The sequence below is a fragment of the Cannabis sativa genome, chromosome 2 (assembly GCF_029168945.1).
Source record: "Cannabis sativa cultivar Pink pepper isolate KNU-18-1 chromosome 2, ASM2916894v1, whole genome shotgun sequence".
Classification (NCBI taxonomy): Eukaryota; Viridiplantae; Streptophyta; class Magnoliopsida; order Rosales; family Cannabaceae; genus Cannabis; species Cannabis sativa.
The window spans coordinates 3,731,223-3,784,411 of NC_083602.1; the positions used below are offsets into that span (position 1 = coordinate 3,731,223).

General features: G+C 29.9%; 2 protein-coding genes and 1 long non-coding RNA gene across 12 annotated transcripts; 2 read left to right on the forward strand and 1 right to left on the reverse strand.

Annotated features, from left to right (window-relative positions):
• Positions 1–27,178: 27,178 nt before the first annotated feature.
• On the forward strand, positions 27,179–29,032 carry LOC115720909 (uncharacterized). The gene has a single exon (XM_030650118.2). It carries the CDS (start codon positions 27,345–27,347, stop codon positions 28,929–28,931), a length of 1,587 nt encoding a protein of 528 aa, XP_030505978.2. The 5' UTR covers positions 27,179–27,344; the 3' UTR covers positions 28,932–29,032.
• Positions 29,033–33,831: 4,799 nt separating this feature from the next.
• LOC115719484 (uncharacterized) lies at positions 33,832–44,087 on the reverse strand. Of its 10 annotated transcripts, XM_061109917.1 has the most exons (9): positions 44,033–44,056; positions 43,892–43,929; positions 39,702–39,765; positions 38,535–38,612; positions 36,056–36,326; positions 35,903–35,964; positions 35,412–35,610; positions 35,236–35,332; positions 33,832–34,304 (listed from the first exon to the last, which is right to left on the reverse strand). In XM_061109917.1, exons 3-9 carry the CDS (start codon positions 39,753–39,755, stop codon positions 34,214–34,216), a joined length of 852 nt encoding a protein of 283 aa, XP_060965900.1. In that variant the 5' UTR covers positions 39,756–39,765; positions 43,892–43,929; positions 44,033–44,056; the 3' UTR covers positions 33,832–34,213. The 10 variants fall into 10 exon arrangements, with proteins under 10 accessions (XP_060965900.1, XP_060965899.1, XP_030504409.2 ...); XM_061109916.1 differs by having other exon boundaries at positions 40,211–44,087; XM_030648549.2 differs by having other exon boundaries at positions 40,207–44,087.
• Positions 44,088–50,848: 6,761 nt separating this feature from the next.
• LOC115720781 (uncharacterized) lies at positions 50,849–52,961 on the forward strand. The gene is made up of 3 exons (XR_004012305.2): positions 50,849–50,995; positions 51,260–51,353; positions 52,682–52,961. It is a non-coding gene; the product is annotated as an uncharacterized LOC115720781 (long non-coding RNA).
• The last annotated feature ends 228 nt before the right edge of the window (positions 52,962–53,189 follow it).

A 53,189-nucleotide genomic window follows, 5' to 3' on the forward strand; every position in this document is an offset into this window, starting at 1 on the left:
TCAAGGCTTAAAGGCTATCTCCCGAAAGCCTATACAACCATCTCCCGAAGGTTGTGTACTTGTATCCTCCCGATGCAAGACTTCAAAAGCAATCTCCCGAAAGCTTGTAAATACCCTTCTCCCGAAGGTGCACTGATGTTCTTCTTCGTTGTAGACTTGAATACAGACTCAAGACAATACAAACAACAAATAAACAGAGTAAGAGTAGAACAACTCTTCTCTACAAATCAAAGACTCTCTTTTCTAAAGATATGAATGAAATTCAAAGATACAAGAGAGGTACCAAGAGAGGTACTAAACAAAGACACTCTTTCCTTAAGATATGAAAGCAATTCTAAGTGTTTGAAAGAGATACAAAACCTGCGCCTATAAGATGTATTTATAATGAATATACATCTCATAGACATTTACATTCGGCCTAAACAAGACCTCAACCCACTAGAAACTTCCCTAAAATAATTCTTCAATCAAATTCAGAATTTCCGTTTCTGTACATACAGAATCGTGGGCAGTAACTACAACTTTCCTTTTATAGAAAAGGAAAGTCTAGCTCCGGTTTTCTCTTCAAGAAACCTGATCTAAGAAAATGGGAAACTCAACACAAGATCAGATTACACAACTGGTTAGATAAAAACGAAATGGGTAACCAAACTTACCATTTTTACCTTTTTTCCAAAATTAGGAAAGCTAGACAACTTTCCTTTCAAGTTTGATTTACACAAATATGGAAACCATATCAATATATGCCAGCCGAAATATACATTAAATAATAAAATATTTTTGTCAATTGAATATGCCAAAAATGGAATTAACATATGTGTCAATATTGTTATTGATCCAACTAATTATCGAGTCTCATATCATTTAATGTAATAACTTTTAAAGAGTATCGCTAGCAAATCGCAAAGCCACATGTCTAGAGGTGCTAGACATCACTGGTGTCCAATAACAATGCTCTTAAAGATTATATAAAATCATTTCAAATGTTTTAAAATTTAAATAAATTAATAAAATTATTATAAAATGAAACATATTATACATTTCCTTTCTTTATATTTTTCTTATTTTTTTCTTTCTTCCTCTTCATCGACATCAACCCCGACCATCTCCATTACTAGCACAACCACCACCATCTCCAGTCTTGAACCCCTCGCTTTCTTCCTTGTTCAAATCGACACACTAAGCAAGCTTGGCCACTACCCTCCAGGACAATTACAGAACTAGGAAGAACATGGCAAAGGGGCACTGCCTCCTGGTTTAGGCAAACACGCGCGATCATGCTAGAGCGAGAACTTCAACAATTTTTTGTCTTCTAAACTCTTTTTCGATCAATGGTTGGGTGCTTAAGACAATAACATGGACCCATGGTTGAGTTTTATGACTCTAGATGACATGACAGAGTATTGTACTATAGAGAATCAAATCAAGGTAAATGTTGATGTAACAATTTTTGAAAATCGACTCTATCATAGTTTTTGTTGGGTCTTCCCTGGGAACAAAGCATTGCTGCTTGGGGCCATTTCAAGATGTCGCAATGGATTTTGCAACTTGAATTGGTGGAAGAGCTATGATTCAAGGAAGCATTTAGTTGGATCAACGGAAATGCTTGGCATAACGTCACCATTGAGACGAATTGTCTTGTTGTGGTGGAGGTTGTTCGTATAGTTAGGTGTCAATGGAGTCTTATTTTGGCTAAATAAGTTATTGCTCAATGTTAGTCTTTGATTCTTAGAGTGGTTGAGGAATTTTCTTAAATTTTTTTGTTAAAGGTTCTCCTAATAAATTGGCTCACTTTCTTGTTAGTGTCTCTTATTTTTCTCTAGTCTAGAGTTTTACATTATTTATTGCTCGGCATTTAAGAATATAGTGATGATTGATACTATCAAATGAAGTATTTTTTTTATAATAATAATAATAAAAAAAATTGTATCCATTGATTAATGTATTAAATATGTTAATTAAACCATAATTAAGTTTTCCTACTATTTGGTTATGTCTTGACTTTTGTGGGGTCTATATATCGATATGAACAACGCCAATAAATTGAGTGAGTTGGCATGGTTCTCACTCCATCATTCTCCTCCTACTCCTCCTCAAGTATTTTCAAATTTTAAAAAAAATGATAACAATTTTTTTTAGCATAAATTAATAAAACAATGCTAATGAATCAAGTTAAAAAATAAATATATATTTGTTATGGTGTCGTTTGATAACACTTTTGTTTTTTAATTTTTTAATCATAAAATGAAAGTACAATTTTTATTTTTAAAAATTTTATTTTTGAAAAACAAAAATGCGTTCTATAATTACTTTTGTTTTTCAATTTTAAAAACAGAAAAACAAAAGTGTATTCTGTAAAGTTCATTTTTATTTTTTATTTTATTTAAGTCGGGTCTAAGTCCAGGGTCGAATTTGAATTCAGGTCAGAGGTTGGGTTTAACGCCAAGGCCGTGGGGGGGGGGGGGGGGATTTGGGTCCGGATCTGATTGGAGTCTAAAATATTGATTAAGAAAAACAACTGTTTAAAAAATATTGAAAGTGATTTTTTTTGTTTTTAAAATTTTGATTCTCAATTAAAAAATTAAAAAGTGAAAACAATTTTAGAGAACACATTTTTGAAAAATATTTTCACTTATTTAATTTTAAAAAAAGAAAACTGATTAAAAAAATGTTACCAAAAGCTACTTAAACTAGTACTAAGGGCCCATTTGGCACAACTTTTAGAAAAACTTAAAGCTGCTTTTCAAAAAAACTGTTACAAAAAAGTGTTTGGTAAGTAGTTAAAAACAGCTTATTAAAAAATTTATGGAAAAGCTACAGCTAAAAACTAAAGTTAGTACAATCCAACTAAAGTTAGTACAACCCAAACCGCTCAAACCGCCCGCACTGCACCACACCGCAAAAAAAAATGCGGTTTGAAATTCTTTGCGGTGCGGTCGCGGTTTGAATTTTTCCTAAACCGCGCGGTGTGGTGCGGTTTGCAGTTTTGAATTGTTAATATGCGGTTTAAACCGCACCGCACCGCATATTATAAAAATACCAATTTTTGTATTTATTTAGTTCCAATATGTAAATATTCAACTTAAAGTCTACTATTCTTTCAATAAAAAAACTTAAAGTCTACTAATTATTGTATTGTTGACACTTAATTTTTTTTTTTCATATTTATTTTCAAGTCTTATGGTATTTTGGCAAGTTTTGCTCAAAGTTTGTTATATTTGTGATAGTTTAATTATTTAGTAATAGTCCAAACTGCATAAACCACAAAAACCGCACCGCACCGCACTATTTTTTGCGGTGCGGTTTTTGTGGGTTTTTAATTTCGTGGTGCGGGTGCGGTTTGGAAAATTTGAAAAACTGCATGTGCGGGTTAGTTTGAAAAAATAGTTAAAAACCGTACCACCCGCACCACGAACACCTGTGCACATATAAATCATACACAAAGATGACACACATTTATGCGACAAGTCTTAAAATGGAATCAATCTTAAATAAAAATAATTAGTTGATTGACTATCTCACTCTTCTTGATCATTTTCTAGTCTTATTTCACGTATGAGAAATACTAAAAGGTATTAATGTTACTTAGTATCATTTTTTTTAGTAATAACTTTTAGAGAATATCGTTAACCAATCACAAAGTGATACATTTAGAAGGTGGTGGGCACCACTAATCCTCTTCACCTATATGTACTAGTATACTTCTAACAAAATCACAAGTGAAAAATAAATAAATAAAGTCGTAATTAAATATTTGAAAATCTAAAACTATCAAACTCAAATTATAAATTGTATTAATTAATAATAATAATAATGTATATGATATGTATAAGTAGAATAATAATAATGATCATATTCTGATGAAGAAGAAGAAGCAGGCATATTCAAATCAACAACACCAGAGCTCAACAACATTAATGGCTGTTCTAAAACGACGTCGGTTACTTCTGTTACAGCGAAACACTCAAATGAAGACATCCAAAGATGATCGTGACCGTTCGTTGTTGTTTTGGGCAAACCATTGGCCAGCAAAAGAAGACACGAAGCGACGTCGTATTCTGGGCTCTTCTGCTACTTGTGCTTTGGGCCTGGTCTGGGCCTGGGCCGCCGCATTCTGTTCGGGCTGATTTGGATCTTTTCTTTTTGGGATTGGGGGTGGTGATATGGTGTCGTTTTGGTGGTGGAGGAGGGAAGAAAGGGATGGAAACGACGTCGTTGGATGGTTGTGAATGGGAGTAGTTCATAGTTAGTGAAAATGGATTTTTAGTGAAGAGTGGGAAAAAGGAGAAGGCAGGAAAAAGTTGGAGTGTGGGTTTTGTAGAGAGAATAAAAAAATTCCTTAACGGTTATTTGCTTGCAGTTATTTTGTTATTGTAACGTGAAGAAATTATATTTTATATTTTTTTTTATATTGTCCTCTTTTATTTTTTTTTGTAAAGTCTATTATTTTTATTTTTTTAAAAAAAATTGTACCAATTTTACCCCTATCACTTCAAGATACTTTCCATGTAACTCTCTTATGTCAGGATATTTTGGGTACAATACATATAAAAAGAGTTATGTTTCAATTAAATATAAAACTAGAAGTAAATTTGATTAATCGATTAATTGCACGGGCGACCCTGAGCATAGGCGAGCTAGGCCCGCGCCTAGGGTCCACTCATTTTAGGGGTCCAAATAAAAAAATTACCTTTTAAAAAATATACATATTTTTTTTTAATTATTAAAAAAAATACTATTTATCTTTACAGTAAGGGTTCAAAATTTTTTTTGCTTATAGCCCATTTCAACTCAAGATCGGCACTAGTACAATGTATATGCATGAGTTTCAAAAATCAATTCTTATCATTTATAAAAATTAAGAAAAAAAATTATTGGATCACATCCAATATTTTTAGTTAATGCAGATCTAATCTCATTATATATTGAAAGATAGATTTTACTATTCGATCCGATCCAAGTAATTTTAATCATCCAATGGATCGAACATCCATTGGATGTTGGATTAGATCGGTTTTATTCATTCAATGTGTTTTGTATATATTTATTGATTTAATTTAGGTTTTTCTAATATTTCTTACATAATTTTTTTTTAGATTGAATCGAACCTATCCACTATTTTAGATCTAAGAAAAACAAAAAAAGTAAAATTTAATATTAGTTTGAGTCATATGCTTTGTCAAATTACAAATTTATGTAATTAACATTTTTATAATAAGGTGTTGTTTTAACTTCAAACACCATCCTTTAAATAACTTTTTTTTTTTGCAACATCTATACTAGGGGTGGCAAAACGTGTCCTCGTATCTTGTTCGTGTCAAAGAGTCTATTTCACATAAGTATAAAATAAAAGAGACACTCGTACAACAAATTACTTAAACTTTATTTTTGACGTGTTAAATTTTTCTTAAATTTTTAAAATTTTATAAGATGTTTTAAATAACTACAACGTATACAATAATAAAAAAAAAATAAACTAAAAATTTTTCTTAACTACCAAACATATAAGAAGTACATCACTACATCAATTTTCTTATATATGACTCCCATTCAAAAATAAATAGGCAACCAAAAAGACAATTAAGTGCCATAATTTCATGGGATATGCATAAAATTTTCAAAAGTTTTAACATTAAAATGAGCTATATTTTTGTCTTAAACCTAAAGCAAACTAATCCCATTAATTCTGCAACTATGTTTCCACAATAGGGTATACAACATTCATTTATATATTAGTTTATATAATATAGTACATATTTAGTAATTATGTATATATACCTATATATATATTAATTAAGAACATGGTGAATCATGTTCTTATGAGCAAGTATCGCCGAAATTATTGTGTGCTTTTAATGTTTTCAAACTTATTTTATTTTTATTTATACAAAAGTCACTTGCTAATCTAGTGATCAATTAAGGAAATTGTCCACACTTAGAAAGAATATTTAATTTTAAACCAAAACAAAATAAATATAAGTTAATAACAAAACTAATGGCAGTTGCAGATTGATCAAATGTAAAGAGACAACATATACTCAGATACTCTATTCATGTTCTTTAATTATTATATATAAACAATGGAATATATAATTAATTAATGTGAATAAGTCAAACTTTATTCACATGAAATACATTAAGGAGATGATGATAAAATAGTGGGAATTTATAGAATGTATATTAAAATATAGATTTCATATAAATGAATCAAATTAGTTTTTATGGCCATTACAAAATGATGTTATTTAGTATTGAAAAAGTCTCAATTCTAATAGTTATACTTTGATTGAAAGTCTACTTAATTAAATTGTGAGCAACAACATTAAAAGATTTAAATTTTTTTAAAAAATTACATCCTATGAAAGATTTTATAAAGTTCTTACAATGTGCTACATAGATTTTAATTTCTTATCTTGGATTTAAACTCTAGATCGTTTTGATAATTATGTCAGAATCACATTTCACTGTAATAAAGCAAGTTTTTCTCTGCAACAAGTTTCAACCCCAACAGACAAGAGGATGCTTCCCCATAAAGAGCATTGGCAAAAGGTAAGCCACTTTGTACTAGTCCAAAGCACCTTCCTTTCATGATCACGAGCCACCACTGCCAACATCACTTTTCCCTCCCTAAACCCCACATCGTAGTTAATTTTGGTCTAATCGATCCACAGTTGGGGGAGTCCACTCAATGGCAACAAGAGAAGGTTGTAAATGAAACAAAAGAGAGTGACCATAATGAGCACTATAATAAATAAAATAATGTATGTTATGCAGGTGGATATTATGTACCTTCTCATTTCTCGCTCTCCATATAAGGTCAACAACGATAGATGCATATAAGAACACATCATCAACATTTACGTTCTTTCCATTCAAACTCCAAATGAATTTGCCCCAATCCAAAATGTAGTCCTTGAATCCTGAATAGGGATGAGGCCCCACGAAGATGCTCTCGAAAGATGAGAAGCCATGGTACATGAAGAAACAGATGTTCCTTTTGTTGGAATTTATTTTACCAGGATCTTAGATCTACTCACAAGTATGTTGCTTAACATCCTAAATATGAACTTTCTAAAACGATAATAAACACATATAAAGTTAAGAAAACCTTACATTGGTTGCAGCGGAATAATATGTCTCCTTCCACTCAGATCTCTAACCCTTATATCCTTTCTGTCGCAGAGTATTATCAAGATCTGAGCCCGAATGTCCTTCTCTTTGAATTTGATCCTTCACAGTCTTCCAATCTATGATTGAGGTACCACTTGCTGTGTGTGTGGGCACTACTTTATCACTAAGAGGTTTAGAAAATATGAAGAAGAAAAGAGAGAGGTAAGGTTGGCTATAGAGAGAAAGTGGAAGGGTCAGTTTTCTGAAAGGCAATCTTTTGAATTACTGACAAACTCTTAAAAACTTGTTCATTATTTTGACTGAGCCATCACTTTCTATTTATAGAAAACTACTAAGTTTAGGTTAGTAATTATTTGGTATTAAAATAATGAAAATATTAATTGGAAAAACTCAATCAAGTGGCCGGCCATAGGTGTTAATGGGTCTCACTTGGATTTTGCAGTTTTCACAATTTTTATTTCTATTTTCTCAAAAACGCCAATTTTCCAATTCTAACCATTTAAATGCCAAAACTAATTATTTAATAACTAAAATAGATTATTAAATAATATTGTCATTTAATATAATTATTAATTAGACATATAGAGTCTCTTAATTAATAAATAAACCTAAAATCTCTTTTCTTTACAATTTCACCCCTGCTTAGTTAAATTCTCAAATTAGACATAGTCTAACTTTAGAATTATAATTGATTAATCATAAATCAATTACTGAGTCTTACAAGCAGTATGGTCTCAACTAGAATGGGGACCATGGATCTATAATACTGAGCTTCCAATAAGCGAACCGAATTTACTAAGTAAATTCCTAACTTAGTAATTCCTTGTTGAATCCACTCTTAGAACTTGGAATTGCACTCTCAGGCTTATATAGAGCATTCTATATGTTCCACGATATAGATATGCTATCTCATTTAACCATTGTTATAATCTTAATGTGATCAAAGATCCTCTATATAGATGATTTACATCGAGATGGGATAAATTTACCGTTTTCACCCCTCAATGTATTTGGCCGCTTAAAACACTTAGCTACCTGTAAATGATGTTTTAGTGATCTAAGAAATAGTCACTGAAACAAGAGCTCATCGATTTACTTCTATTTAGCTAAGCTCGAAGGGAATCATCACTTGACTTCTATACACCAAATAGGTTATAGATTCCATATTTATGTTCAGCGCTCCCACTCAATCATACTATCAAGTTCCCAAAATATACGTATCACCCTGACCCAAAAGTAGGCTTAACTAATAAATCAAAGAACATGAATAACACTCCTGAGTTGAGCCTAAGCATATCAAGATTTAGATTCTTTTACTCTAAGATCAACTAGTGATATTGACTTGGAAAGATACAACAGTAAGTTTATAATATCTTGACTAAGTTCAATATCGGTCCAGTCCAATGTATACTCCATACATTCGAAACTAGTATACTTTACCAATGTCCTGGAAAGAACATAACACTTACTCCAAGTGTACATCATCGCTGATTATCACATCTGTGTAAATTCAAAACACTGATGAAACAGGGACTTAGTCTTTTGAATCATATAATCACAATTACATTCTACTGTGTTGACAATACTGTAATTGTGGATAAGTATATGTTCTGGACTTAACTGATTTTGCGCATATATTAAAAATATTAAACCATAAGTATAAAAAATTCATGCAAACATAAATCACTTCAAATTTCTTAGATTGATAACTAACCAGATTGTAATGGGTTTTATTTAAGGCACAAAACCCAACACCTTTTAGGTAACTTTATTAGCCTATATAAACACATTATTATTAGTGTTTTTAGTACGTTTTTAGAGCTCAAAAAACTCAGAAACTCTTAATTAATAAGCAATCAGAAGGAACGAAAATTGGAGAGCTAAAGCAATCGAGAAGGCTTTTTTGATGGAGTCTTCAATATTCTCTTCTTCTCTATTTTCTTCTTTTATTCTTAATTGATATCTGTGAAGTTGTTACAATGAACAAAAATAGCTAAACAATTTATTAAGGTATTGATGGATATTATTTGACATCGATTTTATGATTCTAATGTGATTTAATTTTTTCTTAAATTTTTACGTATACTATTTTATTCGTATTTAATTACTTTTAATTGTCTGATCATCAATTAAATGTTTATGATTTTGATGCGACATCTGAGAAGTGAGTGTCAATTATGCTATAGTAAAATAAGAACAAATTTTGATATAGGATGAGAGTACCTTTGTAGTTTGGATAGCTTATAGAATTTTTGTGTTTAATGCCTTTTCAATATTTAATTTATCACGAGAGTAGAAAATTTACCTGTAATTGAGATTTATATATCTGAGAAGACTATAAGTTACTTGAGTAAACCTACTATTACATAGAATTTGGTAATTAGGAATCGAATCATGTAAGACCATAATAGATAGATACAATTGAAATCAATGACCCTAATCTTCAATCGTCGTCAATTTACATATTAATTTACTTGCTTCATGTTTTCATAGATTTTATTGTTTTTCTAGTTTTAATTTTCTCTTAAATTTGATATAACCAAATATAAGTAAAAGTTTAATTTAAAGTATTTAACTACAATCCTTGTGGGATCGACCTCACTTTTTGTGAGTCTATAACTTGATAACGATACATATACTTGCGTGTTGAAAATATCACAATAAATTTTTTATTATGAGAATCTCCAACTATGGCAGTGATCCTATCCTAGATCTTTCTGCCTATAGGTCTATAGTCGGTGCTCTCTAATATGCAACCATTACTAAACGTAACATTGCCTTTAGTGTAAACAAGGTCTGTCAGTTTATGCATAACCCACTGCAATCACACCTTGTTGATGTCAAAAGGATACTGAGATATCTAGCAGGGTCTCTAAACTATGGTTTGCACCTGAAAAAGGCAACTCACTTCAGTTTGAAAGCTTATTGTGATGCAGATTGGGCTGCTGATCCAGATGATAGAAGGCCAACTACAAATTTTTGTATTTTTTGGTGTGACAACTTGATTGGTTGGCAATCGAAGAAGCAAAATACTATCTCTCGATCCTCCACTGAAGCTAAGTTTCGAAGCCTTGCCTCTGTTGTGACTGAATGAAGCTGGCTTCAATCTCTCTTTTCAAAACTTCACATTCCAGTTTCCACTCCTCCAATTGTCTGGTGTGACAATCTAAGCACCATAATGCTTGCAGCCAATCCAGTACTTCATGCCAGAACTAAACATATTGAAATAGATTTCTATTTTATGAGAGATAAGGTGCTCAAGAAAGAAATCTCTATTCATCATGTTCCTGCTGACCTTCAATTAGCTGATTGTCTCACAAAATCAATTTCCAACTCCAAGTTTTCTTTTCTCAGAGACAAACTTTGTGTGGCTTGCTCAACCACACTAAGTTTAAAGAGGGCGGTTGAGGACATAAAGACAGCTATGCTGGCACCTTATAGTTAGAGTTGGTTAGGAGTTATGTACATTGTTCAGTATTGTATTGCACAGTTAGTTTGTTATCTTTCTGGTTTGAGCTCATAATTGTCCTGTATATAAACTCTCTAATTGTCTTCTTTAATCAATAACAGAAATTTTTCTTCTCTTTCTTTTCTTTAATCTCTACAGTGAATACTCTCACAGAGTTGTTAGGGACCAATTCGTTAACAAAACATTTTTTAGTCTCATAACTATTGAAATAGTACATTTAAGTAGGAAGGTTAATTTTAAGGTATTGAGTTTAATGAGTGAGTGATTTGGGTCTATTGTCAAAGCCTCAACACTCCATTTGGTGGACAACTTGTAGTAACGCGTGATTGACTTTGTGCAAATATGATTATCCTTTGGTTAATTTATACATAAATATATTTTTCTTTTATTTTTTTGTAATAACTTTTAAAAATATTATGATTTTTTTAAAAGGCTCAATAATTTTTTTTATGAGGAGTGCTAATTACAACTTTCTATAATAATTTTTTAGTTAACTTTAACGTTTGAAATCACATGTCTAAATTTTTTTTATAGCAGTATTTGTTATAGTTACAGTATTATTTTTGTAAATTTTTAAATTTTTTTGAATAGTTTACAGTACTGAAAACAAAGTTCTTAATATTTCTAATTTATCACGCGTGTTCAAAAAACTTCAAACGTATTTTCGACATTATTCTGTAAACTATTTGAAATTTTTTAAAATTTTACAGGAATAATGTTGTAAGCATAATAAATATCGCTGTGAATTTTTTTTTTTTGAAAAAAAGTATTTCAACATATGTTTTCGAGCATGAAGATTAACTAAGAAATTATAGCAGGGGATTGACAGTAGCACTTCTCTTTTTATATTTAAGATTAAGGACAATCTTAGTCTAAATATCATAATATTATTAGTGTAATTATGTATAAGTTTAATTTAATAATATTGCTAACTATTTAATAAAGCAATATAGATAGATAGTGTAATGATTTGGTTTGATCAATTTCATAATATAGATATACAAATACACTCATCATAGATGTAGTGAATAGTGATAATAGTGATAGAGGTAGAGTGGGTTTTAAGCTATATGAAACTTACCAAAGCAACTTTGTCGGAAAAGAGTATAATGCCATTCCTTCCTTAATTAAACCTTTCCTTTCCTTTTGTGCTTTCATATCTTAATACCCTTACATTTACTCATTCTTCATCTTCATCTTCATCTTCATCCTAAACTATCCTAAATAACCATTTATTTAGGTCATGTTTACTATTTTCAAAAACTAAGTGCTACTTATTTATTTTTTTTTAAAAAAAAATAACTAAAAAAAACTAATTTTCATAATAATTTTCACATATACTGATTCACTCAATTATGGTAATTTAGTTTTGCATCTTTTTTATTTATTTATTTATTTTTAAAACAAATAATATTTAGTTTTTGATATTAAGAGTATTAAATTTTAAAATAAAATAAATAAATATAATGCAGCCATCCACGTATTCATATTTATCCGTTAACAGAATTAGTAGTAACATATGTAAGAAAATTGTAACATTATGTATTTTTAACTCCAAAAACAAAAATAAAATATTTAAATACATAAAATCTAAAACATTAATTATTTATATCGCAATTTACCTATTCTTATAAAATATACATTACACAATATACCAAATTATTAATTAACTTTAGTTTTAATGAACTCTCGAGTCTCGACCACTTGTTAGCATTTAGTTGGGTACAATTTTTTTAAGCTAATTAATTTCAAAATTGTAAGAAAGATCTTATTCGTTTTTGACTAGAGTCATATCATAGTGAATAAATGGTATGAAAATCTTAAGGACACGTCATACAATCTTGGCTTCTTTTCACACTCATGAGTCAAATTACTATTGAGTACACTATAGAATCTCTCTTCTATTCATCTCCATCTTTCTCATTAATTTTAGCCTTTCTTTTCATTTTTTTTTTCCATGTTCACAATCCATAATCTTTAGTGCCACATAGGACAAATATAACAAAGGTAGTGGAACAAAAACACTTTAACTAAATTCCAATGTCCTTCTCATAAATCATAATAATAATATATAAAAAAAAAAAGCCAATGTCCTTATACAAGGTTTCATACACACATTTCCTAATTAATTCCTATTCCTAATTCAAGAACCTTTACACTTTTTCATCTCCTTTTGCCTTTTCATTTTCCACTTATATACATTAACTGATTTTTTTTAATAGCTATAATATTAATTAATTTACTCATAATCGACCTAATTTTGTACCTAATTAACAATAATTAACAAAATTATTTTGTTTTTGTGAAAATGAAAACCCTTTAAGGCACCTCCAATCTAGTTGGAAACCTCCTCCTTGATGCAACTCTAGATGTTAAGCATAATAAAATTAGCTTTGGAGATGTGGTTTGTTTTGGCATCTTTGCCATACCAAATGAGAATTTTTAACTAAAAAATTTAGCACAAGTCAATTTTTGGTTTGGTGTTTTTTTTTTTTTTTCAAAAAAATTTAGTTCATTGATCGAGAAAGAAATACGGGAATCACAGGAAGATCTCTCTCCTTGAATAATACGAGCAAAATGACTAGAAAATTTAACATTTTTTGACAATCTATCAGTAAACTTGTTAACTATACGATTAACATAGAAAAAACTACAACTAATAAAACAATCAATAATTTCTAAAACAACATAAGAAATGTTCTAGAGTTTCCAAAATGGGTGGTATTGTTACGATAGTCACAATCTTGTGATTTGTATGGAGAAATATCAGTTAAGTTGTATAATCCAACATCGTTTGGAAAAGATAAATGTGATGATTTTAAGACTGTGTATGTATGAGATTATACAGTTGAAAATGACTTAAATGAATTGATGAGAACTAACTATGACAACAAAATGTATTTTTTCGGTGGTTCATCATTTAAGAACTCTAAAATTAAGCGCGATTGACGAGTAATCTTAGAATGAGTGGCCTCTTAGGAAATTTTCTCAAGAAATGTGTGCGAGTGAGAACAAAACACGCTAGAAAGATACGTGTTGGTTTGGAGGGTCAAACGTCATTCCATGAAACAACCAAAGTAACGTTATTGTGTATAAGAGTCATAAGTCTGTAGGGATGCCCAATGGAGCCTTGAAAGAAAGAAAAAAGAAAAAGAAAAAATAGCATAAAAAATAGAATATTTTGGTAACATTAATGTGTCGTTTGGTAACACTTTTGTTTTTAAATTTTATAATCACAAAAATAAAAGTAAAATTTTTTTTTTAAAAAAATAAAAATGTGTTCTATAGCAACTTTTGTTTTTCAATTTTAAAAATAAAAAATAAAAGTGTGTTATGTAAATTTTATTTTTATTTTCATTTGTTGATTTTATTTAAGTCAGGTCCAGGGCCAAGGCCGGAGTTTGGGTCCGGATCTGTGTTAGGGCCTGGGTCCGGGTTTGTGTTAGGGTCTAGGTCGGGGTCTAGGTCCGAGTTACAAGGTCTAAGTTGGGGTGGGCGTCCAAAATATTGATAAAAAAATTATTTAAAAAATTTTGATTCTCAATTAAAAAATTGAAAAGTAAAAACAGTTTTATATATTATGCTTTTGGAATTTTTTTTTATATATTTTTAATTTTAAAAACAAAAAAAACTGTTACCAAACGCACCTTAAATATATTAAAATTCCAAAAAGTATAGAAGTGCAATATTTTAAAAACATAATTACATTGAAACTATAGAAAATTAAATTAATAATTTGAAACTAGCAACTAGGAACAAAACTTGTAACCTTCATTAGAGAAAGACAATAATTCCAAACCAATGGATAATCTTGCCCTAATGGTTGTTTATGAAAATTAAAGATACCACTTTATCATTAAGTATAATAATAAAGCATGGCCTTCAGCAATTAATTCTTCCTAATTAACTTCCCAATCACAAACAACACAAACTCCATAATCAGCTAAATTAATTAATTGATCTTCTTTTGATCAACAATATTAATATTTAACTTTAATTCTTCATTAGAAATATGTTACAAATACATGTAATACATAAATATTGTTGTGTGATGCCTTTTATATTCACTTGGCTCACTCTCAGTCTTAATCCATAATGTATCTGGTTTTGTTGAAAGTAGTTCGTTCACAAATTAAATTATTTATAGAGGTTTTATATTCTAATATTTTATTTTATATATGAACACTTTTATTAAAATAATAAAAAAAAATTGTCTTTTACATTCATAAAATCATGAATGTAAAAGAAATAATCTAATAATTGCCAACATATTTATAATAAGATAAACAATAGCTAGTTAGAAATAGTTATAGATACTAATGTCTTTCCTATGTTTAAAAGTTGGATTTTAAAAGGGAAATTTACAAAAATACTGGAATTTGGGTTAACTTTTACAAAAATACTGTCACACAGAATTTTTTTTCAAAAATACTGTGTTTTTATAAAACACCAGTAAAACACAAAACAGAACAACTGAAAACAACAGTAGAACACTAGTAAAACACCAGTGAAAACTTAACACAGTATACTGCAGTATGAAACTTATAAAAAAACACAGTAAAAAAGTAAAAAATACCGCCTGACAGTATTTTTGTAAAAAAATAGCAAAAATTAGTATACCATGTTAATTTCCCTTTTAAAATGGATAAGAAAGGTAAGAAAAATATAGATAAATAAATAATAATAATAAGAAACTCTCATGTTTGGTATGGGAAAAAATAATGGCATGAAAAAATTCAATTCAACAAAAATTTTCATATCAAACATAATTTTTTTTTTTATTCTACACTTTTATTTTTTCTAACATTTTTCTTTTTTTTTTCGTCATCAAAATTCAACTTTCAAATATAAAATTAAGGTATATATCAAGAGCATGTGTTATTAGAATTTCTTTGATATCAAGGTACTTGTGTGTAATAATAATAAGAATAATAAAGTGCTTTGAAGGTGAGTGTAATTGATAGCAAGCACCACAAAGAGATCACAAAAAGAGTTAGGTAAGATTTTCGTATTCAATTAGTTTGAAATTGATGCTAGGATATGATAATTAATTGACTCTCCAAGTAAAATGTTTGATTTTGAAGAGCCATAAAATAATGGACACATTTGAATCAAAGTCGAGGCTAGACTAAGGCGAATTAGGCTTATGATGTGCTTAAGACTTACTCAGCCCCAAGAGGCTCAAAGCAAAAAAAAAAAAAAAATCATTTTAAAGCTAATAATTTTGTTGCTACCTAAAATCCAATAAATTTCAAAGTTGGTCCTAATTAGGAATGTCAATGGGGCGGGTCGGATCTGATCCGACTCTGATCCGACCTGATCCAGATCATATACGGATCTGCCCCGCCCCGCCCCGCTGGATCAGATACTCGGATCGGATCTGATCCGACCCGCCTTATACGGATCGGATCTGATCCGACCCAACTTTTTTTTTTAAAAAAAATATATATATTTTATATCTAAATTTATTTTTTTTTTCCAAAATTTATTTGTTTAAGAACTAATAATGCATCACTTTTTTCTTATATATTTTTATTTTATTTGTCAAAATAAAAAAAAAAATATATATATATCAAATTCTTATCACATAAAAATGTAATTTTACTATTGAAAAATTAATTTACCAAATTTTAGAAATTCCACTAATATAATCATCAATAATAATGTAGTATGATGATTACATGAAATAAATCTCCTCTAAAAAAATACATGAAATTAACTATGAACTTTTTATATGGTTCTTCTAGTCTTCAAGATTTACTGTGTACGGCTCCTACAAAAAAATAAATATGTTAATAATAAAAGTAAAATTTTTTATAGTGAGTCACACCAAATTGTAATTTTTGTAACTAATTCTTTTAGTGGTGGACCTATTTTAGTAACAACATAAGAATGATGTTTATAATTAGTTACAACTTTTTTACTTTTAGTCACAAATTTTGTTGTGATTAAAAATAAGATTTTTTGTAGTGATATTTTTTTTTATCAATTTTTAAAATTAAAAAAAAATGGTTATAGAACACATTTTATTTTTTAAAAATAAAAAATTACTTTTATTTTTATGATTAAAAAATAAAAAAAAATAAAAAAATGAAAATATTAGCAAATGCCCCTTAAATAATTAAATATTTAAGAGTCAAATAATAGTATTAATTACTCATTATTATAATATTTAATTAATTAGTATTTTTATTTGATAAACAAAAATTAAATATTATACTTATTAATTAATAATATGTTTATATTAAATATAAATTATTGTTGCATACATATATAAAAGTGATATAATATAAAAGTGTAAATTATTGTACAAATTAATATATTTAACAGTGCCTATACATAAATCGATCTAATTTGTATAACATTTGTTACTTTACTTTCTTATTATAACCTTATATTTAAGATTTTCCTTAAAGAAGAAGGTAGGGAATTTTGCAAATAATAATAATTATTATAATCAAATAATTAAAATATAGAGTGGCCAGTATGCATATATATTTTTTATTTATATATATATGTACGCATATATATAAGAATTAAATTGAGAGAGTAATTAATTAAAATAATAATATATAGTGTGGTCTATGGGCAGATCATATATGTTTAATGGTGGTATTCCACTGGCCTTGCACTTTAAAAAAATATATTAAAAAGTAAAAATCTTTTTTTTTTTAAAAAAAATATATATATATATTTAAAACGGATCGGGTCAGATCCAATCCGTAAAAAAATTAAGCGGGGCGGGTCGGATCTGATCCAAGATCCAATAACTATCCGAATGTTTCGGATCAGTAATGATCCGTCGGATCGGATCACTGATCCGATCCGATCCGAATGAATGGATCTTTTTGCCATGCCTAGTCCTAATAGAAATAGTAAAAACAAAATCAACAATTTCAATTGCCAATAAGTCTTAAGTTTGTTTATATCTTTGAAAAATGAAATTATTCATGAAAGAAATGTGTGATGGGGCATTCAATAATAATAAATAGTAATGATATTTACATATATAAATTACCCATAAGTTTTACACGTATATATGGGTAAGTAATTTCAACTTATTAAAGTGATTAGCCTAATCTCTATTTATGTAGGAAAGTCTCTTCCCAAAATTAATTTTGTTAAGTGAAGATAGACTAGAAACCATTCATTATTAATGCATCCCAAAATCATATTTAACTTTAAGAAGTTTGGCCAAAAAAGAATGATGGGGATTGGTAAATTTGGCATCCTACATTGTAAACATTACTTCATTGAAATGGATTATAGATAAATAAAATCTTAAATCCCCAAAGGACTTAGAAGCACACAAGGCCAACCAATTTTCCAAGTGATCCATTTTATATTCTTTACCAAAAGAATACATCTAAAACTTTGCCATTAAAAATTCAATTTATTTATGATACAATTTATAACATAAGAAATAATTAATTAACTAAATAACATGTACTCTTAAGCAAAACTTCCATCCTAATTCTAGAGAAAAACTTACCCTTCCAATTATTTATATTTAAGTAAAATCCTACATTATTTAAATTAATAAAATCGAAAATAGTTTCTTAGACCATCTCTCTTGGTTGCACTATTTTTGTATATATTTTTTTTATTATTAATTTGATATAAAATGTACTATTTTTCAGTGTAACAACTCTAGTGATCCAACATCAAATGTGAAATTTAATAAAAGAGAAATGTAAGTAAATGACCCTATTTCTAACTCTATAGATAGTTAATGTCCATTTTTTAAAATAATAAAGCAAATGTCCTTTTTTACTTTTTAATACCTAAAATACCCTTTATTATATAAAATGTATTATATATTTTATTCCTTTAATAGAAATTATAAAAAACAATAAATCAAAATCTCTCTACTAATTTTGTCAACTATTTTTTCATTATATAAAAAGTATTATATATTTTATTCTTTTTAAATTTTACTGATGTTGTTGTTGTCTAATATGTTATTTATGTTAGGGTTTATAAAACACTTAAGATATATATAAATCACAGATCTAAACATATTCATAAAGTGCTTTAATATAGAAAACCCTAAATCATAAATCTATAAAGCCTTTGCTAAATTAAAGAAAAAAATGATGATAAAAGATCAGCGGAAGCACTAACCTGAAGCCATTGTTGGAGATTGCAGAGAATGTTTTGATCTTCCAAGAATACACTATTTTCTAGAGTATTTTCTCTGATGGGGAAGGAGAGAATACAGAAACCCTAGTGTTTCTTGGGGACCACTACCTATTTATAGACTCATCTTAGAATGAGTTTTGGGTATTTATAATTTGGCCCCTCAACAAATTATAAATTAACTTATGGTATCTACACATTATTTCCATGACAATTTAATACCCTTTTGATACCCATAACATAATTGGTCACTTAATTTTGTATCACACTTTATAATAGCATATACATTATACATATGTGCCCACACAGGATTTTTGATCCAACAATCTCCCACTTGGGCAACATATGTTACCTGATAAATGTATAACCTTATGAGCTCAAAATTTGCTATTATGTAAAGGTATTCACAACAATCTCGTCCATCAACTATACCCATATAGGATCAAAGCGATTTTCGTCATATCAATCATGACTAAACCCATCAATGGTCACATATACAAATATAGCCAAATGACATAGATCAATCATGGATGTGTAGCATGGAAATTACATGCAATGTGAACCGAACATGCCTATTTCCAACTAGTCCTCCTTAAACCAAAGTGAGGTCAAACTTAAACATAACAAAACAAAGTGAATAAACTGAAAACTTTATTTCTGATCAGAAAATAACCAAATACATAAATGTCTTAAACAAACATAAAGCAAAGAGAATACAAACTCCCACTAAATCATGATATCCTCAAGTAATACTACACCCATATGAGCAGTGTGCTCATGAAAGACCTTGGGTGGTAATCCTTTTGTGAGCGGATCCCCTATCATGGAGTTTGTCCCAATATGCTCTATGGAAATCTGTCCACTCTGCACTCTTTCTTTCACAACTAGGAACTTTATGTCAATATGCTTTGACTTGGATGAGCTCCTATTGTTATTGGAATACACTGATTTATTGTCACAAAATATCTTAAGTGGTCTTTCAACATTCTCCAAAATACGCAGCCTGGTGACAAAGTTTCTCAGCCATATTCCCTGATTTGATGCCTCATAACACGCTACGAATTCAGCTGCCATAGTGGAAGAAGCTACAAGTGTCTGTTTGACACTTTTCCAGGATATAGCTCCTCCAGCTAACAAGAAAATGTAGCCTGATGTAGACCTTCTGCTATCTTGGCATCCAGCGAGATCAGAATCAGAATACCCTACGACCTCCAAATGATCTGATTTCCTGTATGTGAGCATGTAATCTTTTGTTCTCTGAAGATACCTCATAACCCTCTTGGCTGCTATCCAATGGTCCATACCAGGGTTGCTTAAATATCTGCCTAACATCCCAACAATGTACGCAATATCTGGACGCGTACATACCTGAAGGTACATTAGACTCCCTACAACTGATGCATAGGGAATCTTTTTCATTTCTTGAATTTCAAGGCTGCTTTTAGGGCATTGTCTAAGACTGAATTTGTCTCCTTTAGCAACAGGGGTATCACCTGGTCTACAATCTTGCATGCCAAACCTTTTGAGTACTTTATCGATATAGCTCTTTTGTGATAATCCAAGAATACCCCGAGAACGATCTCGACGTATTTGAATTCCTAATAGAAAAGAGGCGTCACCAAGATCTTTCATCTCAAATTGCTTAGATAAAAATCTCTTGGTTTCGTGCAATAAGCCTATATCATTAGTGGCAAGCAATATGTCATCGACATATAAAACCAGAAATATGTATTTACTCCCACTGAACTTGTGATATACACAATCATCAATAATATTCATCTCAAAACCAAATGAGATAATTACTTGATGAAACTTGTGATACCATTGACGAAAAGCTTGCTTGAGTCCATAGATGGATTTCTTTAATTTGCAAACCATATTCTTTGGGTCACCAACCACAAAGTTTTCTGGTTGCTCCATATAAATTGTCTCATCAATGTCGCCATTGAGAAACGCTGTTTTAACATCCATCTGATGTAACTCAAGGTCAAAATGAGCAACAAGTGCCAATATTATCCTAAAAGAGTCTTTCGATGAAACCGGAGAGAAAGTCTCTGTATAATCAATGCCTTGTTTCTGAGTATAGCCTTTTGCTACAAGACGTGCCTTAAATCTCACCACATTACCATATTCATCCTTCTTGGTTTTAAGTATCCACTTACAACCAATTGGTTTTACACCTTCTGGTAATGGGACAACTTCCCAAACTTTATTGTCTTGCATAGACTTATTCTCTTCATCCATGGCATCAATCCACTTTTGAGAGTTAGAACTTTTCGTGGCCTAATGCAAGTTGATTGGATCATCTTCCATCATTCCATTTTCATCCTCATGTTCTTGAAGAAATACAAAATAGTCATCTGAAATAGCATTTCTTCTCTCTCTTGTGGATCTCCTTAATGGCTCTTGTTCTTGAGGGTGTTGAATTTGTTCTTCTGGAACAATAGCCTCATTTTGATTTGGGAGTTGTTCAACATTGTCTTGTTGAGGTTCCAGATTCATTTCTTGATCAATGACAGGTGTGGAAGCCTGAACATTGTCTAAAATGATAGTAGGAACTGAATTTGAATTCAATTCCTCCTCAAAAACAATGTCTCTAACCTTATTTCTCCCCCCAAATTCAACATCCTCAAAAAATGTTGCAGTTCCCGTCTCAAAAATATTTCTGACAGTGGGATCATAAAACTTATAGCCCCTAGATCGCTCAGAATAACCAATAAAGTAGCTGCTAACTGTTTTGGAGTCCAATTTATTTTCATGTGGCCTATAAGGCCTTGCCTCAGCTGGACATCCCCAAAATGTGGAAATGCTTTAGACTAGGCTTTCGACCTGTCCAAAGCTCATAAGGTGTTTTTGCATTACTTGGTACTCTATTCAGAATGTAGGCTGCTGTCTTTAATGCTTCTCCCCAGAGGGACTCAAGTAAGGTAGAATGAGCGATCATGCTCCTTACCATATCCTTAAGAGTCCTATTTCGTCTCTCAGCAACACCATTCATGCTAGGTGATCCTGGCATGGTGTACTGTGGGACAATACCACATTCCTCTAGGAATTTAGCAAATGGTCCTGGGCGTTGTTCACCTGAGCCATCATATCTACCGTAGTACTCACCACCACGATCAAATTTGACGTTCTTAATCCTTTTGTTGAGTTGATTCTCAACTTCAGCTTTGTAAGCTTTGAACACGTCCACAGACTGAGATTTTTCATGAATGAGATATAGGTACCCATAACGTGAGTAATCGTCTATGAATGATATAAAATATTGTTGACCATTCCAAGATGCCGTAGGGAATGGCCCACAAATATCTGTGTGAATCAATTCTAAGATTTCTGAAGCTCTATTGGCACCTAATCTCTTAGTTTTGGTCTGTTTTCCCTTGATACAATCTACACAGACATTGAAATCTGTGAAGTCAAGAGACTCTAAAATGTCATCAGACACAAGACGCTCAATTCTACCTCTTGAGATATGACCTAAGCGTTTATGCCATAATGACGCTGAATTTTCTTTATTTAATTTGCGTTTAGTACCTCGTGATTCCACATGCAAGGTTTCATTATAGGATGCAATTGTTTCTAACAAATAAAGATTGTCACAAGTATTCAAATGACCAGTTCCAATAATATTTGAATTTAAAGACAAAGTAAACTGATTGTTTCCAAATGAACAACAATATCCAAATTTGTCCAACAAAGAAACAGAAACTAAATTCTGCCTAAAAGACGGCACAACAAAAGTGTCTTTCAAATCCAAATAAGAACCAGTTCCTAATAACAATCTGAAATGCCCAATTGCTTCCACTTCCACCGATTGACCATCGCCCACAAAGATGTATCTTTCACCATCACTTGGCTTTCGGTAGCTCAGGCAACCCTGCATAGAAACACTTATGTGAGTAGTAGCACCAGAATCTATCCACCAAGTGTTTCTAGGTACTGAAACTAAATTAACCTCAGAACAGACCAAAGCAAGATTAATACCTTTCTTTACACGCCATGCGTGATATTTGACACAATCTTTCTTCACATGTCCAGGTTGGTTACAAAAGAAACAACCCTTAGAATCCTGTTGTTGTTTCTTTTGAACTGGACCCTTAGCAGCTTCATTCTCAAATTTCCTTTTCTTGCCCTTATCCTTAGGGGTAGTGGCCAAATGAGCACTTTCGGTTTTGTCCTTTTTCAACCTTTCTTCCTCTTGCACACAATGAGAAATAAGCTCGTTGAGAGTCCATTTCTCCTTTTGACAGTTGTAACTAATTTTAAATTGGTTAAACTGTGGAGGAAGCGTTAACAAAACCATGAGTACAAGTACATCATCTGAAAGCTCAATCTTAAGTGTCCTTAATATAATGTACTCCCTTACATTTCCTTGACCCTTATACTTCATGTTCATTAAAGAACCAAGAAGTGTTGTCATTTCAACCTTATCGTTTTTAGCAAAACGTTCCTCAATTTGTTTAAGGAAATTCTTAGCCATAGTAATCCCTTCGGATTCGGTGCCCCAAAAGGCTTCTGGAATGCTGTGTTTCATAATCATTAGACTCATGCGATTTGAACGATCCCACCTCTCAAATTCCCTTTTATCATCATGGGAACTTTCCTTAGTGAGAGGTGTAGGTTGTTCATTCCTTAGTGCATGGTCTAAATCCATACATCCCAGAACTATAAGTAAGTTCCTTTTCCAATCCTTGAAATTGGTCCCATTAAGCATAGGAATAGAATTAATGTTAGCAGATATTGAGGCAGCAGAAGATGAACTAGCTGGATATAGAACAAATAAAACAAGCTCACATTAATATGCATAATTAAACAATAAATTCAAAAATTGGTTAATCCCATCTCAAGGTACCAAACACACATTAATATCAAGTCTTTTGACAGTAATATTAACTGTAAGCGGTACTCTTGGTGTAGCAATCAAATATTGACAATAAAACTGTGTCAAACAATAGATTAATCTTTGGACTAACGTATTGTTCACACAAAATATCTTATAATTGTCACACATTTATCGCCACAGGTATGTTTGAAATCTAGCAAAATATTCACTTACCTTTGGGCTAGTCAATATAAACATCAATTACAAACACACAACTATCCTAATATTTTAATTAAATTAATCTACACAAAAGAGGTCACTTTGGCGACATATTGTTTCAATTAATTTACTTAAATATTAGGCATAAACCAACACCAAAATTTGAATTTAATTGTTTCTAAAATATCTTAATTAAAATAAATTTACCGGGACATATATAACAATAAACCCAACTGAAATCTTATAATGTATATAATATTTAGCATATAAGACAAAAAAAAATATATACATGCCAAAGAAAAAGATCAAACCCATTATCATTCTGTAATTTTATATACTGAAGCCATTGTAATTTTATATACATACCATATAATTAATTTTTTATTAATATATCGTATGATATACAAACAATATACCTTAAACCAATATACATATATCACAAATTTAAACTAATATACTATTAAATGAATTGTTTTCCACAATATACAGTAGCATACAAAAACTATATACCACAATTATAAGTAGATATACCATAGTCAAAAATTAATATACCACCAGCATAGTGAAAAAAAAATATACAAAAAACTTAATTTAATATTCCACAAGTTTTTTTTTTTCTTGTTCTTTCCTTCATGAAATACCAATGAATATAAAATCAATATACCTCAGTCAAATATAACTATACCTCATACTTAAATTAATATTTAATAGTTTTTTTTTCTTTATATCCTTCACGATATACATATCACATACAAAACAATATACCTTAGACTAATATAAATATACCATAAACTTAAACTAATATACTATTAAATAATTTTTTTGCACGATATATAATAGCATATAAAAACTATATTCTGCAATCATAAGCATAAATACTATAGTGAAAAATTAATATACCACTAATATAGTAAAATATATATATATATACTAAAAATTTAATTTAATATTCCACATGTTTTTTTTTCTCTTTTTCTTTCCTTCATGATATACTAATGAACATAAAGACAATATTTCCTAGTGAAATATAACTATACCTCAAACTTAAGCTAATATTCCATATTTTTTAATTTCCGTCTTTCGTTCATTATATACCATAGCATATTAAAATAATGTACTACAATCTTAAACTAATATACTACCTTTCAGTTATTTCAAAATATATATACCACCTTTCAGTTTTTTTAAATATATTATTGCACATAAAAACGATATACTATTGTACAAAAATAACTATACCAAACACTTAATTATTCAAGGTTATAATTGTAATTTTATCATCAATTTTTTAACTAAAAGGACATTTTGTTAATTTTTTTTAAAAAAATGACATTTATTAACTTTATTGTTAGATTTAGGACCATTTTACATCTTGACCCTTAATAAAAATATGTTGCTTATATCATTATGAACCGCATCTTTTATTATTATTATTATTTTTATTATATCATATCTATTTATATTATAAAGTTTAAAAATTAATTTATTTTGTCAATATTAATTTGTAAGATATCAAAAATTATTATATTTAAATAATGTTTTGTATATTTTTATTAATATTGCACATTAAAAGTATTACAAATTTAAACACTTTTTTTTTTGTCGTGTATGTAATATTTTTTCTCTCTGTAATCTTTATTTCACCATATGTAATGATATTTTTAATTTATCAATCATGAATAATTTATGGCATTATTATCATACAATTAATTAGTGTAGTTTTATTTTTATCTAAGAATAACTAATTTAATATAATAAATGTGATTTTTTTAATAAAGTAATATAATAATAAAAATGATAATTTATTTTATTTAAAAAATATATAATAATAAAGAATAATAGTTTTGGGTGAAAAACTTATTATTAGGACTTAAGACTTAAAGACACACTAACATGTTATGTATGTCTCATCTTTGATAGAATCTATCATGAAAAAGAAGAAGCTATCATTAGTAATAGATGAGAAATACATTGAGATAAGGATTGAATATGACAAAATTATACCAACATTTTCAATATTAATGTTATCAAGAATATTATTATTGTTGTTTGATTAATTTTTTTCAACATCCTTTCTATTTTTATCACAAAATTACATTGTAAATTTATCAAAATCCATTCCATTTATTCTCTCTGAAAGTGACATTAAAAAATTCAAATTAATTCAACACCAATTATGATTTTTTTGGGACAAAATTATTATTAATAATTTAATGAAAATACTACTTAATTAAATTATTACATTTAGTCACTTTAATTTATGGGTTATGTACACAAAGTGTCTAACATTAGTTCTACTAATACCAATTATGATTTTTTTGGGACAAAATTGTTATTAATAATTTAATGAAAATACTACTTAATTAAATTATTACATTTAATCACTTTAATTTATGGGTTATGTACACAAAGTGTCTAACATTAGTTCTACTAATACTATTATACTTTTTTTTTAATGAAAAAAAATATTGGCTCATTCAAATCTCATAAATAAATTTAGTGAGAAAAACCTGGAAACGAATACTAAAATAATATCATTAATCAATAAGAATAGGCCCTGTAAGAAAGCATTAATAGAGGTGGGCATCCACACACATTTATTTACCATACACTTAATATATATTATTCACGTAATAATAATGTATATTACCAAATTTTAATCTACATATTATTATATTAAAAATAAGGCTAATTAATAATTTTCCCCCCGAACTATTGAGATTGTTAAATTTAAGGATTTTTGTCTAAAAAATTCTAACATGGATGAGACTTCAAGGGACATGATTTTAGTACATACTACATATCAAGGGGCATGATTTAGTAGATATCAAAGTTTAGGGAGCATGGTTTAGTATGTAAATAATCAATTAAATAATAAAATTGAATGAAATTAGACAAAAGTCCTTAAATTTAATAATCTCAATAGTTCGGGGAGAATTTCTAACGGCCAGAAAAGTTCAGAGAACACGATTTAGTACATGTCAAAGTTCGAGGAGAAAAATTACTAATTAGCCTAAAAATAATATAACAATCCCCACTAGATTAAAATGTGTGACCCACTTCTAAGATTTATTTAATCAATCAAAATATTATATCAAAATGTAACACGAGATAATCCCAAACATCTAATAAGCAAATACTCATTTAACCATATTATAACCGATATAAATATAATTAACTAGAATTAATTATATTTATACCACGAATTATTCATTTAAAATCAACTTCGTTCAATTTTTCAAAAAATTAATTAAAAAGATTAACTAGTCATCAAATAGTTCTTCCATACCATACCAAGTCAAAACACATCACTCTCTTTTCTCTTATCCCTTCTTTCTTTCTCTCTCCTCCAAACTCACCCAATAAATGCGGCGAGGGTCCCACCACCACTCACAGGTTCCCAAAATCCAATTACATCACGCCACGTGTCCTAAACTCTTCCCTCCTTGTCTCCTACCCCGAGTAACCCTATCATTCTCTCTCTAACTCTAAATAAAAAGATCTCTTCTCACACTACTAACCCTTTACAATTACTACTCAGAAAAAAAAAAAAAAAACGAATCAATGGAGAATTTCTCATACAGTTCGTACCCTGACTCGGGCGATTCCTCGCCTCGTTCAAGAGAGATCGATTTCGAGAACCCTCCGCCGTGGGACGATCAACCGCCGCCGCAGAACTACAAGGTCAAGTTCATGTGCAGTTATGGCGGAAAAATCCTACCTCGTCCTCACGATAATCAGCTCTGCTACATCGGTGGAGAAACCAAGATCCTTGCCGTTGATCGGACTGTGAAGTTCGCGATTATGGTGGGTAAGCTCTCTGCTCTCTGTGAAAACGAGGTTTCGTTTAAGTACCAGCTCCCAGGGGAAGATCTTGATGCTTTGATCTCCGTTACGAACGATGATGATTTAGAGCATATGATGCACGAGTACGATCGGTACTATCGGACTACTGGTAAGCCGGCGAGGATGAGGTTGTTTCTGTTTCCTGTTGTGGCTAATTCCGCTTCGAGTTTCGGGTCGGAAGGTCCGAATACGGATCGGGATCAGTTTGTTGAGGCTTTGAATTTGGTTCAGAATCATGGATCCGACCCGAATCCGAAACCGCCTGTTCACAACAACGTGGATTTCTTGTTTGGTTTGGAGAAAAGCGTTGGCGGTGTTGGAGTTGTGGCTTCTCCTCCGCTTCCTCCGCCGACTGTGCCTGAACCGTTGGCGGCGCCGCCTCAGGAATATCAGGTTATGAGTGGAGCTAATCGGGTTATCGGGTCTAACCCGGTTGATATTCAGAGACAGTTACAGAAACTTCAAATTGAACATGAACAAAACCTAAATCATCATCATCAACAACAACAACAGCTAAATCATCATCTTCAACAACAACAACAACAACAGCATCAACAGCAACAACAAGCGATGTACGGAAGAAAGAGCGAGGAAAATCTAGTCGGTGGAGGAGGATACGCCGGAGAAAATTACTACATCCATAAAGTACCGGAGAAGATTCCGGCAGCTATGACGGGACCTCCTCAGCCAAATTACTGGCCGGAAAAGCAAGGACTCACAAGCAGCGGAGGATATCCAGTGAGTCACGGTGGAGGAGGAGGAACACAAGATCATCCGGTGTATATGATCCCAGCTCACGGTGCTCCGGTTTACCACCACCAACCTATGGTCCGACCGGTAACCGGTCCACCCGGTCAACCACCACAAGGATACTACCAAGTTCAGCAGCATCAGCAGCAGCGATTGGGTCCGGATGTTTACCAGGAACAGCCGGTGTACAATGTGGTACCTCCGCCACAGCAGCCGCCACCGAAGATTGCGGCGACCTATCCGGAAGGGATGGGAATAGTACGGCCGAGTAGCGGCGGCGGAATGGTTCCCACTACTGATATGGGTCCGTACACTCAGGTGGCGTACGATAGCGCGACGGGAAGACAGGTATTCTACACCGCCGGCGGTGGGATGGTGCTGGCATCTTCTCAGCCATCGCAGCAGGTCCCTGTGGGACCTGGACCGGGGACCGGGCTGGGGCCGGGGGCTCAGCTTAGTTATGCGGCCGTGGCGGCCGACACGAGACCCGGTGGGTCGTTGGGTCAGGAACCGGGTAAGGTGGTTGTTAACAAGGTTTCACAAGCTTCAGTTTGATTAATTGTTGTTGTGATTAAGATTAATTACAGATTTAAAATTACATAATTAAAATATTATTGTTATGTTATTAATATTTGAAGAAATTTTCATTTGGTGTCTTCTTATGTGTTTTTTGTTTTTATCTATTGTCTTTGATTTTTGTATAATATTTAGTGTTTTGTCTTTGAACTTGTTTAATTCTTAATTTGGTTAGTCTTGGAAAATATATAATTAACAAAAAAAGAAAAGAGAAAATAAATGGGTAATGATTTCCATTTTAATGTTTAAAGTAATTTATGATATAAATATGTAAGTTTAACTTGTTGTAAATAAATAATTAAGTTTAATTTTTGTTTGTAATAATAGTTAAATTATATTTTTGGAATTTTATAAAAATAACTTGGGAATTGTCACAGGGCAATTTACTTAACACTTAACTGTTTGACACCTACAATTATAATTTAAGTATTATTACCGTAAAAATTAAATATCTATTTATAAGTGAGAATTATATTTAAGTATTTATGTCGCAAATTACACTAATATTTACAATAGTTTTAATTTTAATCATTAGGTAAAAAATAAAATGTTATTTACTTGTCATTTTTGTCATTGTGAAACTCTTCAAATTGTCTATGCCATGTGATAAAAGTGATGTTTTAACTAATGATGTAGTTTTAAGGATTGTTATTTTTTTTTATTCTATTATTAGTACTAATCATTTTAATTCAACTTTAATCACATGGAAGGTGATTATATATGTATGACTAGTTTAATTTATTGACTTTTTTAAGAAGAAGAAAAATAGGGAAAATTTTATATATTTCTACTTTTAAAGATATTTAAGTTGGATTATAAATTTTTAGTGTCTCTAAAACAATAATAGAGCCATGGTGATTGGATATGCCTTGACAATTGGTGTTACTCATGTCAATGTAATTATAATGGACTAAGATAATAACTAATTTGATTTAATTTTATTTAATAGTTATCTTTTTCACACAAAAATATTTACTTTATTTCTATAGTAGTTTTATTAAATTTTTCGTCTTAATTTGAGTCACTTCATCTATATTATTTTCGAATTATATTATTATGTTTGATCTGAATTATCACCCCTACTTATAGATATTTTATCGATCTTGAAATATCTTTCCGATCACGTAGGGTACTATACAATTCCCGATGAGCAAGAGTGTACCCTAACTATAGGGTATACTCCAACCCCATAAAATGAGTGAAAACTAAAATGAGTGCCCCATTTGCCAAGGCAAGAAAAGAGTAGAAGCAATTGCCAATTATTGACAAAAATGAAATAATTAAAAAAAAAAAAAAAAAAACAATATCCATCAATCATAAAACTAACGACTAGTATATTACCTAATTTATAAAAGATAAAAAAATAGGGGACAAAATTTTTAAATTACAATCAAGATAGTTTTGTCTTAATCCCCATAATCCCTATTTTTTATAACAGAAATTTGATTTGATTTTTCTTGCTTGGGTACATTAGTTGTTGTTGTGATGGTGTCTAAGATTGACGTGTGTGATGGGTTATTGAATAGTATAGTTCTCATCCTAAAAAGAAAAAAATTATGATTTGAAATAATTTGCAAGTGTGAAAGAGACTCTTTTGTAATTTTTCTATACATTATTAGACAGGTGTACATGAATGAACAAAATTTTCTCGAGAATCAAACACCAATGATACCCAACAACCCTCTTTCTTTGAATACAAGTATTTTATATATATGAATTTGGTATAATAATAATAATAATAATAATAATAATAATAATAAGAGTTTGGGTCATTTTCTTATCCTATTTTCCATCATCATCACTACACACTATGGAAGATGTCATTATCTTTTGTGACATGTTTTTTGAGGTGGTGTGGCACCTATTTATGGGGCAAACTGTACCCATTATTATTATTATTATTATTTTAGCAAACAAATTTAATTATTTCAATTATTATTGACTTCTAATTTATATTATTATCTTTATCTTCTACCAAATGTATTGTTTTGAAAAATATCTGTATAAAAGAATATATATTGTTTCATTATTTAAGTATTTTTAATTTAACTTCTTTGATAGTGCTTCTTTGTTTATATTAGAGTATCTTTCTAGAACAAAAATCTTCTGTCTAACTTTTTGACGAAGGAACTGCAAATTGTAGGGAAATTTACACACTCACCCAATATTTTGAATATAATTACTAAATTATTATGCATTTTTTAATATGAGTAACTCGCCACGTAAATACTTTAAGTTTAATTTTTAGTAGATAAAAATTAAAGTTTAATTTTTAATAATCGTTAAATGTGTTATTATTTTATTTGTATATTTAAATTAATTTTTTAAATAAAAAATAAAAATTTAATGACTCAAACTAAATAAGAATTAAGTAAAAAAATAAATAAATAATTAAACTTATCACAAAGTGACAACATCAATCAAATCAAAATTATATATAAATTAAATAGAAAGCATATTTTTTAATGGGTAATACCCATTGATGGCACTAAAAAAAATTAATAAAGTAACAATCTAAAACTTTTTATAGTAAGTTTCCAACAATTATTTTTTTTAAAAAAAAAAATTATATTTATTTTTTATAAAATTAGAAATAATAATTACAACCAATATTTGAAAAAATTATAAATTATTTTTAAAAATTAATTGAAATTACTTTATTATATGAACGTCAAAACTTTTATTAAAAAAGCTTTTATATCAACATCAAATATTTTGTCATTTTCCAAAATATGACAAAAAAATTAATAAAAGGCAGTATAAAACCTTTAAAAAAATACAGTAAAAATTAAAAATTTACCGTCTGACAGTATTTTTTTAAGAAAATAACAAAAGTCAATATACCATATAATTTTCTAACTATTTTATCTCTAACAAATTGTTAATTATCTTTTTAGTAATGTGTAAAGTGCCCTATAATTAATATTGCTTACTAAAATGATATTAACAAAAATATCTCTTTGTTTCAATTAAATTATAGATTTCACTCCAAATTTAATTTAAATTGATTCTTTTTCCTTTTTAAATTTACTACTTTAACAAAAAATAAAAAAAAATAAAAATTAATCTCTGTTATAATCTTTAATCTATGTTTGTATATCAAATAATATTGGTTTTTTTATTTTTAGTAAATTGCCACCAAACCCCTAAATCTTGACCTAAAATGAGCAGTGAGTTTTTTTGTTTTTTGGAAGAACTAAAGTTCATTAAGTAAGAAAAAAATTGGGAATCACAGGGGGATCACCCTCCCCTTGATACAGAACGTTGTCTAGAAATTCTAGCACTCCTTGCTAAACTATCCGCATAAAAATTGAAATTACGATTAATGTACTGAAATTTACAAAAATTAAATCTACGACTATAATCTAAAATAGACAGGAACTTGTTGAGGGATCTCCAATTCTTAGAACACTGGTTAATGGCTAGAGCATGAGTAGTGAGTTTAGATGGGAAGATAGATGTGTTTTAGTTGTTGTGTGTGGTGCATTAACTCCTATTCTGAACTGCCCATAACCATAGGCAAGAGGGAGTTGGAAGTTGCATCTTCATCTCCATTTCTTGCTCTATATAAACTTTCTTCTTTTTTCTTATTTTTAGAAATTAAAGATATGGTATTTATTATTAGGAGTTTTTTTAGGGTGTATTTTCAAGAATGAGTGTATTGGTACACTTTTTTATGTTTTCACCATTTAGATTACAATTTTTTAGAGGAAATTACACATTTTATGGGTTTTTATATTTTTTGTTTGAAAATATGGTTTTTTTAAGAAAGATATTTTATAATAAAAATTGAAGAAAAAATTGAAAAATATAATAAAATAGTGAGAGTAACCAAATATCCTTAGAATAACTAGTTCTCTTATACTATTTTTTCTATATTATTCAACTTTTTTAATAAAAAAAAAAAAAAATCCATAAGATCATTTTTTTGAAAACAAACACTATATTTTTACAAACTTATATCTTAACCTACAAAATTTTAAAAATTCAAAATAAGTTATCATACAAATTTTAGAGTTTAAATGGTTTGTTTTGCACTTGTATAAAATAAAAGAGGCTTATTCATAAAAATAATAATAATAAATAAATAAAAGAGGCTCCCATGCAGGATGTGTATAAATTGATCCAATTCAATAATAACCGATCGCCAAACATAGGATATCCAATTATGATCAAATCAAATTGAATAATATTTTTGAATATCCAATCAAATTGGATGTCAGATGAGGTATTCAAAAATCCAATACATCCAACATCCAATCGAACTAATTAATATTTTTATTTAGTTTGAATTAGTAATTAGATTTATGTTGTTATACGAAAAAAAAATATATGTATATATATAAAAATTAACATTAAAATTTTACTTAAATTTTAATCTATTTAATGGATCTGATCTGATCCAATAAATACTAAATCTAAAATATTAGATAAACTTAAATTAAACCAATAAATATACATAAAATACATCCAATGAATAGAATTAATCTAATCCAGCATCTATTGGATGTTAGATCCATTGGATAATTGAAATTAATTGAATCGAATGGTAAGATATATCATCCAATATATAATTAGATCAAATCTTAATAGGCCTAAAAACATTAAATGTGATCCAATAAACACCTCTACCCTCATTTAAGAGATTGTTTACTTTTATTTTCATCTCTATTAATTATTTGAATTTATTAAAAATTTCTTACATATCTTTGATGTATATTTTCATATAAAAAAAAATAGTATTATAACTCGATAACATAACATGAATAGAGTGTATTATATTAAACATGATGAATTAAGTTTGGGGAAGAAGAAATTTTCTTTTTTTTTTTCTTTTGAGGAAAATGTATTAACCAAGGAGCAAGGACATTAAGTCCTCTAAAAAAAAGTGGAAGCCAGAATTTATTTAAAAATATCATCCGCTATTAATAGATTCTGAATACAAATTAGATTCACGAGCCAACGTACCGAACTACTACTTTTGGTCAAAGCAAGCTTAACCAAAGCGAGATTATTAATATGTGGTAAGTTACAATTAGTAGTTTGTTTGTAAAACATACAATTTTTTCGATATTATTAATCAACTAAATGTTAATTTTATACTATTTCACTCAAATTAATTGAGATTATTAATTTATAGGAACTTAATCTAGAACTTACTTTAATTTGCCAAAGCAAATTACACACTTGACCATTTAAATTTACCCTTCTTAAACTCACATTCTCCATCCTCATTGGTATATAAATGTCAAGAAAAAGAATTATTTACCAAAGTTTTGGCGCACCATGGTGAACTTGTAAATAGTTTTGATTAGGGAGCCATATCTCATGAGCTTCAGAGGTCCCATATGTCTGTAAAACAAAAGAGCAATTCGGGTTAGAACTCGAAAGAAAATGATGCAGAAGACAGAGAATTTTAGTAGTCAATAAACGATTCTCCAGCTCGGAGCAATACAGTGATGGAGACTAAATAGTTTCTCACAAATTAGAATCGACATTTAATAAAAAAGGCATAACAAAGTGGTGGAATGATGGAGACAATGTAAATAAACTGAAAAATAAAGCAAACTAAAACAAACCAATCCATGGATATTCATTGCTCCATATATTATCATGTATTTGACACACAAACTTTAAAGCATTGGTTTTCTTCAAGTGGTGAGGATTGTATCAAGAATGGAAAGTAGAGCACCTTGTTCAAATCGAGTTACTTTTAGTGAGTCACTCAATAGTTTGTGAGATTAAAGAAGTGCAACGCAAGAGTGGGGAACACAGTTAACCATATTGGCCTATTCAAGGAAGGTAGCTCAAATGGTTAGACATGTGGTTTTCTCCAACAAAATCTGAGGTTCGAGTACTTCCGGGATACTTGTATAAAAATTGCTATAACTTCTTGAACCGCAAATATTTGTAGGGATAGGTGGGCATGCACCTGGGATAGACCAGGAACTATCAAAAATCGGTTGTTCCATCAGACAAAGGTGACCTTCTGCGGGCAAGGCTTGTAGGACGCGTAATTCCTATCTATTCCAAACTTTCCTCTCCCGGTTATTGATTAGGGCAGAGAAAGAGCAATGGATAGGTCAAAATAAGATGTATAAAGAGCTTTGTAATTCTAGTTTCAAAAGAAAATATTAGCCTACTTAGAACTAATCAGGTAACTGAGTCACACTCTTTCCATATATAGTAATTTAATTCCTGAACTAATCACTATAGAGATATACCAGAAAAAAGATACATAACTAATTTCATGACTCATTTTGCAAGACTACTAAGTACTTACACGATCTCAGTGTAACGAATTCTCCAAGCAGGGAAGCCTAAGTGGCATCTTGCAGGTCCATAGACTAATAGGAGGTCCGGTTCTGGTCCATTGCACCCTGATAAGATATAAATAAATCGTCAAATATGATAGTGGAATCAAAACCAATCAAGAAACACATTAACAACAAAACAAACCGATAGCTTTAAGTGCATCTGCCATTTGAGCTTCTGTGAACGTATTCTCTTCCTGGTTTCCATTCAAAGCAGTGGATGTCATATACTTTCTAAGAAGAAAGTTGGCTGCCTTAGCCACAGCTTCCTTCCCATCAGAAAATGAAGCAAATTCCAGAGTCATACAATTCTCGCTAAGTAACTTGTCATGTTCACTAGCTTTCTGTAAAATGATAAACATTAGGTTGAGTTAGTTGTTAATTAAACTAAAGAGTAAGAAAAGCTATAAAGACATGGGAGTTTCTATTTCTAATTAAAGTATCATAAAACTTCAGTCAACTTTTCTCTTAATAAAAATCCTTACAATCTTGGTATTGTAAGCTTTTAAATTAATATTATATGGAAAAGATATAAGACATTGTTTAATATAGGCATAAAAGAATGATCACAACACATTAAAAAAAACACTGCCTGGCTAAATAAATGAAGGCAAAATAAGTACAGAAACATGATACCTCAAACAATGTTGCATTGTCCAATTTCTCCAAGATGGCCTCCTTTGATTTCTTCATTATTCCTAGACATCACAAGAGAAAAGGCAAAACAACAATCCTGTTAATATTGATGATAGAGAGGAATAGAGATGCCTAATCAACTTAAAATATCACCTTCTGCATCATAAAGACAGATATGTTTCACACCAATACTTTCCAGCCACAACAAAAGCTTGATAATATTTGAAGTTTGGTAAGCTTCTTCACTTTCTACCACAATGGCCAGGTACCGAACTTTGCCTTTATTGAAGGCTCTGTATTTCTTCCATAACCCACTAGAGATAAGATAGCTTTCTGCAACATGTGTCATTCCCAGAGCTACATAGAACATACTGACAAGTAAATGTAGAATATGCCAAACAAGTCGAATCCCCATTTTTCCAATCTGCATCAGCAACAAGATTCAATGGATGGTGAAAATAAGCTCATAAAATTTCTCAATAATCATGTCTCCCCATTAACCTCTGACTGGCAAACAAATGTATACACATGTTCACATATGCATTCTAAGATGAAAATAAGAAAATTTCAATAACCAAACTTTTTTCAACAATAAATTTCGAGTTAAATGCGGCAGAACTCCCAATACTTTCACTTCACTAGCAATTAACGCGGCAAAACTCCCAAAACTCGTGTTCTGTTAGCAATTGAGCTTTTCCAACAATTTTCATCTGTTTTTTGTAAAATATGTACAGACTTTATAGCTCTTTGTAATGTGAAATTTCCATACTACAGGTCTTTGGTTCAGAAGACACTAAACCAAATAAAAAGTTAGTTAAATATCTAAAGGGTAAACTACAAATAATAAATAACAAAAAAATATTTCAAAAGGGTACGGTGTAAGGCAATCCAAAAATGTCAGCTTCCGGCAAGTAGTTAGCTTGTGGCCACAAATTGGAGGTCCTAGAACATGACACAACATTGGCAGCTTTATGTATTGTAGCATCTTGCTTGTAATCTTGCTTTGACCCAAGAAGCCAATCGTCTTCTTCAGAATCACAATGCTTTGCTTCAAGCCTTGGATTGGAAGAAGCCAAGGCTTTAACAAATCTCCATAAAACTGATCCAAGCTTTGACTACCATCAATAAACAAGTTGGTCTTCGAGGTCCTCCTGGATTTTCTGCTCTCTTGGCGAGCAGCCAATGGCAGCTCTTGTTCTGGTTTAAGGTCGAGTTTATGAGCTTCATTACTCTTGGATTCATTGCTCCCTTGTGTGGCAGCCAATGGCAACTCTAGAGATGGCTTAAGGCAGGGCTTCTGAGTTTCAGGCCTCTTGCTTTGCCTGCTATTATCTTGTGGAGGCAACAGCAACTCTTGGCGTTGTTTAAGAATGAGCCCGTGCCTCTTTGTTTCATTTCTCCCCTCCGGTATAGCCAATGACAATTCTTGGCAAGGTTTAAGGATATGTTTACCAACTTCTGTTTTCGTCAATACACCAGGTATACAACCACTCCCTGAACTCTTTTATACATGAACCTCGGATGCAGTCTTGCGTAGCCTGATACGAATAATTTTTCTTTCACTGTCGCCATCATTAGACAATGACTCGTGCAATCTCCTCTTATTGGGGTTCCTTTACGTGCCATCAGACACAAAGCTAACACTTCCAGAACAGGTGGGTTGCTCGTGTTCTTGACTTAAATCACTCGATTCTAATAGATCAGATTCGTCCACAACAGTCCTTCTCTTCTTCTGTTGAGGATATTTCTCCTCTGCAGCTGCCTTAGAATGGTTACCACCATACAAGTCTTTCTTTCACTTCTTCTATTGAGGATGTTCCTCTTCAACTTTGCTTCCTCCTTATCTTTTCAGAGCCATTGAAGCACCAGAACGAGAACCGTAGAGTAGAACAAATAATCATGAAAATCCACAAATCCCAGTACAATAGGATATTCATCATCCGAAATTTTATGTACTAAAAGGGGATACACGCTATCACAGTTTCTTCAAATCAACACATGCAATTCTAATTCACATCAAACATACTATAGCAATATCCATTAAAAGAAGGAAACTCTTAACTTATATTTAAAACAAAAAAGTTTCATATATGCTACTAAACTTTATTCAGTGTTATTTAACATCATGACAATTAACATAAAACATCGACCTAAAATCTTTGGAATCGAAAATAAAAAAAAAAACAATTCCCATGACAAAAAAAGAATGAAGCTCTTAACTTTCATAAGTTAAAATAGCCCTTATGCGACTACAAATCAATGGTACAGAAAATACCAAATAATGCAATGAAACAAAATCTGGAAAGGGCCTAACTCAATACTTCAGACAAACAATTCTTTTCTTAAGAAGATTAATCATCCAACAATTTTAGGTCTTTTCAAACTATTGGTTATCAGTTTTAGCCAAAACCCACATAACATTAAACGATATATTTCCAAAATCCGGGTCAGATGAATCATTGCTACCAAACCTTATTAATACTTTCAACCTAAAACCCAAAAGATAGACAGCAAAACTAAGGTATATTGACACCCAAATGAACTGTTGGGTTAAAAGAGAGGCCTTGTGATTAATGATAACTTCGTAGAAAGTAGTTGAACATAAAGCAAAAACCAGATTTGCTCAACAAACCTTAATCAACTCGTCCAAGGCCTCTCCTTTGTTCGCATATGTAGGTGGATGAAAGGGAAAACACCGAGACATTCTTCTCTATAGTACAAGCAACAAAAGAATCAAGATTCTGTTCCGATCTAACCAGGGTGATGATGAAATGATAAGTGACAAGTTGGATTGTCCACGTGTACACAGTTTACATGTGGCATAATTTTATTATTTCACGTAAATAAAAACTAAAAAAAAATCAGTTTTTTTTTTCTGGGTCTCTTTTCTTCAGTGACTCTCTCTCCCTCTCATGCCTTTGCTAATATTCACAATCTGTTTATGCTGCCACTGATTTACAAATTAGTACTCTACGCCATAATTCATTTATCAACACAAATTCAAAATTTCAAAAAATGATGGATTCAACAAACTTCCAGATTTTATAAACTAGAACCCCAAATCAATAGGTATGCACTAACACTGCAGATATATTTACACATATTCAAGACAAAAAATTTCCCTCAATGTACTCTCTCACCAACGAAACAAAAAATATAAATGAAATTATAAAATAGTTTTATCTTCAAGCTTAATACCAAACACAAACCCATATAAATAAAAGACTCACAGAAATTCAAGCTCTTTTTTTCAAATCCAATCTGAAGACGAGATCAGATGGGAGCTTAGTTGTGGAGGTTTGCCCAGAGCTCCGTCTCGTCGACTTCCATTAGCCCAAACCTTCGTCTCTCGCGCAGATCAAAGTTCCTTGGATCTGTTAACCCAGATTTGCAAAGAAGAAGACGGTGGGCAACTCGATTTCGGACTTGGCTTGGGCTGAGGATGGTCGGAGACGGTGGCGTGTTCTGGGCTGAAATTAGCTAAATGCTAATAGAAGGAAGTTTTGGAGGTTTTGCCGTCAAAAATTTAAGTTTTGGAAGTTAATAAATACTAACAAAATAAAAATATTAGAGGTTATGCCGCAATTTACTCGTAAATTTCTTCAAAACAAAGGTCTTAGATGGGAAATGAGCACTGAAAAACCAGTGAAGCCCAATTCAGGAACTAAAATCTAACATTTTGGATATTCTGTAGCAAAATATATACATATAGAAACAGCTTAAATGCAGTTGTGATTGTTACTTCATAAACCAAAAATAAAAAAACAGAAAATTGAGTTATATAAGTTTTCATACTCACTTGAACAATATAGCTATCACTGCATGATCTCCTCATCTCATTTCTAAACTCCATAGCTAACAACCTGTAAAAAAAACCACCAAAAACTGATGAGATCAGAAACCCAAATGTATGAACCACAATTCAAATCTTCAAAAATAGTCAGAACAACATATCAGTTAATATACAAATCATAAGCAAGCATGAATACATAAATTATAAATATCAAATTATTTGACTAAGTACAACTATTTTTACTGCTTTGGCATAAGCAATTTGTACCAATAAGAATAAAAAAGACAGCTTTACTATAATATTTTTATAAAACAAATTAAGGATTAATTAATATTTTCAATGTTTAATCAAAAGCAAAATATTTAAACAATCAACGATTTAAGCGATTAATTTTGTAAATTGATGTTACAAACTTGATTTGAAACCCTAATACCCAAATTTATACCCCATTGATAACCCAAATTCAAAAGAAAAAGAAAAATCTTGGTAGATGTTCTAAAAGACCATGTACATATTTCAATTCTTCACAGCAATCGCGTCCAGGTGTTCCTATCTTGGTTGTTTTCAACCATCGGCGGAGTTTTCAAGGTGAAGATTCGGATATGGCATTGGCTACCAAGTCTACTACTCTTGTTGTGCCTCACCACGATCACCAATTTTTTTTTTTTTGAAAATTTACAAATTTATATACATTTATTATGGGTTTGAAATAAATTTTCGGCATAAGTACTCAATGTTTGTAAAACTGTAATTTTTCTCTAATTTCATCCGTCAGAAACATGTAGTATTAGTTACTTACAAATGTTCCTTTAATAAATTTAAAACGGAGTTTGTACTGACAAAACTAAAGAAAAATTACAGTTATTGAATGAGTCTGTATGGAGGAGATTTCTTGTGAAATGGTTGTTGAGGTATGTGATTTTTTTAATTATTTCTTTTATTGTTTTTTGTTTATTTTTGTGTTATTTTAGAGTTATTTTTAAAACATTTTGCATGTTGATTTTCCCAAGATTGGTCTTGTAAATATAGGTGTTCTCAGCATTATCATTCTAAATTAATAACCTCTGGGTATTATTCAGTTATTAAAGATATTAAAAATATTCTCACTCCAATCCAATTGAAAATATTTTTCTGAACTGTTTTTGGTCGCTTCCTTTGTATTCATGAGTGCATTATTCATTTCCAACTCTTCTTACATGGTCTGATATTGAGGAAAGTTCAACAATCAAATGAGTTAGAATTATGGGTTTCTGTTGCTGGAAAGTTTCTTAAATTTAGTGTTGAGTAATTTGCATTAGTAACTGGTCTAGATTGTCACATCAAGTCTGATATTTTTTAATACAAGCAGGATAAGAATATGCTTGTAGAACACTATTTAAAGGGCAATAAAAAATTATTAAGAATGTTATCCAAGTTGCCTTTACTGCTAACAATTATAGGAATAATGATGATCTAGCAGTCAAGTTGGTTGTATTGTATTTTGTTCACTATTATTTGTTGGGGGTCCTCCTAGTAAATGTTGTTTATATTGAGGAACTCAACGTTGTGGATATTGGTCGTTACAACGAGTATGGGTGGGGAAGGAGTGCTTTGAGATGACTATTGAATCTTTTAAGGGCAAGATCGATGCTAATATTAGGACGGTTAAGAAGAAGGAAAAGGATAGTAGTTTTTGTAGGTTGTTAGGTTTTCCGTATGCATTGCAAATTTAGTTTTTTGAGTGTTGTCCTTACGTTGTTGGGAAACTTTCTTTGTATTCAAACATTGGCATTCAAGACTTCTTAACTGCCTAAAATGCCAAATCTTAAAATATCTCAACTAAAAATGGACAATGTCAACAACATCATCTTCAATTGGCCTTTATAGGAGATATATGTGTGTTGTTTTACTTTTGTTTTTTTGTTGTTTTATTTTTTTGTTTGAATTATATATTTATTCACTTTCAGTCCTTTTTTTTGTTTGTTTTGTTACAGTTACAACTTGAAAATATTTCTCCAACTTCAATTGAGTGATCTAGTTTGAATTTGGCTGATTATTTTTCCGGTGACACAACTCCTTTCTCTATTAAGGTTAAAGGTAAAGGCAATCGTGATAGCGATTCTAAATCAGTGTCCAAGTCTTCTCTGGAAAGTGATCGTGCTGGTCCATCCTCATGTAAGATGCATGAGCATGTCACTCGTATTGAGTATAAGGATTTGAATTTGAAAGTATTTCTTCAACTTCAATTGAGAGATCTAGTTTGAATTTAGTTGATTATTTTTCCACTAACACGACTCCTTCCTCTATTAAGGTTAAAGGTAAAGGCAATCGTGATGGCGATTCTAAATCAGTGTCTAAGTTTTCTCTAGAAAGTGATCATGCTGGTCCATCCTCATCTAAGGCGCATGAGCATGTCACTCATATTAAGTATGAGGATTTGAAGAAAGATGTGTCTCTTGTTCTTAGCCAGCAGCGGATTATTATGTCTGCTTTTGCTGATTTGAACAAAAAAATGGATATACTTATCGAGATAATTCTTTTTTGGTTTTTTAATGTAGTTATTTTGTAGTTTTTGTATAGTTTTTTTTTTAATATTATTTAAGTTTATATTCAAATTTCCATTCTTTTTTTTTAGTCCTTACATGCTACTTCTAGGCATCATGGGAGCCAATTAGATGATGTGCTTCGCTCATCAGAAAATGACAATGATGTTGTTGGTGATGTCGATAATAAGGATGATGAAGAATCCGATTCCAAGGAAGATGATCAGGTCGAAGATGATGACAGTGAAGAAGAAGATGATGTTGATGATGATGATGATGATGATGGGGATGACAATTGTGGGGACGGTTATCCAGATAATGACGAGGATGGTGGTGGCGGAGATGATCGTGGACAGGTTGTGTTCAATGTTGAAAATGTTAAAATTGATGAGGTGTGTGTTGTTGTTGATGTTGGTGCAAAGGTTGATGAAGGTGTAGAAGATGCATCTACTGCTCAAGAGTGGACAAAAATTGATGATAAATTGTTTGTTGTTTCAGAAATTCTTGCTGATATGAAAAATGTTTGTTTTGAATTGTTTTATTATTGTTTTACGAGTAATTTGCGGCATATATACCTAAGTTTAACTTCCAGTTACAAATAAATAACTAAGTTTAATTTTTAGCGGTAATAGTACCTAAGTTATATTTCTAGAACACTATAGGTACCTAAACATTAAATGTCAAGTCAATATCTACGTGTTATTTTCTTATTAGTATATTTAAATTAATTTTTTTAAAATAAAAAATTCATAACTTAGACTAATTAGGGATTGTCACATGACAATTTACTTAACATTTAACAACTAGGTACCTACAGAGTTCCAAAAATATAACTTAAGTATTGTTACTACCAAAACTAAAACTTAGATATTTATTTGTAAATAGGAGTTAAACTTAAGTATTTATGTCACAAATTACTCTTATTTTAGTATTATTTTTGCCATGCTTTGAATTTTTATTAGTTGGTTGTTTTTATTTCTTTCTTTTTTAGTCTATCGAAGTAGGATTTGATTTCAAAGGAGGATGATGATTTTGTTGATGCTGGTGCTACTAAAACTTGTGGTATTCAAGCTCTTGAGAAGATGATATTTAATTTTAAAATGTTGTTTTATAAATGTTTTTGTTCTGTTTTATGATTTTTGTTTTTTTGTTGTTTTGTTATGTTTGACATTACTTATTTTATTCTAGATAGAGTATTATTTAACTAGATAAATCTAACACTTATGAGGTCGTTTGGTTGGGAGGAATGAAAATATAGGAATAAGAATGTGAATAGGAATGGAATAAAATTTAAAATGCATAAAAAAAATTGATAAAAAAATGATTAAATTTTTTCAAATCTTGCATTGGAATGATCTTTCTTTCCATTTCAAAATGGAATAGTCATTCCACCAAAATGATGGAAAAGACCAATTCTATCGGAATTGTATTCCAATAGTTTTAAATACAACCAAACAAAAGAATCAATGAGAAAATTATTTCCTTTCCATTTCATTCCATTTCATTACTTGCAACCAAACGCCACCTAAGAGCAATTCATATTAGAACCGTAAATTGATAGGGGGTAAAACCCAATCTTATTCAGGCATTTTGACAAACAGGTGAAGGTCATAAAACTAAACCATAAGAAAAAGAAGAGCATTTGCTAGGAAATGGAGAAATTTGGATGGTTACCTTGCTAGTGTGCCAAATGCAAGACTTATCAACTTAGGCTGTATAGACGAAAGAAGAGTAGAAAAGACATAATCAATCCAAGTATAATCAATAACAAGCAAAAAGAAGAGTAGAAAAGATAAAGGAAAACGATGATCATACCTAACCTCAATTTCTTATAGATTTTTATTAGGTACCTTAAACCTTAATTTTTTTTTTATATAGTTATGACTTATTATATTTTATTTTTTAATAAAAGGAACCAAACATATTAAAAAACATAAAATATTATTTAATAACATAAAGAAGAAAAAAAAAAAGAAATTTGGTGTAATAGTGTAAATTTTTCATACATTATGTTATTATTACGTGCATTGCACTTATACTAGGGTCGTCTCAAATATTTTAGAGGTCTTGTTTTAATTTAAAAAAGTAAGCCCTTAACAAAAAAAAATTATAATTTGTAAATAATATTTTTAAATATTATCATATTACGAAAGCATATTTTACATATTTAAGTACCCAAAAACTCAAACAATTTTATTAAAATTGTTATTATTTCTAATACAACTTCAATCTAATATTAAATATTTTGGGAAAAAAAATTAAAATGCATTTTTTTTATTTAGCATGACACGTTAGTAGAAGGTTGGGTTAAGAAAAATTCTAAAAAGTCATATTGGGCCTTTTTAATTTTTGGCCTTGTGACTGACACTTAATTGTATTTTTTATTTTTTATTTTTGTTATGTGTATTTTTAATATTTTATAAATTAAGGTAAACTATTTAATTTTATAAATATTTAAAGTTTTAAAAGTTTAGGAAAATAAATATATAATTTAAAAATATTAAAATTAAATATACTCTCAATATTAAAACTAACAATACAAAAATAATAATGTTATAAATAATATATAAATATTTATATATATTTAAACTAATCTAAAATTAGTGATCAATTAACTAAAAATAAATAATATTGTTATTTATATATATTTAATTTAATCTAAAACAAATGAAATTAATATTTGTATATATTTATAAAACTAACCCTGCTAATACCGTTAAATTTCACGAAATATTCTTATGTTCTTAAAATATTTTGTTAAACCAATAAAAACTGTTAGATATCCACATTTTATATATAAATATATTTTTTCGTTCATGTTTTTTGATTCCTTGTATGTGTATCTTGACTTTTTTTATTTTATTAAAGGCTCAATCTTCTAGCAAAGTTGTTGGCGATTGTTGCCGTATTGATTTGGTTCAAAATGATGTTCGTGACATTGTTGTTTTTGAGAACACTTCAATCTTAGTTACTGAAAAAAGGACAGAAAGAAAGGGGTTGTTTTAAAGTCTCCCTTTATGGAACTAGGATCTGTTGAAGCTAATTTAGATTCAATATCTAATTCTCCTGATGGTTCTCTTTTAAAATTGTGAAATATGTTCCTAGATTATGTCTATTGGATGATAATATTGGGAAACCTGTTGACCAAATTTTGAAGGCTAATTTTGATGTTTGGTTAAGGTATGGTTTGAGATCGAAGAAATTAACATAATTGTTTATTTTTTATTAGTTTCTTCTCTAATTTTATTATTTTTAGAGTCATTGTATCTAAATATATACATATGTATTTTCTTGTTTCCAGCAAAACAATAAATTGTTGTAAATCTTTTACATTTTTATCCCTGAAATTTTTACATTTTTTTATATATATATACATTATATATATGCATTGTCTTGTTCCAGCAAAACAACTGAAGAGCAATGATAAGATTTCTCCTTCATTTCGTTTTGGTGTTGATAAAGTCGATAACAAGATGTGTTTCACAAGCTTAGTTATCGTGGTAATTTTTTGACTTCTTCAGTAAGTGTTTTTCTTACAGTTGTTTGCTTATTTATATTACTTTTATTTTGTGTTTTTTTTTTTGTTTTTTTTTCTCTCTTTTTTTCAGTATATTGATATTATTTTCTACTATATGCGTAAAAAAAAATAAGTATACAAACGTGTTCACTTGTATACACTGTGGCATGTTCACCGTGGCATAACATAGTCTTTTAGACTGAATGGATAAATAGCTAACATAAATGGAATTTGGCTAGTATTGTCACCAAAAACTCAATTTAGGTGGTTAATTGTTAAAAAATATAAGGGCTAATTACATAAAACACAAATTGTTATAAAAAAATTTACATTTTTATGTTGAAAGTTTTTTTTATATATATTTTTACGGTATTCTATAAAAAACACAAGAAAACAACAAAAAATTACATGAAAGTAACAAAAAAAATAACATCAAAACAATATAAAAATTAATATACAAATGACAAAAAATCAATAATAAAATAACAAGAGTGTAACATAAAAATACATAAAAGACCGTATTTCATGTAAATAAAATCTAAAAAATCGTAAAAAATGTTGAAAATTTCGTAAAGACTGTAGTTTTGTATTTTTTTTTATTGTTTTCATGTTTTTTTTAAAGTATCGCAAAATATAAAGTATAGGTAGTTTTGCTACTAAAAGAATTATTCAAACACAAAATAATAAATAAAATATGTAGAATAGTCAATTTTAAAGAAACTCCAAAATGAAAGAGTTTAGAGCATTTGATGTAATGTGTTTTTAGTTTGATTTTTCAAATATTTTAAAGCATTTGATTTGACGTGAGTACTCTTAGATAAAGAATATGATAATACAAAACTTGTAAAAGTATATAATGTATTTTTCATAAATATCTAAAATCAATTAGTAATGATTGTACTCTAAAAGTGCTCTGCTAGGGCTCACAATAATGACTCTATTTCGAAGCTATGGCAGGTTGAGGACGCCCTAAAAAAAGTGGTTCTTAAGGAATTTGAAATTCAGGGAAAGCAAGTTTAAGGGTTACAGGGGAAAGAAAGGCTTCAGTCAGTACAGGGAAAAGGAAGGCAACTGGGAATATGGGGAAGAAAAGGGGACCAATGTCGTCTGATTTAGTCCTCAAAACTAAGTCAATGGCGGAGGTAATTGGTGTCTTGGAATTGGATCTAAATCAGATGATGAAGAACTAGAGAAGAACACTCCCCAGACTATCGAAGATGTAGCTCAGATGCTTTCTCCGAGAGCTTCACTAGAATTTCTGTAGAAAGATAAAGAGGTTTGGTTAGATTTTGCTAGCTTCCTAGAAGCAAATAAGAGATGTGAAGCTAATCTGAAATCGGGTAAGAGACTCTCACCACCAATCCTACATACTAAAACGATAATTCAGAATTTGAGTGCAAAATTTAATGGATCAAAAGGGGAAAGCCTTAAACAAAAGCCACTGGTTCAAATTAACATGGCTGGTGTTGAGGAGGAAATTTTGTATTGGCAATCTGCAATGGTTTACTATGTTCTTGAGGCCAATCCCCCTTTAGGGCCTTTTGAAGGCTTTGCAAGAAGGGTTTGGAAGGATAAAGGGGTAGACAAGGTTGAAATTCTTAAACTAAGAGTGTTCACTGTAAGATTTCAGGCACTCAATACAAGGGATGAAATTGTTGATGGGGTTTTTTGTTTCTATTCAAACTATACAAAGGAAGATATAACTTAAGCTCCAACTTGGAACCAACTTCATGGTTTGGAATTGAGTTATTGGGAGAAAGAGCTCTTTTTAAGATAGTGGAACAAATTGGCACTCCAATTATGTTGGATGAGATAACTAAGAACAAAGAGAGATTGAACTTTCCAAGAATTATGATTGAAGTGCGTATGTGTCAAGATTTTCATGAGGTAATATCCTTTCAAAATGAGATACAATAGGAGATTGAACTTACTGTCAAATACGAATGGTTGTCAATAGTTTATGGTAACTATTCGAGTATGGGGCATTCAATTGATGTTTGTAAAAGAAAGCAGGAAACAAAGACAGTATGGGTTCCAAAGAAGATAGAAAATAACAAGGCTACTAGTTTTAAACTTGTAGCGGATGAGGATGGTTTCTAAAAACTTTAGACAAAGGGAAGCAGGTCAAAACAGGGATGGACAATCCTGGTATAGATATCAGGGGAGATGTCTCAAGCAAAACAGGAAGGGAGACCATGGTAACATCAAATTCTTTTGAGATTTTGGTAGAACCAATACGATTACTGAATGAGAATGAAAATAGGAAAGAGCTCAATATAGACAACACAGGAGGAAGGGGAGTACCTCCTGTTCCACATGGATAGAATTATGAGTTAGAACGTTAGGGGACTCAACAGCCACAATAAATAGATAGAAGTCAAGAAAATGATTTCCAAATACCAAGTGGAACTTTTTGGCCTCCTAGAAACTAGAGTGAAAGCTCAAAATATGGGTAACATGTACACTACTTTGTTCTATGGTTGGTGTTTCAAAAATAAATGCTATATGTAGATCTTTTTTGTGGAAAGGATCGGCTAAATCTAATTGTCGTAGTTATGTATCTTGGGATAACTTTGCAAGTCAAAAATAGAGAGAGGCCTTGGCTTGAGGAATACAATGTTATGGAATGAAGCAGCTTTAGGAAAATATGTTTGGGACATAGCTACGAAGTAAGAAAACTTGTGGGTGAGATGGGTGCATGTTGTATACTTAAAAAATTCAAACTTATAGATGACAGTTGGTATTGGAGACAGAGAAGATTAACAAAACACATAAACACCACTTTATTTTGCAACAACAGCTTATGTTAAGTAAGTACAATATCCATTAAGTGTACAAACTTCTCTTTGATGAACATGGAAGAGTCACATGGTATAGGGAAGTCTGGAGCAGGTATAATATACCAAATCACAGGGTTATTTTGTGGTGGGCTGTGCAGAACCGATTGCAAACTAGAAGCAGGTTGTTGAATATGCAGATCTGTCAAGATGGAACCTGCCTCCTTTGCGGTCCTGATCTAGAAACAGTTGAACATCTTTTGTTTGATTATCCTTTTAGTAACAGGTGTTTTAAAGGTGTTAAAGCCTGGCTAGGATGGCAAGGAGTAGACCGGTCTTTAGTAGCTTCTTTGAGATGGATCTCTCGAGCAAAAATTTCAAGTTTTAAGAGGAAATTCTTTGTTGCTGCTATAGCTGCTCTGGTTTATAAAATCTGGATCAATAGGAATGACTGTCACTACAAAAATCTTATTTTTAGTCACAACAAAATTTGTGACTAAAAGTGAAACAACTATGACTAATTATAAATCATGATTCGTATATTGTAACTAAAAAGTCCTTGACTAAAAGTATTAGTCACAAAAATTACAATTTGTTGTGACTAAATGTATTTTTAGTCACAATACTTGTTGTGACGAAAATTAAACTAGTGACAATTTATAACTAAGTACTATGTTTTAATCACAAGTAATATTTTATTGTGACTAAAAGTTACATTTAGTCACAAAAAAATATATTGTGACTAAAAAGTTGTCACTAAAAATAACAGTTTTTTATAGTGTGTTATTGAAACAATCCAATGCACAATGAAGAGTTGCTTACAGCAAGTGAAAAGGAATGTGAAACAAAGAATCCAAAGTTTATTAATTACAAAGATTACTATAGAAGAAAGGGATTGGATTAATTCTCTACAAAATTGTATCTAGATTATTCTGGCCTTTTTTAGGTGATGTTTAATTTGTAAATTTAATATTTGTGAGCAATAAAACCTTTCTAATTCAGGAAAAAAAAGAAGAAGGGTATTTTCTTTCTTTTCATTTACCAAATAAATGCACTTCATTATTTCATATTAATGAATAAAGAAAAGAACTATATATATGCTATATTCCTTTTCTTAATTTTTTGAAAGGTCAATTGTTTAATTTGTTGTTCTTGCTGGTAAACAATACTACGACATAACATGTAACCTCATCATACACACGTAATACAACATACATCATTATTATATGTATAAATATATATATATAAATATTCACTACTAACTTTATTACTAAAATTAAAAAAAAAAAAATTGAAATGTATATAATATATCACACTTTTGCATTGGCATTAGGTATAGAATGCATCTAAATCGACATAATTTAAGTATTGTACTTGTTATGGCGAATCTTATTTTAGTTTCAAAAATTATGAAATACGAATATTTTACAATTTTTACATTGTTACAAATCGAGTTTGAAACAATTGATTTCATGCACGCATTAAAAACAGAGTATGTGTGCAATAAATTGTTTGAATTCTAATAAAATATTTACAGCATGTTTGGTATTATTTTCTGTTTTTTGTTTTAAAAAATTGTTTTTAGAAATGAGAACAAAAAATAGTTTTTGAAGTTTTTAAAACACAAGTCACGTTTGGTTAGTGATTTTTAAAAACAATATTGATCAAAAGTGAATTGGTTTTTAAAACAGAAAACAACATTTTCTTGTTTTCAAAATTCTTGTTTTTTGTAACTTTGTTTTCTGAAAACTGTTTTTAAAAAACAAGGCCAAACAAGCCAAATTGTTTTTAAAAACAATTTTCTGTTTTTAAAAATAAAAAACAGTTTTTTAGTTATGATGCCAAACATGCACTTAGTTTTTAAAATATATCATCTTAAAAAAATTGACATTAAAGTATTTAAATTGTATTGTGACTAAATTTATATTTATCTACAATTAATATTTATCAAACTAACTTCATCACTAACAACTTATATCCAAATATCATATATTAATGACTTTTTTTTAAAAAAAATATATTATTTAGTCACAAAATGACTAAAAATTATTATTAAAAGATATTTTGTTTTGGTAGTAATAATTATTTAATTAATTAAGTTTAGGAAGATAAAAAAAGTTAATTTAAGGTGATATGATGGGATGGGATGGGATGAGGGCCAAGAATATGTTCTACTCACACTAATCACCATTAATTTTATAATGGAATTGGGTTTTGTGGAGCTTTTTATCTCTTTAAATATTCTTTCCAATTAAAGTTCTTATCTTTATAATACTAATAATATTCCTCCAACGTTATTCTCATGCATGTCTATATCTTAGTATAAATAATATTTTTATATATATATACTACTACTACTAGCTTAACCAAGCTAGGCTAGGGCATATATATATATACTAAATTACTACAAATTATTTTTGTTTTTGTTGGGTTTTGAGAAGCAAAATATGAGTGACACAAAAAATGCTTATGTAAACCCTTCAGGTAATTTTCTTTAAAATTATAGTTTGGCTTTTAACTTAGTTTATATATACTAATGTAATTTACAATTACTACATTTGTTTTCTTTATAAGAATTTCATTTATAAATATTTCTACATAATGTTTACTGAAGAATTAAATTCAACACAATCAAATATTTATATGTTATTAATTAATTTGATTATTGTTATTAATTATTTATTATTATATATTTTTTTTGTTAAATAACATTTATTATTTATTATTTATTTAAAAAATGGTGATCAGAAACTTATCAAGGAGCTCCCGATATAATGTCAGCTCCTCAATATCCACCTAATAATGCGGAACCTCAAAAAGAACCTGGTTTTCTTGAAGGGTGGTAAGTCCACAAAACTTTATCTATATAATCTCTTCTTTTTTTTTTATGTATGTAATATTTAATAAATTTTCGTAAATTTTTAAGGGATTTTTTTTATTTTTACACTTCAAAAAATATTTTTTTTTTTACATTTTTATGGAATTCTACATAAAAACCCCTATTGTAACTAGTGCTGCAACTTAAATTGCAACAAAAAATCGTATAGAAATCCCTATTGCAACTAGCGCTGCAGTCACTTTAGAAACTCAAACCGTAAATTTGAAAAAAAAAAATTTAAAAAACAATATATGGGATAATTCGATCCCCAAATTCTAATTGAATTACTATTGAAAAAACAAAACAACTTATAGCATGTTTGGTATTGTTTTCTATTTTTTGTTTTCAAAAAATTGTTTTTAAAAATAAGAACAAAAAATAGTTTTTGAAGTTTTTAAAACACAAGTCATGTTTGGTTAGCGTTTTTTAAAAACAATATTAACCAAAAGTGAATTGGTTTTTAAAACAGAAAACAACATTTTGTTGTTTTTAAAATTCTTGTTTTTTGTAACTTTTGTGGCGTTTGGTAACACTTTTTTAATCAGTTTTCTGTTTTTAAAAGTAGAAAAGTGAAAATATTTTTCAAAAACATGTTCTATAAAACTGTTTTTACTTTTCAATTTTATAATTAGAAATCAAAATTTTAAAAACAAAAAGAATCACTTTCAATATTTTTTTAAACAGTTTTTTTTCTTAATCAATCTTTTAGATTAGGACCAGACCCGGACCCAAATCCCCTCCCTACGGCCCTGGCGCTAAACCCGACTTTTGACTTGAACCCGAATCTGACCCCGGACCTAGACCCGACTTAAATAAAATCAAAAAATAAAAATAAAAATAAACTTTATAGAACACACTTTTGTTTTCTGTTTTTAAAATTGAAAAACAAAAGTGGTTACAGAACGCATTTTTGTTTTTCAAAAACAAATTTTTTAAAAACAAAAATTTTACTTTCATTTTGTGATTAAAAAATTAAAAAACAAAAGTGTTACCAAACGGCACCTTTGTTTTCTGAAAACTGTTTTTAAAAAACAAAGCCAAACAAGCTAAATTGTTTTTAAAAAACAATTTTTTATTTTTAAAAATAAAAAACAGTTTTTTAGTTATGATGCTAAACATGCACTTATTATTTTGTGTTTACGTACATAGATAGTTTACAATCCAAATTTATTTATTTGACAATATATGTTGTTGTTATTTAGAATTTCTTCCCACCAATTAGTGCAAAAAGAATATTCTTACTTCAAAATTACTCTATATTTTATATTTGATACTTTATTTTTATTTTTCAGCCTTGCAGCTCTTTGTTGTTGCTGTACTATGGATGAGTGTTGCTGTGATCCTATGCTATATTGCTCTGGCTAAGTACAACATAAATATGCATCATAATATTATGAATGTAATATTATTTTGTGAAATTGTAGATTTTAGTTTAAATAAATGTACTTAGTTTGATAAACAAAGAATTGTTAAATAATTGTGTGTGCATGTCATTACATAAATATATATTTTATGGAAAGAGATGCACTTTGTAGTTTCTCAAATCAATAAATGTGACACATATTCTACTAATGATTTAAAATGTAATATGCTTTTATTTTCTTCCATCTAACTTGTTTATATGGAGCTCTTAATGTTGCCAATCGAATACATACTTGGAATATTTTGGATAAATTTGGCCAAAATAATCATGTTGACCTGTGAGTCATTGTAGGAGACTTTAATGTTTTTCTTTCAAATAATGATAAAATTGGTAGAAATTCTGATAGAGGCCCTTCGAGTGAATTTAAGAAATTTATT

Excerpts from the sequence above, each read along its gene's own strand:
- LOC115720909 (XM_030650118.2), top strand. The coding sequence starts at position 27,345 with ATGGAGAATTTCTCATACAGTTCGTACCCTGACTCGGGCGATTCCTCG.
- LOC115719484 (XM_061109915.1), bottom strand. Across the intron at positions 36,327-38,534 it reads CCTTGGACGAGTTGATTAAG|ATTGGAAAAATGGGGATTCG; the intron begins GTTTGTTGAGCA and ends TTGCTGATGCAG. Across the intron at positions 35,965-36,055 it reads CTGTCTTTATGATGCAGAAG|GAATAATGAAGAAATCAAAG; the intron begins GTGATATTTTAA and ends TGTGATGTCTAG.